Source organism: Lepus europaeus, chromosome 17, assembly GCF_033115175.1.
Source record: "Lepus europaeus isolate LE1 chromosome 17, mLepTim1.pri, whole genome shotgun sequence".
In the NCBI taxonomy this organism is placed as follows: domain Eukaryota; kingdom Metazoa; phylum Chordata; class Mammalia; order Lagomorpha; family Leporidae; genus Lepus; species Lepus europaeus.
In genome coordinates, this window is record NC_084843.1 from 83,603,546 (window position 1) to 83,675,634 (window position 72,089).

The window sequence follows — 72,089 nt, forward strand, 5'->3', positions numbered from 1 at the left end:
ATTAAGCATGAGCTCCATAAAAGTATTTGCTGAACAACTTGTTTTATTCATTCAACAAATGTTCATTGCCCATCAAGCTCTGTTCTTAGTGTAAGGGATAGGTCACCAGGAGACACAAGGTCATGATCCAGAGGCTGCATCTTAATGGGTCTCACACCAGAAATGAGTGAGATCTGCTGGTTCATTCCTCAATGGCCACAACAGAAAGGGCTGGGCCAGGCCAAAGCCAGGAGCCAGGAGCTTCAACTGGGTCTCCTACATGGGTGCAGGGGCCCAAGTACTTGAGCCAATCCTCTACTGCTTTCTTGGACACATTAGCAGAGAGCTAGATCAGAAGTGGAGTAGCTGGGACTTGAATCAGCACCCATATGGGATGCTGTCACGCAGGTGGTGGCTTCACTCATTATGCCACAGTGCCAGCTCCAGACATGAGTAACTGAATGAAAATTCACAGTGAGGCAGTTGTAAGTGCTATAAAAATACGAATCTGGACAGAGAATAAACTGGATATAGACAGGCTACTTTGGGTACTATTCAAACAAATCAATCCATGTTAACAAGCTCACCCACCAACACAAAGATGACTGAAGATGTCCCGCATCACAGTGGTGTGCACACATTACCCTGGGATGTGAGTAGTAAGGCCCATTCTTCTTAGGTGAATCTACAGCCATATACATAAAGGTCATTGATTTCTGAAACATCAGACATTCTGCTTTGAACAGAACCTTCCCTACCAATACACAGAAGATTTCAGTAGACCTGCCAGCACTGGAGATGGTAGAGTTTGTGTTGAAATCTGCCCCTGTGTCTGAGATTCCAGACAACTGTTTGTCTCTTGCCTTAGACGCTGCCTTTCATACATGTTGACACTCTTGCACATACTCTGAACACAAAGTAGTTCCAATTACATAGGAAATCTCATGAGTGATGGTTTGATTTTACCTGGTCCTAATCTATTAAAATATTTCTGATTTCCTGGGAGGTGGTTTTAAAATTTTTACTTGGGATTTATTTCATAACTAAAATCTCCCATGAATTTCCAAAAACTCATCAATAGGCAAACAAAATCAATAGGCAAACAATAACCATTACCTGCTTTTTAGCAAATGTGACAATTAATAAATATTAATTTGCCTCAACTTCACTTTTCTCATTTGTAAAATAATTTTTCAATTTTGTAGAATATTATAGGATTCAATAAATACAAGTGATAGATGTAGTCTTCATCAAATGTCATCACCTTGAAGCACTGTTCATCGCTATCCAGGCCTGAACAGCTTCATCCACATTTGGGATCATAAGTGAGGCTTCTCATCTCCAAAGAACTTGGATGTGGTAACAGCACAAGCCAGTGGCTCCAGAACTGCTATAGTGAGGGGAGGTGATCGCCGCACTGTTCTTATGCTATTGGACTGCCTTTTCCTCTTGCTTTCTGTGGGACCTCACAATATCATTTCTTGTCATCTCTTCAGGAACTTTATCCTATGTCTCTGTTCACACTTTAACTGAAGGCTCTTGATGGGTTCAGATTTTCTAGTGTTTCAAAAATGATCTCTGTACCCTACAGTTCACATATGTAGACACATTCTCTGGAAAGCATTCTCAAATTTTTCTGGTGTCTAATTAGAATAAATTTTACTACAAGACTTTGTTCATGACATTAGTGCAAAGGCTAATTTATCATTATGGTGTTTTTAGAAAATCAAAACTTGCTACCTTTAAAATGGGAAAAATAGTTGATCATTGCCTGTTTGGCACAGACATACAGAAGTATAGGTGTCCATCTTTGGCCCTCTGAATCCTGCAGAGTCACATTCTTCAGCCTATCACAGTCACTGACTAGATCATTTGTTTAGGTATCCTCCCCCTCCAAAATGGATCTAGAGGAGAAAAAGACAAATGCTGTATTCTGTGTTCAAGAAAAGTTACATTAGTTAGGATGAATCAGTGTCAATGTTGGGATTTTGAGTGTGACTCCGTCTGTGACTCACTAAGTATCAGATTCCTGAGAAAATGAACGGGAACTCCTATCTTTGAACATGTCTTGAGTGCACTACAAGCTTCCTGCCAAGATTAGAAACATGCCGTCTGTCAGCAAACGTAGGAATGAACAGGTCTCTAATTTCTGATGTTTCATAGCCAAGAACTCAGCGACCTCCTCTTCCTCACTCTCTCTCAGAGACTGCCTGAGCATTCAGCAGGCAGAGCTGAGCAAGGAGGTTAATGACCCGAGGCCCTGTCTTTCCATGGTTCCCATGCGTACCAGGCATGAATCCCCAAACCAGCTCTTAAATGGGGCCCCCAACCCAATCCACATGCACATGCAGAGTGCTCCAAGGAGTGAACGGAGGGAACCCTCAACCTCCTCTATGTCAAAACTCAGAAGGGCTTTTTTTTTTTACTACTACTACTTATAAAGAATACATTCATATCCCCGGGTTACATAATAAAAACTATAATTTTCTATGTAAATTATCTTCTTTTCAAATATATTATTAACCATATCCCTTTAACCCCAAACCTAGAACAATCTGAAAAATGTCACATGTGGACAGTGATCCAAGAAATTACTCTGTTTTTAGATTTCATTATTCTTGGGTTTGTGTACTGTCATTTTCCCTCCATAATCCATCTTAGAACTGCAGCCTTGGATCCATCACACACTGAATTGTGTTCTTACCTTTTGAAGGATGTTGATCTCAGTAAGCCTGGTTTTCCATACTGGGGGTTTGGATGTTGGTTCCTCAATCTGACCCAATCTTTTTCCCACCACCTTGTATTTGAATTTCTGCCTGGGCAACTATAGAATCTAGTTTGTAATTAGGTATGTTGGAAGATTCACAGATTCATTTTTTAAGATGTACTGATTTACTTCAAGGACAGAGTGGTAGAGAGACAGAGAAAGGTTTTTTAACTGATAGTTCACTTCCCAAATTTGATTCAGTATTCTCTAAGTGATATTAATAAATATTATAAATATTATATTTAGATAGCCACAACAATTATATATGCTGCATAAATATTTCAAACCTTTCCCTACATATTTTGGTTTCATCATATTGCTTCATTTTTACTAAACAGAAAGAATGAAGGCAGGAGCTTCCTCTGGATCTCTCATGAGGGTGGCAGGGTCCCAAACACTTGGATCATCCTCTTCTGCCTTTCCAGGCATGTTAGCAGGGAGCTGGATCAGAAATGGAGCAGTCAGTACCCAAACCCATGCTCAATATGGGATGCTGGCTTCGCAGGCAGTGGCTTAATCTGCTACACCAAAATGCTGGCACCCCATCTCAGTTCTTTAATTAATCTAGTCACCACTTCCTAGTGTCATTTGCAAGGTCCCCTCAATCAATATTACTGCCATAGGGCAAGAGTCATCCAAGCTCTGGTTCTCTTTGATTGTATGTCATCTTGACATTCTCAGGTACTGACTCAATTGCTTCAGTTTTGTCTTAGTATCTCTATGGTGCCAATGCCTAAAGATTCACTTGAGATTTCCACTATAAGGTCTAATCTCAACTTGTGTATATCAGAGGCCCCCAAAATGATGTATGATGGCACTTTGAAAAGTTAATGCAAAATGGAAATAAACGACAATTTTATGGCAGGCTGTTGGCCTAGCAGTTAAGACACCATTTTGGAAAGCTGCATCCAGTATCAGAATACCTGGTCCAAATCTTGGCTCTGCTCCCCATTTTAGCTTCTGGATGGGAGCCTAGGAGGCAATAGGTGGTAGCTCAAGTTCTACTTTGCTCAGACTCAACCCCAGATATTGTGCTTTTTTGTGAAGTGAACAAGCAGTTGAGAGATCTTTTTGTCTTTCAAAAAATAAATATTTCAAAGACATGTGGGGATAAAAAATTTTAAAATCCATGAATAGTTCTTTCTTAATGTGCATTTTTTGTGGACTTTTTGAACACTTATGTTAGACCACAATAAAACTATTATTTTGGTTATTTGAAAGACAGAGAGGAACAGGAAGAAATCTCTCACCCACTAGCTCAATTTCCAAATACCCAAATATATTCAGGACTGGGAAAGATCAAGTAAGGTTCCTAGAATCCCATCCAATCCACATCTGTTAGACGGGTAGCAGAAGCCCAAGCAGCCATCAACTACTGCCTTTCAGGATGCATTAGCAGGAAATGAATCAGAAGCAGAGTAGCTGGAGTTGAATTGTCACTCTGACATGGGATGCAAACATTTCAAGTGATGTTTGAACCTGCTGCATCACAATGCCACCCCCTGCCCCACACATGCTTTGAAGAACTTGGACATTTTGTCAAAATATATACTTCATGTCACAAGAAAGCATATGAAAATGCTTTCCTGTATATCTCTAAACAGACTTCATGAGCTCAATCTCAATAATACAGTCTAACACATCCACATTGTCAAGTCCATGTATTCAAAATCCCGTTAACTGCTTCTCTAAAAACACGCTCTTTGGATCCAACAATAAACTCAATCCTTTCCAATAATCCCTCTACACTCCAGTGCCCAGCAAACATACATTCATAATCCTGTTTCATGAATCCATACAGTCACCCTGCATGCCTTAACTACAAACACCTATGACAAAAAATAGCTTTTTAAGTATTCACTCCCAAATACAATCACCTAACCCACAGCATCAGGGTACACCTAGCCTATTATTATGTCTTCATCATGTGCATGAGCCTGTGAGTACGTTTGTTAAAGTGAGCATGTGTGGCAGTATATGTGTGCAATATTTGTGCCAAGATTCTCTTAGATTTGATTTCCCTTTATTGAGAAGACAATTTTCCACAAAGCAACCTTCTAGAAATTTCCCTATATAAGTGTCAGTATTTGCATAGTGGCAAAAAGAAAAAAGAAGAAAGATGACAGTCTTGAAATCTTTTTTCTACCATTCTTGACCCTCTATTTTATTCTTCAACAATATGGATGTGAAGGTCATGATAAGTTAATTTACATACCTAGGTGTATGTGTAAAACTTAACTACAAAAATTTCATGTTTGTCAATAAACTCTTCCTGGCTCCTGGCTTTGGATCAGCACAGCTCCAACGATGCAGCAATCTGAAGAGCGAACCAGCGGATGGAAGACCTCTCTCTCTGTCTCTACCTCTCTCTGTAACTCTGTCTTTCAAATAAACAAAATAAATCTTTTAAAAAAATTTTATGTTCAATGAAAAAAATAAATGAAACCATAGGAGAAAATTTCTAAGAATTCAGTTTAGTGATTAGCTTTACATACAACAATAAATGCTGAACCATAAAAAAAAAATAACGTGGACTGCGCTAAATTAAAAATGCCTTCTGTTCAAAAGACCCTGTTCAAACATTGGAAGATACATCATATGCTGGAAGATAATATTTGCAAAATGTATATCTTTAAGGGTTGAAAGCACAATGCATAAAGAACTTTTAAAACTCAACAATATGATGATAATTCTCCTATTCAAATTGAGCAAATGAATGAAGTGTTATCTTTACATGTAATATATACATGTTAGAAACAAGAACATAATATGCTGAACTTTAAACAATTATGAGATAATGGAACAAATTTTTTATTAAGAAAATGCAAGTTAGAAATAACAGACAACTACACATCTTTTTTTTTTTTTAAACAGGCAGAGTTAATGAGAGAGAGAAAGAGAGAGAGAGAAAGGTCTTCCCTCTGTTGGTTCAACCCCCAAATGGTTGCTGCAGCCGGCGCGATGTGCTGATCCAAAGCCAGGAGCCAGGTGCTTCCTCCTGGTGTCCTATGCGGGTGCAGGGCCCAAGCACTTGGGCCATCCTCCACTGGCCCAAGCAGAGAGCTGGACTGGAAGAGGAGCAACCGGGACAGTAACGGTGCCCCAACAGAGACTAGAACCCAGAGTGCTGGCGCCGCAGGCAGAAGATTAGCCTAGTGCGGTGTGGCGCCAGCCCATCTTTTCTTTAAAACAAGATGTATTTATTTTATTTGAAAGTCAAGAGTTACACAGAGGCAGAGAGAGAGGTCTTGCATCCGATGGTTCCCTCCCCAATTGGCGGCAATGGCCAGAGCTGCGCTGATCCGAAGCCAGGAGCCAGGAGCTTTCCTTGGGCCTTCCACGTGGTTACAGGGGCCCAAGGACTTGGGCCATCTTATGCTGCTTTCCCAGGCCATAGCAGAGAGCTGGATTGGAAGTGGAGCAGCCAGGTCTTGAACCAGCGCCATATGGGATGCCGGCACTGCAGACGGCGGCTTTATCTACTACACCACAGTCTGGCCCCGACAACTACACATTTTTAAGATGGGTATAATAAACAGATAAACACGGCAGTGCCAAAAATTGGCAAGGATACAGAATAGCCAAAAATCTCATTCACTATTGGTCAGAGTGCATAGTGGTACTTACAAGGCATCTGGAGATGTTATTGCAAACACTACAACAGTATCACCATAAAATGCAGAAAAGATCTCTATATCTATTTACATAGCTGATGTGAAAACAAATACCTACACACCATTCAGCATGAAGATATGTGTGGCAATTTTATTCATAATGGCTTTCACTTGTCTGAAATCAAATGTCCTTGGTGTTCAGAAAACCAAACTGTCACAAAGTGGGGATGCTTAAGCTCAACAGGGATAACACATAAGCCCCTTAGGGTGCAGACTGTGGACATCAAGATACAAGAGAAAAGGGAGGGGCTGGATCATACAGTTTCCAGAGACAAAGGAAGACACTGTCTATAGGTAAATGGCTTAGAGGCACCTGAAGGAAGCCACAGCTTTAGGCAAAGGGCACAGTGGCACTCAAAGGCTTCCAAAAGCTAGAACCTGGGTATTAAGTTAATCCAGAGTAGGACCAAAGTCACTCTGTAGACAGAAGGATTGGTAACACAGGAGTCCTGACATATACTGTATGGACCAGGGAGGCAGGTCATGGCTACATGCATAGGGTCTGGAGATACATGAAGATTGGCATGGGATGTATGCACCTGAGAAAGAGGCCCTTGAGGAAAGAAGTGCTGTAGATAAAATGGATGGAGACTCATGCAGCTGGTACAAGCTGCTGGAACAAGGAATAGTGGCTTTTAAGTGTTGGCCTGATGAAAAAGACTTTTAACATGAAAATCATACAAAGACAAACATGGGTCCCAGCCTCATGAGATGTTGAAACTACAGATAACATGAGTTCCAAGAACAAGATTAGAGATACACAAAGCCACTCATAGCTACTGGAATGTGGGACTGTGGACACTGGGAATCAGACAAGGCCTGCAGGTACAGGATTTGGAAATAGGAGATGTTATATAAGTCAATTCTTAGAGGAAATTCATAGTCTTAAGTGAATATGTGAGAAGACTGAAAAACAATCATTCTGGCTCCCTTCTTAAGAACAAAAACGTGCTACCCAGTAAAACATTCAATCATGGCAAGGAAAAATAGACAGGCATCAATGAAGTATCTGTGGTAAGACTGTAGTAGTAAAATCTTCAACAGAAACAAATAAGGAAAAAAGTTATTTAAAAATTTAATTAAAAAAATAAAAAAATCCTTTAAAGAAAAATGTAACACCAATTACCATTTCAGAAGTCAAAGAGAATTTTTTTTTCGCAGATAGTAAGATTTTCTGGGGCCGGTGCTATAGTGTGGTATGTTAATGCTCTGGCCTGAAGTGTCCGCATCCCATTTGGGCGCTGGTTTGAGACTTGGCTGCTCCACTTCCGATCCAGCTCTCTGCTATGGCCTGGGAAAGCAGTAGAAGATGGCCCAAGTCCTTGGGCCCTTGCACCCACGTGGGAGATCTGGAAGAAGCTCCTGGCTCTTGGCTTCGAATTGGCGCTGCTCCGGCCATTGTGGCCAGTTGGGAATTGAACCATTGGATGGAAGACCTCCCTCTCTCTCTCTCTCTCTCTCTGCTTCTCCTCGCTCTGTGTAACTCTGACTTTCAAATAAATAATCTTTTTTTTTTTTTTAAAGAGAAGATTTTCTGAAATACCTAAGGGTAAGATTTCAAAAAAAGAGACCAAAAGCCACCAAATTTTGGAAATCCATTTATGAAACCCACATACTGCATGATAGGAAACTTCTATATGAACTAAATAAGCTGAATCAATGTTTTTTTAAAAGATAATTCACTGTATACATTTTATTTATAGTTTTGTATACTGTCTTAACATGAAAGGAACTACTTTTATACTTGAGCCATTTTTTTCTAGCAAAATAATCTAAATACTACAAAGTGTTAAAATACAGCATAAAGATATAAAAACAGACATACTAATTCTAGTTAGGAATGTAATTATGATGCTACTTTTTAAATAATCCACAGTTATGTTTAGGAAATCATATATAGATCATTGATTTGAATGAAATTCATAAATTTGTAGCAAAGCTTTGTAGTTACAAAAACCAAAAAAACCAGAAATAACACACAAAATTAATGTTTAATCCACCTTTGTGTCATATTCCTGAATCCTTTACTAATGTTACATGAGGAAAAAACAAAAGCAAAACAAATGAAAAGCTGAAATCAGAATCACTAATGTTATCAAATAGGGAAGCAAATAAATTAAAATCTAGCAGCCATCAGCAAAAGTACAGCAAAGATGATGCTGTAAAAAAGAAACAAGAAAAACTGCTAGAAAAGTGTGTACATCATACTACTTCAAACCAGAAAAATATGCTCTTTTATATAATGGAACATAAACATTTTTTTCTATAAGGTATAGAAATGCAAGCTCTTTTTTTGAATATTGTGGATGGGTAAAATGTGTTTGTATAATTCTACTAAACCATTATAAAGTGTGCAAGTAATAAGTCAATGTTTGCATCAAAATAAGAAATAAACAGTGAAATTCCACAAGCAAAATTTCAGGTCCAGACTTACAGAACCTTCCAAACTTTCGGGGAAAAAAAAAATCTTTCTCAATTCCCCAGATTTACTCACAGTGACAATAAGCAGGAAATATGTTGACTTTATTTTCTGAATTAAGCATTCCATAGATGACATGGTCAGATCAGGACATGGAATACAAAGGAACATTAAAAAAAAATCTCTTTTTATACAGACACAAATATTTTAAGCAAAATAGTTTTGTTTAGCCATATATATAATCTACATATACAACAAGCAGCATATACTAAAAGATGCAAAAATTACTTAAATCATGTAAATCATTCATGTGGGTGAAAACCACAAGAAGAAAATCACATGATAATGTTTGATTAAATGTTACAATGCATTTAATAAAATTCGGCATTTAGCATCAATTTAATTTTTTTGCAGAATAATAAAAAGGAGAAATTTCATTATTATGTTAAAGTCACCTGCAATAAACTCATAACAGCATAATAAACACAGAACATTGAAATACATATTTCCCTGGGAGTAGACCTGGACAAGGTTCCCTCTTCTCACTGTCTCTTCAAAATTGTTCTGGAGGTGTAGTCAGGAAAACTAAACAGGAAATAGGTAATATCAGGGAGAAGGCTCAATTTTTAAGCCAGAAAACTGTCGATATATGTGGATGACACCATCATATATGATTATATATATACATAAAAACAAATACAGACTCATAGGAGGATTAAGCAAGATCACTGGGTACAAGAGCAATCTATATAATTAAGGGTGTTAGTGTGTAGTACCAAGAAATGGAATAATTTTAAAGCATAAAATATCAACGAAGAAATGAATATCAATGAGAGAAATGAGACAAAGAAACGTTAATGAAGTCTTGAAATCAGTATTAAAAAACTCAGATAACCCAACAGAAACTTAATCCACGCGGGTAAAGAAAAGGCGTGGACTCCAGGAAACTCTCGGGAAACTGTAACTCGGGTGCGTGTGCTGGAATGAGAAGGCCTTGCCAAGACAGCCACTGGCAAGCAAGTCAGTTACTCAGAATGGCTTCCGAAACCCCCTGGGAAACCACCGGGCAATGGAGCCTCAGGAATGGCTTCGGAAACCGCCTGGCAAGGGAGCCCGCATGGCAACAGGTGGTGATTGGTTAGGGCGTAAACCGCCCCTTGACTGGATTGGCTGCCTCGGCTATATTAGCTGTTGTAGCAACTGAAACAAGGAGTCTGCGGGCTGCTCGCCTCTGGCGCGCTTTCACCCGCCTCCCGGGGTCTGTGTGGTGACTCCGTGCCTCTTGCCCCCACCGTGCTCCTCCTTTAAGAACGAAACCACAGCAACAGGTGAGGACGTGAACCAGCAGCCTTTGTCACAGGATCCCAGCAGGATGAGTGACAGGGAGGCGGGAGGCGGCTGAGGAGGTGAGGTCATCAGAGAGGGTCCTCACCCCGGTGGGGACGTCCCAAGAAGATGACGCAGCTTCAGCGCTGAGCCCCAGCCCCGGCCCGCCATCTGCGCACGGAGCGCAAGCCCCAGTGACCGCTCCTGCAGGGGCCGTTCTGATTGGCTGAGTCTCCGCCACCTCGCGCGCGCACTGGCTGTGTGCGGGGTCCTGGCAACAGCGCGCCAACCGCTCTGTTCTCCGCGGCAGCCATTCTCTGCTTCCCAGCCCCGGCCCCTAGCGGCCCGGGAGGCTCAGTCCTTGCTGCTCGGTGAACTTCCCTCTCTCCACGAATCCTCAGGAGGACACCCACAGCCTCAGAGACGGAGAATGGTGAGTGTGGGCCCCGAGCCTGAGGCCGACAGGATGTGGGCGGGGCCGGCAGCGGGACGCGGGCGTCTTGTCCGGTTCCTGCCGCAGCGACGTGGGCTCAGTGCCCGAGCCTCAGGTCTTGCCGAATTGTGCGGTGAGCCCAGGAGGGCCCTCAGCAAGATTCTGGGGTTGCTGTGTGGGATTCATGCGGGGAGAAGCTGGGGGCGGTGGAGTCCTCCGTCCCACCTCTCCCAGGAGTGACGCGATCCCCGGGTTGGGAAACAGGAGCTGATGTCTGCAACACAGGACTCAGCGTACTCTTCCTAGGGTCTTTCTGTCTTTATTACACGTGCAACATACAAAAATTGGTGTGATTTGGCTCAATATTTTTGTCCCAGGTTGAGGCAGCGTCTGGGGATGGCTTTCTTGTTGGCAGAGGCCCAGGATGGCTCAAGAGATCACGTGGCCAAAGACAGGGCGTGCAGGAGACTAATGCAGAGTGGGTTCTACACAGACCCCCTGGAGATTACCACATTACTCCTATGAATGGACTAATATTGATGATTCCTTGCAAAGTCTCACTTCTTAATTTAATTGGCATTAAATTTCCCCATGAGTTTCAGAGGGGGATAGACCATGTAATAAAGCACGGTAAGTCTGGAAACAGCTCTCTCAGTGTGCAGATCTCCTCCCCCATTGCCAAATACCACCGCCCCCTGAAGTTCATAACACTATCAGCTGTTTGCTCCGTGACACATTTTTTTCATTTTGTTAAAATGCTGTTTTTAAAACAATATTGTCTTTTTTTTCCGCAGAAAAATCAGTAACCCTTCAAAGTGTTTGTCTATGAACATTTCACATAAGAGAAACAAAGAATGCCTACCTGACACTCCAGTGTAAACAATCTTTGTTCCGGATTGGGTGTTTGTAGCAGTGACTAAATTGCTACCTGGGACTCCCACATCCCTATCAGAATTTCCTGATTTGATTCCCTGTTCTTCCAATCCAATTTGTAGCTAATGCACACTCTAAGGAAGCAAATGATGGCTCAAGTACTTGGGTCCTAGCCACCCACGTGAGAGAAAGAGATTAATTCCAGCCTCATGGTTTCAGCCTTGTCTAGCCCTGGGTGTTGCAGGCTTGTGGGAGTGAGCCATTGGATGGAAGATCTCTCTCTATAACTCTACATTTTAAATAAATAGAACTAGATTAATTTTTAAAAATCTTTATACATCTTTTATGTGTGTAAAGTGTAGATATCTCGAGATTCCGCTTGGAAACTCCCTTTCTCTTGTGTTGTGGGTGATGACTAAAGATGGCCCAGTGGGCAGGTACCTAGCAGTGTGACGTGAGTGTCAGCCCCTGATTCTTCCTAAAAGAAGCAGTAGGAAGGGGAGCATTCTAGGGCCCTCAGCCCAAGTGGCCTGGGAATCTGGTTATCCTGAGTGTGGGATCCCCTGTGAGCTGTGGGGTAGGAAGGTCTTTCCCTGAGCTGCTTCTCCTTCACGACCTTTGTGGAAACTTGTTGCCTTTTATGTACACGTTGTCCACTTAGGTAGAAAGTATGTGCCATGACTTGAGTGTTGGATTTTTATTTTGTTATATTAAACCTCTGTTTATTCAATAATATCTGAAAAAAGAAATTGAATTCTTTACATTTGAATGCAAACATCCACAGTGATTACTCAGGTGACGAAGGAGTGGGCCTTGGTCAGTTCCGATGTCTTCCTAATCTATTCTTCCTCTGTCCACAGAGGTGACCAAGTCTTGATTCTTTTTTGGTATTTATTTCTTAACTTCTATATCCCCCAACAGAGTTTTGCATATTCAGAATGTTCAAGAGATTGCTATTGGGTATTCTATTATGCTTAAATCATTTTTTTCATCCTTTTCCCTGGTCTTGTATATACGTGCTTCTATCTGAGGCTGTGATTCAGCCAATATACTCACTGCTTCTACCACTTATGGGACTTGCCTTCATGTTTATTTTTTGATGTTGGGGATTCTATGCTTCTTGTTTTTTCTTTTTTTTTTTTTTCTTTTTTTTTTTTTTAAATTTTTGACAGGCAGAGTGGACAGGGAGAGAGAGAGAGAGAGAAAGGTCTTCCTTTTGCCATTGGTTCACCCTCCAATGGCCGCCGCGGTAGCGCGCTGCGGCCGGCGCACCGTGCTGATCCGATGGCAGGAGCCAGGTGCTTCTCCTGGTCTCCCATGGGGTGCAGGGCCCAAGGACTTGGGCCATCCTCCACTGCACTCCCTGGCCACAGCAGAGAGCTGGCCTGGAAGAGGGGCAACCGGGACAGGATCGGTGCCCCGACCGGGACTAGAACCCGGTGTGCCGGCGCCACAAGGCGGAGGATTAGCCTACTGAGCCGTGGCGCCGGCGCTTCTTGTTTTTTCTTCCTCATGTGCTAATTCAGAGTAGATTTTTCACATAATGAGAAAATATGGTTAAGTTGTAGGGTTGTGGATAAATTCAAATTTATCAGGAAGTGTTGGTACAGTAGATAAATTAACTGTGTACCATTTATTCATGTGTATTTATTTATTTTGTGATTTACCAACACTTGGAATGGCCTTGTTTATTTTTCCCATGTAGCATTCATATGATTATATATTGTTAACTACTAATTACCATTGTTTGAGTATTTTTCTGTTGTATTTATTTTTACTGATTACCATTGGTAGATCTGTACTTTTCCTTATGGTTCTATATCTTTTTTTTTCCTTACATAGGAAATGTTTAGGAATACTGGTAGGAAGCATTGTTTTCTTGGAGAACAGCCTGCAGCCTTACTGTATAACCTTTGTTACTTCAATCCTGATTAATCTGAAATGAATATTACTTTTCCAGTCTTCACTGGATTGATGTTATAATGGACTATTTTTCCGCATATTTTTATACCTGTGTTTGCCTTTTAAATATATAAATATATATCTGTATCTTACATTGACAGAAATTGAATGTATTTAACTCATAAAATGGTTTTTGGAAATATTTGTATAGTGTTGATATATAAATCAAGCCAATTACCCTATGTATTACATCATACAATTGTTATTCATAATGAGAATATTTAAAATCTCTTAGTTATTTTCCATAGTAGAATCTGTTTTTTAAAGGTTCTTAATTCTTGTGCTTTTTTTCTCTTTTTAAAGATTTTATTTATTCATTTGAGAGGTAGAGTTAAAGACAGAGAGGTAAATACAGAGAGAAAGGTCTTGCATCCTCTGTTTCACTCCCCCAAATGGCTGCAATGGCCAGAGCTGGGCCTATCTGAAGCCAGGAGCTTCTTCTGGGTTTCCTTCATGGGTGCAGGGAGCTTCTTCTGAGTTTCTTTCATGGATGCAGGGGCCCAAGCACTGGACCATCTTCTACAGCTTTCCAAGGCCATAAGCAGAGAGCTGGATCAGAAGTGGAGCATCTGGTCTCCGAACTGGTGCCCATATGGGATATTGGTGCCATAGACGCAGGTTTGGTCTACTATGCCACAGCACTGGCCCTAGTAGAACCCATTTTTATTAACTATTGTTACCATGTTGTTCAACAGACCTCTTGTGCTTATTCCTCCTATGCAAATGAAATGAGTTCTTCTTTGACCAAAATGGCCTCAGATCCCCTCTATATGTCTTTAAGTGGTTTTCCATTAGATAACACAAAGTTGGGTCTTGGCTTTAATCTTTCTCTGTCAGTTTCTACTTTTCAGTTGTTACACTTAGTCAGTGCACATTTAAAACTGATACATGGATCCAAGGTTGAACACCTTGCCTGTAATTGGTCAGCAGTATTAACAATGAATAAGACACTATAAAGTAACTATGTGGTGTGGTGCAGTGTGTTAAGCCACCACTTGGAATATCCACATTTCATATCGGTGTGCCTCAGTCAAGTCCTGGCTACTCCACACTTCCAATCCAGTTTGATGTTAGTGCATCTGGGAGGAAGTAGGTGATAGTCCAAGTACTTGGGTACATTCCACCTACATGGAAGATCCAGAAAGTGTCCCTGGCTCCTGGCTTCAGCCTGGCCTAGACCCATCTCTTGCAGGCATTTGGGGAACAAACCAGTGGACAGAAGATTTATTTTTGTCTCTCCTTCTCTGCCACTCTGCCTTTCAACTGAACAAAGAAATCTTAACAAAAACAGTATAACTAGCCTTCCATCTAGTTTTTTTTTTTTTTTTTTAAATTAAAGATTTATTTGTTTATTTATTTGAAAGGTAGAGGTACAGAGTGGCAGAGAGAGAGAGAGGTCTTCCACCTGCTGGTTCATTCCCCAACTGGCCACAATGGCCGGAGCTGCGCCAACCTGAAGCCAGGAGCCAGGAGTTTCTTCCATGTCTCCAACGTGGGTGTAAGGGCCCAAGGACTTGGGGCATCTTGTACTGCATTCCCAGGCCATAGCAGAGAGCTGGATCAGAAGTGCAGCAGCTGGAACTTGAGCTGTCGCCCATACAGGATGTCAGCACTATAGACGACAGCTTTGCCCTCCAAGCCACAGCGCTGGCTCCTCAAGTTTGGTTTTCTAATATTGACATTTAAAGGATACCAGGTAAACTGATTATAAATCATGTAAGGGCTGAGCCGAAAGTTCAATGGAGAGGCAACCTTGACTTCTTAATCTATAATTAAGGACAATATAATATAGGATATGTGTCCTATAAAATATTGGCTCCTAATTAGTTTTTGTGCTTTGTAAATGGGGTTTTTCTCTTAATTTCTTTTTCAGATAACTCATTGTTAGTATATAGAGATGTTTCTGATATTTTAAAAAATTATTTAAATAATTTTTGTTAACTTGTACTACAGGCAACTAGCCTTTCTATTTTTTGTGCCTGTTTCTGTCATAGCAGTTCATCTCTTCCAGTTCTTTATACAGTATATCATATTGTGATCTATAGTTACCATGCTGTGTTGTGGAACACTCAAACTTGCTATTTCTGCCTAAGTGTATTTTAGTACCTGTTAGCTGATCTCCCTCTCTCTAGATCCCTCACTTTTCCCAGTCTAGTAGTTAGAATTTTAAGTTCAGACCCACTATTTTTAAAACTTCCACATATGAGAGGATACATACGACATTTATTTTTCTATGTCTGGTTTATTTCACTTAATGACTCCAGTTCCATCCATTTTGCAGCAAAATTTTTTTTAAATGGCTGTCCATTCATTTATTGATGGACACTTAGATTGGTTCCATATCTTGGATACTCTGACTCCTGCTGTAGTGAACATGGGAGGGCAGATATCTCTATAGTATGCTGATTTCAATTCCTTCTGATAACTATGGCCGGAGCTGAGCCGATCCAAAGCCAGGAGCCAGGTACTTCTTACCTATCTCCCACGCAGGTGCAGGGCCCGAAGCACTTGGGCCATCTTCCACTGCTTTCCCAAGCCACAACAGAGAGCTGGATTGGAAGAGGAGCAGCTGGGATGCTGACGCCGCAGGCGGAGGATTAACCTAGTTCTCCATGGCGCTGGCCCTTGAGGAATCTTCTTAGTTGATATCAAATTTGTCTATTTGGGCTTTCTTGCCTAAACTTGTGGGATCTTATCTAAAAGCATTGTGTTTGTCAGTGTCTTATAGTTTCCTGTCAGTTTGTTATATTTAGGTCTTACATTTACATGTTTGGCTTACTTTGATTTGATTTTTGTGTAGGGTAAGGTGTGTGGAGGAAGTCTAGTTTTAGTCTTCTGCATATGGATGTCCAGTTTCCTTAGGACCATTTAGTGAAGAGATTGTCCTGTCTGTGTTGTATTTTTGAAGGCATTGTAAAAGATCAATTTTCCTGTAGATGTGTGTGTTCCTTTTTGGAACCTCTGTTCTGTTTCATTAGTCCGTGTCTGTTTTTATGTCAGTAGTTACAATACCTCTGTACTATGTCTTGAATTTAGATACTGTGACTTGTTTTGTTTCTCAAGATTGCTTTGGTTACTTGGGGACTTTACAATTCCATATTAATTTTAGGTTTATTTTTTCTAGTTATGTGAAGAATTTCATTTGTGTTTTGATGCTGGTTGTGTTGAATGTAAAAACTATTTTGTGAGGCATGGAAAACTATAAATTCTCCCAGTTCATGAACATGGGGGTCTCTCTGTCTTTTTTGTCTCCAATTCCTTTCATTAATGTTTTGTGATTTTTCTTCTAGAGGCTTTTCATATCATGGGTTAAATTTATTTTAAGGCTTTTATTTTCTTGTAGCTATTGTGATTTGATTACTCTTGTAATTTCTCAGTGAACACAAAATTGGCATATAAAAGTGCTCCTGATTTTTTTGTGTTCATTTTGTATCTGTAGTATTGCTGAATTTGTTTGTCAGTTCTAGCAGTCTCTTGATTGAATCATTAGGTTTCTCCATGTGTAGAATTACGCCATCTGGAAACAAATAATTTTAATTATTTTTTCCCTATTTGTATGCCTATTTTTTTCACTTGACTACTTTTTGGTGAAACTTTACAGTGTGATATTAATGACAACAGTGACACTGAGCATCCTTGTCTGATTCCATAGCTTAAAGGAAATGCTTTAAGCTTCTTATTGCCATTCAGTAGAATGGGTATTTGTCATTTATATGCTTAACTGAGTTTAGATATACCCCTTCTATACATATACTGCTCACAATTTTGCTCATAAATCAGTTTTAATTTCATTGAATACTTTTCTACATCCATTGAGATGATTATAATGGTTTTGATCCTTCATCCTATTGATATGAACATTTGGTTTGTTGATTTGCATATTTGACTTCTTCCCTACATTCCCCAGGATATAAAGAACTTGATCATGGTATGTAAGCTTTTTAATGTGTTACTGAATTTTGTCTGCTACTGTTATGAGAAATTTTATATCTGTATTGATCAGGTATGCTGGTATATCACTTTTTTTTATTTGAAAGAGACAAAGATAGGGCTTCTGTCTGCTGATTCCCCCTGGTTTTGGAGTCGAGGAAGTGCTGGCTTCATAGGATGAGTTTTACTTTGAGATACTTAACAGTTTTTCACATTTATCATCATATTTGTTGTCAACACATGTGCTGAAATTTCCAGTTTATCAAATATTGGGTCACCATTACAGGATTTTTTTAAAAGATTTATTTATTTGACAGACAGTTACAGAGAGGCAGAGGCAGAGAGAGAAGAGAGAAGTCTTCCGTATGGTGGTTCACTCCCAAAATGGCTGCAACACGCAGGAGCCAAGAACTTCTGGATCTCCCACTCAGGTGCAGGGGCGCAAGGAATTGGGCCGTCTTCTACTGCTTTCCTAGGCCATAGCAGAGTGCTGGGTTGGAAGTGGAGCAGCTGGGACTCAAACCAGCACCCATATGGGATGCCGGTACTGCAGCTGGTGGCTTTACCTGCTACACCACAGTGTCAGTCCTGATTACAGGATTTAAAATAAAAAACTATACAATATAATGACACGGGTCATCTTAACATTTGCAGTGCCTCCAAGACACATAAATAATAATGTACTTCATTTCTAAGAGATTGTTATTGACTTTTTTAGCTAATATGTTATTACTACATGGTAATTATGAACATAATTAATAATTAGCTGAACATGCAAGTATTAAAGTTTATTTCCTAGAGGGAATTCTGATGTGACAGTGTGAGCATATATATGCTCTTTGACATTAGAACTGATTAGAAATATTTTAAAACAGAATTCTTGTAAAGTCTCTAGAAATGGTCCTAAGTACATATGGCAGATAAAAAGATATTAATGGTATGGGGCCAGCGCTGTGGCATAGCAGGTAAAGCTGCTGCCTGCAGTGCTGGCATCCCGCGTGGGCACCAGTTCGAAACTCAGCTGCTCCACTTCCAACCCAACTCTGCTATGGCCTGGGAAAGCAGTACAAATGGCCCAAGTCCTTGGGCCCCTGCACCCACCTGGGAGACCCAGAAGAAGCTCCTGGCTCCTGGCTTCGGATTGGCGCAATCCTGGCCTTTGCAGCCATCTGGAGAATGAGCCATTGGATGGAAGACTTTCTCTCTCTCTGCCTCTCTTCTCTATGTAACCGTGACTTTCAAGTAAAAATAAATGAATCTTAAAAAAAATTAACTGTAGGCAATCTAAGACTTTGGAAGAGCAGGGAGACTCAGTTCTATTTTAATCCACATGTGATTCTTCCTCCCTTGTGCAACTGAGAACACAGGGCTCCCCTTGCTGCCCGCTGCATTTGGCTGGAAAGACATCCTCATTTCTTGTCTCTCTAGTTATCTGGTACCAGAACCATGTTCTGGTGAATACTACTAAGAGGCCCAGATTACATTTGAGTGACAGAAGCTTTATATTGGGCATGAGAACACTTGGACCCTATCTTGCATTACGTGCAACATCCATGGTTGGATGGATAAGCCATTGATTGTGATGCCCACATCCCCTGTCAGAGGGTCAGTTCAGGTCCTTGCTACTGTGCTTCTAATTCAGCTTTCTGTTAACGTGCATGAGAGGCCACAGATGATATTCCATATACTTGGCTTTCTGCTGTGCATATGGGAGACATGGATGGAATTCCTTAATCGTGATTTTGGCCTGATCCAGTTCTAAATGTTATGGATATTTGAGGAGTGAACCAAACGATGACTTCTGTATCTCTGCAGTTCAAATTAATTAATTAATTAATTTTTAAAAACTTGCAAAACTGGGAGCTGGGAACTCACCTAGGTCTCCAATATGTCTCACATTTTCTGATTTACTTGAGGCCCTGCCTTTTGGATGGTGTGGTCCCAGGGTGGGCATTAGCAGGAAAGTGGAATCAAATCTGGTGTGTAGCTGGGACTCAAACTCGAGTAGTCTTGGATGTCTTAATCCCAAGCAGCATCTTAACCTCTAGGGCTGCCTCACCCTTTTCTTTGAGGTAATAAAAAGTGCTCTGAAATTGACTGGTGATGATCATGTATAACTGAAAAAACAATGAATTGTATGTGCACTCTTTTTAAAAAAAAAAAAAGATTTATGTATTTGAAAGACAAGGTTGCAGAGAGATAGGGAAGAAACAGACTGAGGTTTTCCATCTGCTGGTTCACTCACCCAAATGTCTGCAGTAGTCAGGAGCTGCAACTCCATCTGCATTTCCCAAGTGGCAGGGGCCCAACCACTTGAACCATCTTCTGCTGCTTTCCCAGGCATCTTAGCAGGGAGCTGGTTAAGAAGTGGAACAGCCAGGACTCACACCTGTACCCATATGGGAAGCCAGCATTGTGGGGGATGGCTTAACCCACTGCACCACAACACCATTCCCTGTATGTGTACTCTTAATGAATAAATTGCATAATACATGATTTATATTAATATCACATCAGTTGTTCTGCTTATTCATTGAAATCATACCTATTCAATGAATACATATATTCATTCATGTCAATTGTGCTACTTAAGAAAATATGATTTCTGACAAATTGTAAATATGCTACATTGAATTTTTCACACTTATATGCGGGTAGTTCATATTGTAATATTAAAAGTCAAATCTACATAAATATGATTTTCTTCTGTAGTCTGCATTGCATATTTATATATTGATATTTATATAAATGCAAGAATAAGTGGTCTAGGAATTAATTTGGGTATATGACAATGATTATTAATTCAGGATCATGGTATTGTGAGGAAAGATATTAATCTTATCTGTATGCCTTTTTAAAAATATGATGTAAATTAATACAAAACAAAATATGGCCAGGCACTGGAGTTTCCTGACTAAATATTTTTACTTGGGATGAATCAGAAATGATCAAACTTAGGTGCTACCATTGTTGTAGAGTAGTTCAAGGCACTGCTTGTGATTGCTGGCATTTCATATTGGAGGGCCGGTTGGAGGCCTGGCTACTCTGCTTCTGAACCAGATTCCAGCTAATGTGCCTGGGAAGGCAGTGGAAGATGGCACAAATACCTGGGTCCCTGACACCCAAGTAAAGAACCCAGATAGGGATCCTCACTACTGGCTTTGTCCTGGATACACACCTGGCTGTTGCCTCTATTTAGGGATTAGACAAGCAGAAGAAAAATATCTCTGTCTCTCTCTCTCTCTCTCTCTCTTGCTTCCAAATAAATAAGTAAATCTTAGGAAAAAATAAAAGACTAACCTCATGTCATAATCCTTGTGGGAGTCTTTTTCCCATTCTCTGGCTATCAACTCCTTTATCTTTACCACAGGGACTATTCCTCTGCATTCAGTACAAATTAATCACTAGAACTCCTGTCACTGATTGAACACTCAAAATTTGGGGCTCCAGTTATTACATGGAAGTTACACCTAAGAAACAGAAAAATGGGTTGCTTACTACTCCTTAATTATTGGTGAGTATGGGTTTGTTAATTTTTCTCTTCTTAGGACTCCTCTTAGATCTTATAGGTCTAGTCTCTGTAGGAACAGCTTCTGCTAGTAAAGGTACATATTAACAAGAGGAGACAATTCCTGAGAAAGGACATGAGGACCTACTACTTCATGGTGCCAAGTTAGGTCATTGATCCCTGTAAGTTCATTTTTCATTTCTAGTAATAAGGCATTGATACTTAACATTTCAGGCACAATTACCTTTTTGATCTGAGGTCAAGGTACCTAGGCTTGGAAGCTCAAGATGGAGGTTCCTGCATTATAAGACTTTGGAAGTTTTGTATTTGCACAATGATGTACCCATCTTAAAATCCATAATTTTATTTCAGTATATGCACATCCAGTTGTCCCTGGATGCATTACCAAGCATCTTAACAGATGAGAGCAAGCATCTTTTTAGAGGGACAGGCCTGAGTTGCAGTAGCAATATTAACTTCTTATTTAAATACCTTTAGTAGAATCATTTTTACTTTCTTCATGGTTTAAGCAAGCAACTATAATACATAGGTACATGTTCTTAATTATCAGAGCTAAAAATGAAAATAAATGTGGTGATAGTTATCCAACACTGTGCCCACATTGAAATTTCTCTAATAGCACATCTCTTATAGATGTGAGTTTGTCAAACCAAGAATTAATCTTAGTATTCCACATGAATGGAGATGAAGTCAGATGCACCATGTCTGACAGCATGGCTGAACACCTAGGAATTACACAGGTCATTCTTATTTCCTAATGGAGGGGTGCAGAGGCTTGTGTGAAATATCATCTTCCTGTGCCGTGACCACCACCACAGAGCCAAGGAAAGGTTTTTCAGGTTTCTTCTGAGCATGGTGAGTGAGCATCCTGCCCACTCCTGCCTTCTCAGGAATTCCAGGCCCTGCAGCTATCCTGTTGCTCCATGGGTTCTATTCTGCATTCCTGAAGGACAGTTCCTGGGGGAAAGATGGGGCCTCACAGGCAGCAGTGACTCCTTGGGAGTGGATGGGATGTATGTTCTCCACTTGTTAAGAACAGAAACATCGTGGTTCTCAGGTGGGTGAGTCCTGACATTCAGGTGTAAGCCGCAGGCTCTGGTCTGTTGGGGAGGACACACTGGCAAAGAATTCTTGGATCTGGAATCAGGGAAGGTCCACCATGGCTTATGTTTCAGGTGATTATATTGTCAGAGGCCAAGAGTAGTCTTTCAGATGTGCAGGCACTGAGTCCAGAAGCTTCACAAATGAAGTGGTTAGTCCAAGATTGCAATGAGGCAAGGAGAGTCTGCATATTCATGAGCAAGGAGGTGTGTGGTGTGAGTCTAGTTTGAACTCAGCCACTGTAGGTCCTGTTACTGACCTATATGACATGGGTTTATCCATCTGTAGCATAGAGGCATCCACAGTACCCAGTTAATGCCCCAAATTCCCAGCAAAATAAGTTGAAGTGTATGCATCCTCTCTTACTATGGAATAGTTGTATTTTGGGGTTTTATGGTGCCTCCTCAGCAACTGAGCCTTTTGTTGCTTCCCATGTGTAGCCTGCACAGTACCCTTCTTTGAGTTTGTAGAAGTTTGTACACAATCTAGTTTTCAAAGGAAATGGGTTCAAAGAGGGAAATTAGTGTACTGGACAATGGTTCTGTCTTCCTAACAACGCAGTTTATGCTGAGTGAAGACTTGGACTGCATGAATGGGAATCCACGAGAAGGAACAGCCCCTCTGGCCCAAACTCTGTCTAGTGCTTCACAGTAGAGGCAAAGGAGTCCCAGAAAGGTGAACACCCTAGCTTTGCATGGCCCCAGCAATTATTGATTCTACTGCACAGAGGGATCAAGATTTGAGTGACACTACCTCACTTCATCTCTAGTCTATTGAAGAATGGGTGGTATGGGAAGTTTTCTGTGAACTGTAAGAAGGGAGATGAAGGGAGATGTGAGTTGAGAGGGATAGGCAAGGGCCCAGAAAATGTTACCTTTTGGAATGTTCTTGTAGGTAAGTCCTATATATGCCACAGCGCCGGCCCCGTCACCCAAGTATTTTTTTAAAAGATTTATTTATTTATTTGAAAGAGTTACACACAGAGAGAAGGAGAGGCAGAGAGAGGGAGGGAAGGAGAGAGAGAGAGAGAGAGAGGACTTCCATCCACTGGTTTATTCCCCAATTGGCACAACGGCCAGAGCTGCGCCGATCCAAAGCCAAGAGCCATGAGCTTCTTCTGGATCTCCCATGCAGGTGCAGGGGTCCAAGGACTTGGGCCAACTTCTACTGCTTTCCCAGGGTATAGCAGAGAGCTGGATAGGAATTGGAGCAGCTGGGTCTCAAACTGGTGCCCATATGGGATGCTGGCACTGCAGGCAGCGACTTAACCCGCTATGCCACAGTGCAGCCCCCACACCCAAGTATTTTTTGTGTGCTGATTTTAATGATAGCAAAATGTTTCTTCCTGTGGTATATTGCAGTTTAACAATTTTTTTGCAATACATTATGGAATAAGTAGCAAATAAATGTTTTCAGTATCTTAGTGATAATGTGTATGTGATTTCTGCCAATTAGTAGAATTATGAATGCTCTTTCAAGGAGTTCTTTCCTACCCTCTTTCATTCATTAGGCGCTATTCCTGCACAGAGAGGCTGATTATTTTTGTTTCCTTACCTAATGTGTCTGTTACTCTGCATTTATCTCTATCATGATCTGGCTTAGCACAGTAGGATCTGGGAGCAAACCAGACCAGGCCTCTCACAACTCCTTCCATTCATCTTCTGTTCCAGGGATAATTCTACGGACTGCTTCATGTTTCCAAAAGCAAAGAAAATGAATACACCTTCAGTAAGTTGTTTACCTACTTATTCCTCAGCTTATTTTACATTGTATTTTACAAGCTGTATGGGGGTTTGTTAATTAAAACGGAAGAGTAAAAGTAATTATAATTCAGAGAATATGCATAAACAATGTACTTTTCATGGTTATAAGACATTAGAGCCATCGAAGCTGATTGAAATTGGTCTCTGATCTTTCTGATGCCATAATGAAAAGACATACTACATGTTTCAAATTGAGACTTAGACTTTGATAAATTCCTGTAGGATATAAAATCTGAAATATCATTTATAGGTCATATAGATGATACAGAGGACGTGGTTTACTACCAACCTGGAAAGAAACACTCAGCATTCTATCATGGTAAGAGTTACCCAGATCTAAAATGCAAATCGGCAAATAAAATTTCTCTGGAATTGCTGAAGTAGTGTGATCCTCAGTCCCTGCTAGGAGGTGGTGCTAGATTCATAGATTGGACCAGGGATGTGAAGAGGACAAAATCTACTGCATGTTCTTAAACAGTTCTCCATACATTTCTCTCAGCCAGTCTGTAGGTTCAGATTGTGCTTCGGATTTTTCAGAGTTATATTCTCAGGCAAATAACTCCATTCTTCATTTGGAATTTTCAGTAATCTTATTCAATTCTTTATTTACCAATAATATTTAGTCAAAGCAGACTGTTCCCTAGTATTTGCCTTAATTGAATTTTTTGCCATTAAAAATATATATCATATATATTTTATATATATTATAAAATACATATATATTAAATTCTTAAATATATTAATTACAATTAATATATTATAATTAATATATAACATATTATATATATATATATATATATTTTAGAAGTAGAAAAAGAAGGGGTAGACTAAGAGACAAAAGGTACAGCATTCTTATGCATTGATTCACTCCCCAAGTACCTACAGCAGCCAACACTGATGCCAAGAGCCAGTAATTGAATCTTGGCCTCCCACATGGGTGACAAAAGTCCAATTACTAGAGTCATTGCAACAACCTCCCAGCAACTACATTAGAAAAAAGCTGGAATCAGGAGCCAGAGCTGAGTACCAAGTCCAGGTATTCTGGTGTAGTATTAAGTTATTGTAAATGGCATTCTAAATACTAGGCCAAATGTCTGCCTCCCTTTTAATTTTTTTTTTTCTGCCATATTTCAAAATAGTATACATGGTCTTCTCTTGGAAATTCTTTTTTATATATATTTATTCATTCAATTATTTATTTATTTAAAAGACAGATTTACCGAGAGAAAAGGACAGACAGAGAGAGTGAGAGAGATCTTCTGTCTGCTGGTTCACTCCCCAAATGGCCACCTTGGCCAGGACTGGGCCTGGTGGTAGCCAGGAGCTTCATCTAGGTCTCCAACATGGGCGCAAGGGCCTAAGTACTTTCCCAGGCACAACAGCAAGGAGCTGGATTGGAAATGGAGTAACCAGGAATTGAACTGTCACTAATATGGGATGCCAGTGTCACAGGCTGCAGTTTAGTATAGTGTGGCACAAAGCCAGCCCCATCTCCTGAAAATTCATACTCTTTCTTTCCTGAGCTCACTGATAGTTTCTTGTCTTTTTCTTTAAATTCTACTTTATCATCTTTATTATCACTCATCTAATATTCCATGTGCTCTCTAAATCATCTCACCTTGAAATTCTCCTTGACAGATTTATCTCTCTGTGGCTTGACACTCCTCTGTTTTCCTCCAGCTTTGGCCTTTTCTACAGTCTTCAGATCACATTTTCTACTCTCTGTTGAATACTTCTTTGTAGCTTTCCAAATAGCATCTGAAGCTCAACAAGCCTAAAATGAAAATCAAAGCATTTCTTTTTTTTTTTTTTTAAGATTTATTTATTTATTTATTTGAAAGTCAGAGTTACACAGAGAGAGAAGGAGAGACAGAGAGAGAGGTCTTCCATCCTCTGGTTCACTCCCCAGTAGGCCTCAACGGCCAGAGCTGGCCAGATCCGAAGCCAGGATCCAGGAGCTTCTTCCAGGTCTCCCATGCAGATACAGGAGCCCAAGGACTTGGGCCATCTTCTGCTGCTTTCCCAGGCCATAATAGAGAGCTGGATTGGAAGTGGAGCAGCCAGGTCTTGAACTGGCACAGGTAGCTCAACAGTTGCAAGTGCGACATACGCCTTATCAGTCACGGGGAAGAAAGGAACACACGGACACAAGACTGTCTTTTCCAATTTTACTGTTCACATACCAGGGACACACCAGGGGTTTTATATCACACTACTCATCAGTATGCTCATTGGGGTCAGTACACTTATCAGTATAAATTATGCTTATCAATATATATTATTTAATTCACTTATCAATAAACTTAACAGCACTATTTAATGTGACTTAACTATTTAACTACTTAACTACTTAAACACTTAACTATTTAACTTAGCTACTTAACTACTTTACTTAACCACTTTAACTTAATACATATACTCAATCTTAACAATATCACTTATCTGCCAGGAAATCAATATTATTATACCACAAGTCACAACAAACACTATCAAAATAATCTTAGGTACTATCACAATGAACAATACAAGGACAATAAAAGATTCAGTACACAACATTGGTTTGCTATGCATCTAGGCTTGCATCACTGTCACGAATGTGTTTCTCCTGTGGGGAGTGTCCAGTGTCCAGAGTTCAATGTCCCAGCAGGAGTGGAACTCAGACCAGTCACTTACAGGCAGGAAGTCATGGGAAGGTTATCACTCTGGGCAGTAGGCTCAAAGTTCCCAGGCGGACGGCAAGGCGAAAAGTTGGAGAGATCTCCTGCTGAGAGGCCTAGTCCGGCTCTACTATCAACTCTGGCAGCAGGCTGATAAGGACTCCAGGCGAGGCGGTACGGCGGCAGCCACACAGCAGCTCCACTGGCCTCTTGATCCCGTCATCGCCTTGTGCTGTGTAGCAAAATCTAGCAGGCTGGCTCTTCAACTCCAAGTGCGAGGAGATCCAGAGGTTCACTCGCACTGGACCACACACTCACACACACACTCACGCACAGACAGTGGGATATTACAGCTCAGGGACAGCTGTTCGGGTCAGCTTGTGCCGCTACCTGCTCCATGCAGAGTAGCAGGCTGCCTCTTCAGCTCTGGATGTGTGGAGATCCAGAGGTTCACACACACCAGGCCCTTTACTCAGCTGCAAGGCCGAAAGTGTTACAGCAACTTTTATTAGACAGGAACAAGACCAGAACGGGACAGCTCATGCAGCTAAAGCCTCTCAGGGACAGCGACTAAGGCCACTCAGGAACAGGTGCAGCTCCGAGAGCTGTGGCTGGAACAGGTCAGGAACGTCAGGATCTCTTCAGTGACAGCTCAGTGACAGCTCGGCTCAGCTCCGCTTTTCTTTCTTCCGCTCCCGGTGGTTTACACGCAGCAGGCCATGATCCTCGAAAGGATGGAGAGCAGTGCCAGGGCTCCCCTTTTATCCTCATTTTTTGGCAATCCTCCAATTTGCCATTATACAACTTGTGCAATTTTTATTGGTTCTTATGTTTGAACAGTCCAGTCAATACTGTTCCCGCCTTACTTATGTTTGAATGGTCCAGTCAGCATGGGTAGGAGGGTATTATCCATAGCACACTGTTATCTGACTGACCAGAAATGTCTGCTTGGTATGATTAGGAGCGTCTTTCTAACAGCTGTTAGGCATTGCCTCAGCTCCTGACTTACAACTCCATTTTACTTTTATTTTTGTGGCTAGTGGTAACTTCTTAACTCAATGTTTTACTGTGTTTCCACAGTTCATCTCCTTTTCAGGTAAGCGGTGATCTGTGACTCTTTTTGAAGATTCCTGTGGAATTCTCCACAGTCCACCCCCTAGGCCCTTGATGTCTCTCCCTAGTGAGAGGCATCGTGAGGCTCAAGAGGGAGCAATCCCGAGTCATTCTGGTGGCCTCTAAGGTCCAAGCCGCTTCACCTTTATTTACTAAGAGGGACAATTCTTGAGCTATAGTGATCCCCTTGCTGGGAATCTATACCACATTTCCACAATTTCAGTAAAATGGAAGATAAACATATCCTGTATTCTTTAGACATCTCCATGAGTTCATCTTAATCATGTCCTCACTGCCCATTGCTGATATATTGTAAAAGGTCCAATCCTCCTTCCAGACTGCAGAGTTCTTTTAGTCATAACTGTCTATAACTTTACATTTAACAGTCTATAGCTTAACGATCTATGTTCTAACCTTTCCATTATACCTACTATGACAACACAAGCTTAACACCTTTATACCTGTGTAACGTGTTACTACCAGTTAACCTTGACCCACATTACTGAAATGGGTTTTTTCCCTGGACATCTCCCTTTCTCTCATGTCTAGTTTCATCATACATGAAAACCTGTTAAATCTATTTCCTCATTTTTAGATCCTTATTCTTTTCTTTTTTCTTTTCTTTTTTTTTTTTTTTTTTTGACAGGCATAGTGGACAGTGAGAGAGAGAGAGAGACAGAGAGAAAGGTCTTCCTTTTGCCGTTGGTTCACCCTCCAACGGCCGCTGCGGCTGGTGTGCTGTGGCTGGTGCACCACGCTGATCCGATGACAGGAGCCAGGTGCTTCTCCTGGTCTCCCATGGAGTGCAGGGCCCAAGCACTTGGGCCATCCTCCACTGCACTCCCTGGCCACAGCAGAGAGCTGGCCTGGAAGAGGGGCAACCGGGACAGAATCCAGCGCCCCGACCGGGACTAGAACCCGGTGTGCCGGCACCGCAAGGTGGAGCCACAGTGCCGGCCCAAATCCTTATTCTAATGCCTACATGCAGCATGTAAAAATAAGAGTAGCTGCTATTCATTAAAAACCAAAAATTCTTTTTTATATTGAAAATGTTATTCTTGTCAATAATTGGAAATAATGTATTGGCTCAGTGATAAACTTTGATCCCTCCTGAGATATGATGGCACAAGGATTTGGTGGGAGAAAACATTCAGGAGTCAGAGAGTTACATGTGATCCACTGTCAAGACAAACATAAAGAACTGAAAGGGAACACATCTTTATTTAATAATTTTTACCCTGTGAGCTTCTTCAGGGGTTGGCCTTTGACACAAAAGATTAAGTTGCCACTTGGGATGCTCACATCCTATATTGTCTGATTTGGGTTCCTGACACTCTGCTTCTCATCCATCTTCCTGTTAATGTGCTTCCTGGGAAGCAACAAATGATGGCCAAAGTGCTTTAATTTCTGCTAGCCACATAGGAGACCCAATCAAAATCCGGTCTCCTGGTTTTGGCCTGACTCAGCTCTGGCTAAAAGTGAGCATTTGTGGAGTAACCAGATGGAAGATCTTTGTGTCTCCCTCTTTCTCTCTCTCTCTCTCTCTCTCTCTCTCTCTATCTCTCTCCCCCTATCTCTAGCCTCTCTGTTTCTCTGTTTTCCAAATAAAATGAAAATAACTTTGAAAAATATACCTCCAGCTTCTTCTGAATCCATTTGGACCGTGTGGGTTTAAATCCTAAATCTGCTTCGAATTCTTGCTTCCTGCTAATGTAGACTCTAGAAGACTACAGGTGATTCTTCAAGTACTTGGTCCCTACTACCTACAAGGCATACCAGATTGAATTCCAGGCACTTGTCTTCAGAGTGAGCCTGCCCTGGCCTTTGTGGGTATTTGGGGAATAAACCGATACAGGTTATATCTGTTTCTGTGACTATCTTTGTACCTGTCACCCTCTCTGTCTCCCTCCTGTGCCTTTAAATACATAAGTAAATGATTTTAAATATAATTTGTACCTTTTGCTCATATATATGTATTTGCTTTTATCTAATTTTAGACTAATACCAAATTGTATGTTTCTAGCCCAAAGATGACTTGTGCAGTTTTTTTTTTTTTTTTTTAAAGATTGATTTGGCCGGGGCCGCGGCTCACTAGGCTAATCCTCTGCCTGTGGCACCAGCACCCCAGGTTCTATTCCCGGTTGGGGCGCTGAATTCTGTCCCAGTTGCTCCTCTTCCAGTCCAGCTCTCTGCTGTGGCCTGGGAAGGCAGTGAAGGATGGCCCAAGTGCTTGGGCCCTGCACCCACATGGGAGACCAGGAGGAAGCACTTGGCTCTTGGCTTCGGATTGGTGCAGCGCACCGGCCATAGCAGCCATTTGGGGGGTGAACCAGAGGAAGGAAGATCTTTATGTCTCTCTCTCTCTCTCACTGTCTAACTCTGCCTGTTTAAAAAAAAAAAAATAAATGAATTATTTGAGAGGGAGAGTTAGAGAGAGAAGGAGAGACACAGAGAGAAATCTTCCATCTGCTAGTTCACTCCCCAAGTGGCCACGATAGCTGTGGCTGGGCCCAGCCAAAACCAGGAGCCTGGAGCTTCCCTCTGGTCTCCCATGTGGGCTCAGGGGCCCAAGCACTTGGGCCATCCTTCACTGCTTTCCCAGGCACATTAGCAGGGAGCTGGATCTGAAGTGGAGCAGTCAGGACTCGAGCTGGCGCCCATATGAACGCCAGTGCTGCATCCCGCTGAGCCACAGCACTGGCCCTGATTTGTGCAGTTTTAATTGTTGTGTTGTATTACTTCATATATTAACTTCAAAATGAGTAATGGGAAACAGATCAGTGCATCAATCATAGCAATGATTATGGATGAGGACTCTGCAAAAAGGTTTAAAAACAAGCATTTTATTGTGATAAAAAGCATAACAATACTGGATAGTTTTAATAAAAAAATTTTAAAAAATAAAAAAAAAGTTTTTTTTTTTTTTTTTTTTTAATTTGAAAGGCAGAGTTACAGAGAAATAGGGGAGAGAGAGAGAGAGAATGAGAATATCTTCTATTTGTTGGTTCACTCCCCAAATCACCACAATTGCTGGTCCTGGGCCAGGCTGAAACTAGGAGCCCAGAGCTTCTTCTGGGTCTCCCAAGTGGGTTCAGGGACCTTAGCACTTCAGATTTCTTCTGCTGTTTTCTGAGGTGCATTAGCAGGGAGCTGGATCAGAAGTGGAGCAGCTGGGTCTTGAATTGGAGCCCATATGGGATGTTGGCATTGCAGGTGGAGGCTTAATGTGCTTCACTACAATGCTGGCCCCAACACAGGACATTTTAAAGTGTACATATCAGTGGTATTAAGCATATTCATATTCATTTACAAGCATTATCACCATCCATATATAGAACTTTGTGTGCATTAAAGACTAAATCCTATTCCCCTCTACCACAGACCCTGGCAGTCACTACTCTGCTTTATCTCGATGACTTTCTCTTTTCTAGCAACCTCATTTATATGGGATAATGAAATATTTGTAAACCACATGTTGTAGAAATTGTGGTTACTTGTTCTTTTGAAGAAAAATGAGTTCTATTTTACAAGGCAGTTAGTTGAGTGGATTCAGATTGCAAACTCTATTCTTTGCAATGGTCAGCAACTGACTTTTTTTTTTTCTTTTAGCTTGTAGTAGCTATTTTCTAAGTGGTCCTTCTGAGGTCTCTCACAGATGTTTAGTGTATTAGTCAGCCAATGATTTTGTTGAGTTCTGTGTGCAAAATTAGGGGTTTAAATTCTTTGGCTTTGTCTCTTTCAGGACTTCTCTTCCTCTTTCTCCATTTTTGGGTTGTCTTATAACCCCTGAACTTTCTAGTAGAGTATTCTGTCATTAAACCTGCAGCTTTTACTTCCTTCATCTTCCTTGATTTCTGGTAAAATGCCTGAAACATGAGTTTTTCCTCTGCAGTTTCCCTCTGTCTAAGTTATGTCTTTTATTCTGATTGATCTCTAATTCCCAAATAGTTAAGCTACAGATTTCTTTCATATTTTGTAATTCCTTCTTTCAAATGTTCATCTTTTCAAATGCTGTGCCCTCATCGTGATACTTTTTGAGTTATTTATAGTATAAAATCTGCACTTTATCTCACCTGTGTGTATTCATAATTTTATTTTCTCTTCCATGTACTATTGCTTCATATAGTCTTCAGTCTTATTTTCACTCTATAAGATCTATCCTGCATAAGTTATACAAAATAGGAATGAGCCTACTTGTCAAATTTTTCCTTACTTCCTATTTTGCATGGCCTGGGAACTCCTTTGTTGACTTATTGTAAATTTCAAAATAGATGTTTTGTGATTCTCATTAATCATCTTTGGCACCTGTGTTGTGGCACAGTGGGTTAAGCTGCCACCTACAATACCAGCATTGCAAAATGGGTACAAGTTTGAGTCCCAGTAGCTTCACTTCCAATCCAGTTTCCTGCTAATGTGCCTGGGAAAGTAGCAGAATGTGGTCCAAGTGTTTGGGCCCCTGTAACTGGTGTGAGAGACCTGGGTGGAGACCCGGGCTCCTGGTCTCAACCTGCCCTAGCCATGGCTTTTGCAGCGATTTGGGGAGTGAACCAGAGGATGGAAGGTTTCTGTCTGAATGTAGCTCTGCCTTTCAAGTAAATAATCTTAAAAAAATAGTTATCTTTGATTTATAGTCTACATTTAAGTAACATACATCTTCATGTAAAATATAACTTCATAGTACTGTAATTCTAGTTATTTCTTCCCACATATTTTAAGGCTCTCATTAAATTTTTACTGTATTGCTTTAAATGATTAATGAATTTATGAGAAAATATATTTGTATTCTCACATTTGCCATTTCAAGAATATTAACCTAAATTTTTGTCTTTAGAAAAACTGTGTGGCTGGCGCCGTGGCTCAGCTGGCTAATCCTCCGCCTAGCGGCGCTGGCACACCAGGTTCTAGTCCCAGTCGGGGTGCCAGATTCTGTCCCGGTTGCCCCTCTTCCAGGCCAGCTCTCTGCTGTGGCCCGGGAGTGCAGTGGAGGATGGCCCAAGTGCTTGGGCCCTGCACTCCATGGAAGACCAGGAGAAGTACCTGGCTCCTGCCTTTGGAACAGTGCGGTGTGCTAGCCACAGCGCGCTGGCCGCGGCAGCCATTGGAGGGTGAACCAAAGGCAAAAGGAAGACCTTTCTCTGTCTCTCTAACTGTCCACTCTGCCTGTCAAAAAGTAAAAAAAAAAAAAAAGAAAAACTGTGGATTTTTGGAAATTTGATCATAGCAAGCCTTTGAATGGTCATTTTTAATTTTTGTTGTTACTTGATATTGGGATATCCCCATAGTCATGATTATTCTGATACCAAGTAATCCTCACATCCCTAACATGACTCTCATGTTCAGTGATTCCACAAAGTAGTTAAGGAATTGAAAAAAAGTCTTCATTTTCACATTCCAGTTCATTACTATAAAAGAATCCACTGGGGCCAGCACCGTGGCATAGTATGTTAAGCCTCTGCCTACAGTACCAGCATCCCATAACGGGCACCAGTTCGTGTCCCTGCTGCTCCTCTTCTGATCCAGCTCTCTGTTATGACCTGAGAAAACAGTGGAAGATGGCTCAAGTGCTTGGGCCGCTGCACCTGCATGGGAGATCCAGAAGAAGCTCCTGGCTCCCGACTTCAGATCGGCCCAATTCTGGCCTTTGCAGCCATTTGGGAAATGAACCAGTGGATAGCAGACCATTTTCTGTGTCTCTTCCTCTCTTTGTAACTCTGCCTCTCAAATAAATAAATCTTTTAAAAAAATCTACTAAAATGAGCTATGAAACAATCTTCATAGGCAAGAATCTGCATAGGCAAGGTCCATGATCCATCCAGCATGAATTTCTAGTTTTTCCCCTTCAGTGGGTTCTAATTTTTGTTACCTAATTCTTTTAATCATGATATGCGACAATAAACACAGCGTATTGACAATCACATGATCTCATCTGAGCCTGTGTTTAAAGTCCTTTTGGAGGTTTGGCTTTGGGGCCTACATTGTGGAGTAATGGATAAAGCCCCCACCTCCAGTTCAAGTCCTTACTGCTCCACTTCCAATCCAGATCCATGCTAATGCACCTGGGAAGGCAGTAGAAGGTGGCTTAAGTGCTTTGACTCCTGCAGCCCTGTGGGAGACCCAGAAGAAGTTCCTGGCTGCTTCAGTCTGGCCCAGCTCTCGTCATTGTGGCTATTTGGGGAATGAACCAGTGGACGGAATATGTCTCTCTCTTTCTATTTCTCTTTCTCTGTAACTCTGACTTTTAATATAAATAAACTAAATCTTAAAACAAAAAAAGAAGTTTGTTCACAAGGACATGTTTGAGTAATCATATCTTGCTTGAGTTTCCAGTATACGTAGAGATTGAGTTGATGCCACATGACCAAAAACCTGTTTTGATAGATCATATTGTCAGTGTAGACTATGAGGTCCAAACCCTTAGAGTAAATGAAAACATTGATGCCAGGTGAGTTATTCTAAGTGTTTAGAGAAAAAAATCTCAGGAACTGGGTAAAGGCTAATCTTTCTTTAGGAAAATTTTTCTTTATTGGTAATTTGCAACCTAAACCTCTGATCAATGGGATTATATTTTAGTTTTGGAAAATGCTTCATTTCTATTTCTATGAATATTTTTCTGATCCCATCCTCAGTGAGGTCTGCAGTAATATGTGTGTCATACTACCTGATACCACCTCACACATCATGTAATCTCCATTATGTCTTCTGAGATCTCATGTAAATGGGGTCCCATGTCTGGAGAGATCTCTGGATATTCAGCAAGATGAGAATGAATGATTTTTTTTATTTTTTTATTTTTATTTATTTATTTATTTTATTTTTTTGACAGGCAGAGTGGATAGTGAGAGAGAGAGACAGAGAGAAAGGTCTTCCTTTTTGCTGTTGGTTCACCCTCCAATGGCCGCTGCGGCCGGTGCACCGCACTGGTCTCCCATGTGGGTGCAGGGCCCAAGGACTTGGGCCATCCTCCACTGCACTCATGGGCCACAGCAGAGAGCTGGACTGGAAGAGGAGCAACCGGGACAGAATCCGGCCACCCCAACCGGGACTAGAACCCAGGGTGCCGGCGCAGCAGGCAGAGGATTAGCTTATTGAGCCACGGCACTGGCCACCCCCAGATTCTGATGTTGAAACTCTAACCCCAATATGACCATATCTGGAGACACAGATATGGTGTCCGCAAGGCGGAGGATTAGCCTGTTAAGCCACGGCGCCGGCTGATTTTTATACCCTTTTAAAAAACATTTTATTTATTTAATTGAGAGGTAGAGTTATAGACAGAGAGAGGGAAAACAGAGAGAAAGTTCTTCCATCTGTTGGTTCACTACCCAAATGGCTGCAACGTCTGGAGCTAGGCTGATCTGAAGCCAGGAGCCAGGAGCTTCTTCAAGGTCTCCCAAGCACTTGGGCCATTTTCTACTACTTTCCCAGGCCATAACAGAGAACTGAATTGAAAGAGGAGCAGCCTGGACTAGACCTGGCACCCATATGGGATGCCAGTGCCACAGGCAGAGGCTTAGCCCACTACGCCACCATGCCAGCCCAATTTTTTACCCTTTTTTGACTTCGGATTTTATCTCCTATCCTCCATATCTTTAGAATTTGGCAAACGTCATGACATGGACATTGCCCATGTGTTGAGGCCACTCAACCTGAAAATCTTGTTCCACCTTATGACATACAAAATTCTTCTGGATTTTCTATCCATTGTGCCTCTCCCAGGGAATGTTCATTAGCAGAGAATTTATTTAAGTTACTAGGTGGACACTTACTAAAGTGACTGTTTGTTGTGATTTATGAAAGAGCAGTTAAATGGTACTGTAAAGACATGTCCAGTATGGGGTATATTTTAAGAAAAGCTACCAAAACTAATGTGCTTACCTATCTAATCACAAACATTTAAATATATTAGGTAAAATAATGTATTACAATATAATTTAAATTTGTATTTCTCATTTTTGTCACAATTTATGCACCTTTTCATATTTTAAAATATTTTACTTTTGAGAACAGAGTAACCTGTAATTCTTATCTGATTTTCCCTTTTTGATACCAATTCCTTTCTTATTTTTTATATGAAGTTCTGCCAGTTTTTATCATTAGGAAGGTAAGCTTTCTGTGCTTTTTTTTTTTTTTTTTTTAGATTTATTTTTGAAAGGCAGAACCACAGAGAGATCTTTCATCCTCTGGTTCACTCTTTAAATGGCCACAAAGTGCAGAGCTGGGCTGGTCTGAAGCCTGGAGTCAGGAGCTTCTTCTCTGTCTCCTAAATGGAGCTTGGGTAGGATGAATCCTGGCAATAACAACTTGTTCCAGGTCTACAATGTGGGTAGCAGGAACCCAACCATTTTTTTTTTTTTTAATGTATTTAAAAGTCAGAGTTACACAGAGAGAAGGAGAGGCAGAGAGAGAGTAAGAGGTCTTCCATTCTGCTGATTCACTCCCCAGATGACCACAAGGGCCAGAGCTGAGCTGATCCAAAGCCAGGAGCCAGGAGCTTCTTCAAGGTCTCCCACATGGGTGCAGGGGCTCAAAGACTCAGGCCATCTTCTACTGCTTTCCCAGGCCACAGCAGAGAGCTGGATAGGAAGTGGAGCAGCCGAGTCTCAAAGCCGAGTGCTGCAGGCTGGGGCTTTAACCCGTTATGCCACAGCGTCAGTTCCAGGAACCCAGCCATTTGGAAAATCATCGCTGTCTCTGTTGTCTGCAAAAATTCATTTATTACCCTGACTGATACTGAATATGTGTTCCCTGTAGTTCATCAAACATGTTAACTCAGTCATGTGTGTAAACATATCTACAGATTACACTGTGACCCCTTTCATAATCAAGAGAAAGATAAGTCTAGATCAAGGAAATTTTATTGTAATAATTTTGGAATTCTTATTTTTAAATTTTATTTTTTAAGTTGTACAAGTTTAATATTTTTTTAAAGTTTATTTATTTATTTGAAAGTCAGAGTTAAACAGAGAGAAGAGAGGCAGAGAGAGAAAAGAGAGGTCTTCCATCTGATGGTTCACTTCCGAACTGGCCACAACAGCTGGAGCTGTGCTGATCTGAAGCCAGGAGCTAGGAACTTCTTCCGGGTCTCCCACGTGGGTGCAGGGGCCCAAGGACTTGCACCATCTCCCACTGCTTTCCCAGGCTATAACAAAGAGCTGGAACAGAAATGGAGCAGCCGGGTCCAAAACTGGTGCCCATGTGGGATGCTGGCACTTCAAGCCATGGCATTAACTCACTGCGACACAGCACCAGCCCCAGTTTAATATATTTCTTATATACAGATTTAGGAACATGGTGAAACTTACCCTCCCTCCCACCCAGAGACTGTCCCTGCTCCACGGATTGATTTTAGCTCCTTTATCAAATATAAATAGGCTGTAGATGCTTGGATTGATTTCTAGCATTTCTGTTCTGTTCCATTGGTCTGTAAGTCTGTTTTTGTGGTATTTTTATTGGGATCACATTGGATCTGTAAATTGCTTTCGGTAGTAGGGACATTTTGATGATGTTGACTCTTCCAGTCCATGAACATGGAAGATTTTTCCAATTTTTTATTTTTATTTTTTTGACAGGCAGAGTGGATAGTGAGAGAGAGAGAGACAGAGAGAAAGGTCTTCTTTTTTGCCATTGGTTCACCCTCCAATGGCCGCTGTGGCTTGCGCATCGTGCTAATCTGAAGCCAGGAGCCAGGTGCTTCTCCCGGTCTCCCATGCGGGTGCAGGGTCCAAGGACTTGGGCCATCCTCCACTGCCTTCCTGGGCCATAGCAGAGAGCTGGCCTGGAAGAGGGGCAACTGGGATAGAATCCGGTACCCCAACCAGGACTAGAACCCGGTGTGCCGGCGCCGCAAGGCGGAGGATTAGCCTGTTAAGCCATGGCACCGGCCTATTTTTCCAATTTTTAATGTCTCCTTCTATTTCTTTCATAAGTGTTTTATAATTTTCATAGTAGAGATCTTTGACATTCTTGGTTAAATTATTCCAAGGTATTTGATTCATTTTTGAGCTATTGTAAATGATGCTGATCTGAAAAGTAATTCTCAGCCTGTGACATTGTCTGTGTATACAAATGCCATTGATTTTTTGTGTTGATTTTATATCCTGCACTTTACCAAACTGTATAATGAGTTCCAGTAGTTTCTCAGTGTAGCCTTTTTGTATCCGCTATATACAGGATCATGTCACCTGAAGATAAGGATAATTTAACTTCCTCTTTTTTAATTTGTACCCATTTGATTTCTTTTTCTTGGCTAATGGCTCCAGGTAAAACTTCCAGGACTATATTAAGTAGCAATGGTGAGAGTGGGAATTCTCGGTTGGTTCTGGATCTTAGGGATTATGCTGCCAGCTTTTCCGCTTTTAATGTGATATTTTCAATGGGTTTGTAATATAAAGCCTTTATTGTGTTGAGGAATGTTCCTTCTATACCCATTTTGCTTAAGACTTTCATCATGAAAGGATGTTGTATTTTATCAAGTGCTTTCTCTGCTTCTATTAAGATAATCATATGGTTTTTCTTCTGCAGTTTGTTAATGTGATGTATCATATTTATTGATTTGTGATGTTGAACCATCCCTTCATACTGGGGATAAATCCTACTTGGTCAGGGTCAATGATCTTTTAGGTGTGTTGTTGGATTCTATTTTGTTGAATATTTTTGCATCTTTGTTCATCAGGGATATTGGTTTAAAGTTCTCTTTATCTGTTGCATCTTTTCCAGGTTTAGGTATTAAGATGATACAGGCTTCATAGAAGGAGTTTGGGAGGATTCCCTCCTTTTCAATTGTTTTGAATAGCTTTGGAAGAATTGGAGTTAGTTCTTCTTTAAATGTCTGATAGAATTCATCTGTGAGGCCGCCGCTGTGGCTAAACAGGCTAATCCTCCGCCTTGCGGCGCCAGCACACCGGGTTCTAGTCCCGGTCGGGGCACCAGATTCTGTCCCGGTTGCCCCTCTTCCAGGCCAGCTCTCTGCTATGGCCCGGGAAGGCAGTAGAGGATGGCCCAAGTCCTTGGGCCCTGCACCCGCATGGGAGACCAGGAGAAGCACCTGGCTCCTGGCTTTGGTCAGCGCGATGCGCCGGCCGCAGCGGCCATTGGAGGGTGAACCAACGGCAAAAAGGAAGACCTTTCTCTCTGTCTCTCTCTCTCTATCCACTCTGCCTGTCAAAAAAAAAAAAAAGAATTCAGCTGTGAAGCTGTCCGGTCTTGGGCTTTTCTTTGTTGGGAGAGTCTTTATTACTGATTCATTATCCATCTTGGTTATTGGTCCATTTAAGTTTTCTGTCTCCTCATGACTCAATTTTGGTAGATTGTATGTTTCTAGGAATCTATCCACTTCTTTTAGGTTTCCTAATTTTGGCATACAGCTCTTTGTAATAAATTTCTGATGATTCTTTTTATTTCTGTGGTATCTGTTGTTACATTTCCTTTTTCATCTCTGATTTTATTCATTTGGGTCCATTCTTTTTTTTTTTTTTTTTTTTTTTTTTTTGGTTAGTTGCATTAATGGTGTATGAATTTTGTTTATTTTTTCAAAAAATCTGCTTTTCAGCCGGCGCTGCGGCTCACTAGGCTAATCCTTTGCCTGCAGTGCCAGCACCCCGGGTTCTAGTCCCGGTCGGGGTGCCAGATTCTGTCCCGGTTGCTCCTCTTCCAGTCCAGCTCTCTGCTGTGGCCCGGGAGTGCAGTGGAGGATGGCCCAGGTCCTTGGCCCACACCCGCATGGGAGACCAGGAGTAAGCTCCTGGCTTCGGATAAACGCAGTGTGCTGGCCGCAGCGCGCTGGCCGTAGCGGCCAGTTAAGGGGGTGAACCAATGGAAAAAGGAAGACCTTTCTCTCTCTCTCACTGTCTTACTCTGCCTGTCAAAAAAAATAAATAAATAAATAAAATAAAAAAACACCTGCTTTTCATTTCACCGATTTTTTATAATTTTTTGTTTCAATTTTGTTTATTCTCTAATTTTAACTATTCAATTTTATTTATTCTCTTAATTTTAATTATTTCTTTCCTCCTACTAGTTTTGGGTTTGATTTTGTTGTACCTGAGCGAGTATGAACAAAGGAGCTCCACACATTGATAAAATTTGATGGTCCTTTATTTGCCGGCGGTGGAGAGTGGGCTCATGCCCTAAAGAACTCTTGACCCTGAAGCCTAAAGCAACAGGGTTTATAAAGGCAAAAACCACAAAATCGGGAGGGGTTCATGGTTGCTAGGAACAGGGGGGAATACATGGTTACCGGGGTCAAGCTGACCTAAAACCTATGGGAAACTAGTATCAATTATAATCTTGACAATACCAGTTACAATCTTATAATCCTGACATTAATCCAGGTATTGGTTTTAATTATATGTAGGACATAGACAAATTACATTTTTATCATTAACCCAGGTGCAACCTTTCTACTTTCAAGCTTGAACAATTATGCTAGGGGGTTTCTATGCTCTGCCAAGTGTGATGTAGTGGCCTGCTATTGTTCTACTGTTTTAGATCATAGTTTCAGACCAGAGTCTCATGGTTGGGGGGGGTGCTTTCCCAGAATGGAGTCTTAAATGCTCCAAAATGGAGTCCCTACTGTCAAGGTGCTACTTCAATTTGTTGATAATATTCTAAGTCCTTGAGATGCATTGATACCTCATTTATTTGGTACCTTTCCAGTTTCTTCATATAGGCACCAACTGCTATAAACTTCTCTCTTAGCACTGCTTCTGCTGTATTACATGTTTTGCTGTGATGTATTGTCATCTTTATCGTTTACAGAAATTTTTTGATTTCTCTTTTGATTTCTTCTATGACCCACTGTTTATTCAGGAGCATATTGTTCAGTCTCCATGTGTTTGCACATGATTTAAGAGATTCTTAGTTTGCTGATTCCCAGTTTCATTCCATTGTGGTCTGAGAAGATGCATGGAATGATTTCGATTTTTTGAATTTGCTGAGACTTGTTTTGTGGCCTCGCATATGGTCTATGCTAGAGAAAGTTCCATGCACTTGTGAGAAGAATATGTATTTGCCACTGTGGGGTGAAAGGTTCTGTAGAAATCCATTAGGTCCATTTGGTTTATAGTATCAATTAGCTGTTGTTTCTTGCTGATTTCTATCTGGTTGATCCGTCCATCACTGAAAGTGTGGTATTGAAGTTTCCCATTACATTTGTGCTGGAGTCTATGTCTGTCTTTAGGTCCATTAACATTTTTTTAAGTAGCCAGGTGCCCTGTAATTAGGTGCATATACATTTATTATATCACATCTTCCTGTTGGGTTCATCCCTTAATCATTACATAGTGCCCTTCTTCATATTTTTTTAACAGTTATTATGTTAAAATCCATTTTGTCTGATACTAGAATGGCAACACCTTCTCTTTTTTGGTTTCTGTTAGCATATAATGTCTTTTTCTCCCTTTCACTTTCAGTCGTTATGTATCTTTGTTGGTGAGATGTGTTTCTTATAAACAGCAAATAGATGGGTCTTGTTTTTCAATCCATAAAGCCAGTCTGTGTCTTTTAACACAGACTGATGAGCTCAGAGTGTGGGAGGTTCAAGGGCACTGGCGTCAGATCAGCTCTGGTGAGGACCTCATGGAGTTGGAAGCAGTGCCCTCTGTGCCAAAGAGTTGAGGCTGTTTACATTCAAGGTGACTGTTGATAAGAAATGACATGCCCTGCCTTTTTTCTATAAATATTTCTATTGTTTAGTTTGGATTTCTTGTGTTTCTACTGGTGGGCTTTCTGCCTCCTCATTCTTTCGTAATGATGGCTATCTTTCTGTGTTTCTCTATGCAGCATATCCTTAAGCTTTTTTTTTTTTTTTTTTAAGGCTGGATGAGTGTTGACAAATTCTTTCAGTTGCTGTTTGTTATTGAAGGTCTTTATTTCATGTTATTTATAAATATAAACTTTGCAAGGTACAGTATTATGGATTGTCAGTTTTAAAATTTTTTTAATTTTTTTTCTTTTTGACAGGCAGAGTAGACAGAGAGAGAGACAGAGAGAAAGATCTTCCTTTTGCCATTGGTTCACCCTCCAATGGCCGCCGCGGCCGGTGCGCTGCACTGATCCAAAGGCAGGAGCCAGGTGCTTCTCCTGGTCTCCCATGGGGTGCAGGGCTCAAGCACTTGGGCCATCCTCCTCTGCACTCCTGGGCCACAGCAGAGAGCTGGCTGGGAAGAGGGGCAACTGGAACAGAATCTGGCGCCCCGACCGGGACTAGAACCCAGTATGCTGGCGCTGCAAGGCAGAGGATTAGCCTGTTGAGCCATGGTGCCAGCCAGTTTTTTCTTTTAAGATTTGGACTATATCTCACCATTCTCTTCTAGCCTATAGGGTTTCTGATGAGAAGTCGGCTATGAGTCTAATTGGAGATATTCTGAAAGTAATTTGCTGTTTCTCTCATGTACACTTTAGAACTCTGAAAAGTTTGACTACAATGTGTTGTGGCGAAGATCTTTTCTAGTCATGACTGTTAGGAATTCTGTGTGCTTCCTCTACTTGACCATCCCTTTCTTTCTCCAAATTGGGGAAGTTTTCTGTAATTATTTTAGTGAGTAGGCTTTCTATTCCCTTCTCTCTTGCCACTCCTTTAGGCACTCCTAAGACCTGTATGTTGGGTTGTTTGATAGTATCCCATAGATCTTCGGTGTTTTTAAGTTTTCTATTTTCTTTTTTTTTTCATTTGTTTGTTTTGTCTGACTGTAGGATTTCCAAAGATTTGTCTTCTAGTTCATATATTCTTTCTTCTGCCTCATTAAGTCTGTTGTTAAGGCTTTCCACTGGATTTTTATTTGATCCTCTGAATACTTCATTTCTAATATTTCATTTTGATTTCTGTTTAAATTTTCAATTTTCTGGGAAAAATTTTCATTCATATTGTGTATGATTTTCTTTAGTTCCTGGGTTTGCTTCTGACTTTTTAGAAAATATCTTTATGATTAATTTTCTAAATCTATTTATGACATTTCTTTGATCTCTTCATCTTCGCATTCTAATACTGAAATGTTGTCTTCCTCTGAGGGAAGGGGGTCATGGGTCTTATTCTTGTTTCTTGAATTTTGGCTCTTATTTTTCACCTTTGGTGGAGTTGATTTTTAATTTTTTCTTTTGATGGCTTTTATCTTTGAGGTTATGCTTTGGTGGATTCTTGGAGTGTCTTTCCCCTTTGTGAATACCAGAAGATGTGTGGTGGGTGTGGCCAGGGTGCTCTTGTCAGTGCTCTAGGGTGGGGCAAGTTTCCAAGGTAACACCCAGGTTGGTCATGGTGGAAAAGAATACCCAGCTACACCCTACACCCTCTCATGTAGCTGCTGAGTTCCCACGTTCTGTGCACACAAGGCTCCCACAGTCACAGAGTCCAGAGGGCACTGCTGGTGCAGGTGCTTCTCTGTCTCTCATAGCTGCCAGCCAGGTCCCAGCCAAGCTCTGAGTCATTGGGGGATGCAGGCCATTCCCTCCACTCAAAGCTCTGGATCACAAACACTACAGCCACTGCCCAAATGCCTGTCCCCCCACAACTGCTGCCAGCACTGCGTTCATGTGGCCCATCTCAGTGAGCTGTTATGTGCATGCTTGCAAGCTTCCATATTTTTTTGCCCTATTGTAAAATGGTGCCTGCCCTTTCTCAGTCATATTGTGAGATCTGTTTTGGAGAGACTGGTTTGAATCGAATGTTCTGACCCTTCACTTTCACTGGGACCACAGGCATCCACCAGCAACTGCCAGCCCCCAGGGCTCCAATATGGACCCATGCCACATTGTCTCCCTGGCTTTATCCCCATAGATTGCTGCAGACTGGCCTCCCCTCTGTCTCTAACATGCTGCTGACTCCGGCTCTCCACCACTGCATCTGCATAGGCTGCACATCAGCACTCACCATGCAGATTCACATTGTTTTGCCTCCTTCCATGGGGCTTCCCTGGCGATTTTCTCTTCAATTCTCCACCCAGAATGTACCTCCTACCCTTTTCTCCTCACTGCTTATCCCTAGCCCCGCAAAGCATGCTGCTCCCTAATCTGCCATCTTTGATCCTCTGATTTTTCAATTCTAACATTAATACAGAGACAACACATTTTCAATATGATTTTGCTTTCTGTTACCATATAAATTACAAAATTAGCTACATCTTATATAAGTGGCAAATACACACAGAGAATGCACTTTTAGTCTTTCTGTTTTGTAACAGAGCTGATATGTTGAACAGAAATGTGCTGTTACAGGTGTTGGTGTCATTTGAAGACCTGGCTGTGGACTTCACCCAGGAGGAGTGGCAGGACCTAGACAATGCTCAGAGGACCCTATATAAGGATGTGATGCTGGAGACCTACAGCAGCCTGCTATCCTTGGGTGAGTGACACTACCCATTACTATCCTGTAATGCTCAAGTGGAACTCATTTTTCCTACTTAACAAATAAAAGAACATTTTATAAGGTATAATGCTGGATAGGAATAGTATTTGAGACCATTAAGAATGGCCCTTTGGTTACCCAGCTTCTGGAACCAGTTCTTTAAAAAACTTAATACAGTGATTTGATGAAGTCTGACATTCTTTCCCATTAACAGGGCACTGCGTTATCAAACCAGACTTGATCTACAAATTGGAGCAAGGAGCAGAGCCATGGATAGTGGAAAAACCCCTAAACCATAGCCTCCCAGGTCAGTCAACACATATTTGGGCAGGGAGACTGGGACAAAAAGACAGTTGTTGATTGGAGCTCTTCTCATTAATGTTTCTCAGATCTCAATCCTGAGGACAACTGGTTTCATGCACCCCACACATTGTACAGTCTCCAGAGAAGGCTCTTCTACATACACCAGTGTACCTCATTTTCTGCTCTGTTTTTTTTTTGTTTTTTTTTTTTGTTTTTTTTTTTTTGTTTTTTTTAATCTATCACATGTGAATCCAATCCTTTTCTGGCTCTTCAAAGCCAGAAAAGATATTTTCTATGTTAGATACATTCCCTAACACTTCTTTCTCTACACTTTAATACTCAGGGTTTTTTTTCAGGCATTTGTTTTTTTTCATGTTCATTCCTTCAGTGTTTTCAGTTGAGCAGTACTGATTTCTTACATGTTGTCCAGATTATATTCATACTCTTCATTTTAGCAAAGCCCAGACCTTATTCTTGTATGTGTTTCAGGTCTGTGCTAGTGAATGGAAGCGCTCTCTTTTTGCCTCTCTTTTCTCTCTCTTTCTCTGTGTCTGCCTGTCAAATACATAAATGATAGCCTATTGCTATCATTTGAGGAATGAACCCCTGGATAGGAGCTCTCTTGGCTTTTGTTTCTCTTTCTCATTTTCTGTCTCTCAAGTAAATAAATTAGAAAATGATAGGGGTTGGCATTGTGACATGGTAGTTAAAGCCACCGCCTGTGATGCTGGCATCCCATATGGGTACTGGTTCGAGTCCCAGCTGCTCCACTTCTGATCCTGCTCCCTTTGATGTGCCTGGGCATGCAGTGGAGGATGGCCCAAGTGCTTGGGTCCCTGCTCCTACATGGAGACCCTGAAGAAGCTCCTGACTCCTGGCTTTGGCCAGGCCTAGCCCTGGCTGTTGTTGCTGTTAGGGGAGTGAACAAAGCAACAGAAGATAAATTCATAGGATATTCAGGTTTCTGTGAAAATAGGAGACACCTGAATCTCCAACATAGAGATCAAAAGTCTTCAGAACTGCAAATTACCAAGCAGGAACATGTGTACCAAGAATTGAGAGGAGAATACCAGGAGTTTTGATCTCAGAATGAGCTAGAAGACACTTTTTAGAAAGTTGAACACAGCCTGGGCTGCAGAACCAGTTCTCTTAAACTGGTAGGGGAAGCATGCCTGGGATACTTCCTTTAAGACTTTTTGTTTCTGTTATGGTTCTAATAAGCTGAAGAGATAAGGTTTCCTTAATAATACAGGGAAAGCAGTCATCGTAGAGTGCAGGAAAGAAAAGATTTTTCATACAACAAACCCCATAAATGTCTATAGCCATTTGCCTGGGAAGACTGAATATGAGATTAACCATAGATGCAGACTCTGTTCTTAAACTGTGACCCTGCTTAGGGGCAAGAGTCTTTCTATACCTACAAGTAAATGATTCAATAAGACTGTTCCATCTTCAGGACTGAAAATCCAGTAGAGAAATGCAGAAATATTTTTGCTAAGAATTTCCTTACTATTTAAAACACTGGGCTGATGTTGTGGCATAGTGGGAAAATCCACTGCGCCCAATGCTGTCATCCCATATTGTAGGGAACCAGACCGGAGGAACCGTGCCCCTAAGATGGCGCCGACTCCCTGCTTCCGGGTTCTTCCTCATCTCAGGGAGTTCCCGCTCTTGCTCGCTCCTTCCCGCCTTAGATTTCCCGCTCTAGCTCGCTCCTTCCCGCCTTGCCACGAGATTGTCCTATCCCCGCGCTTCTAGCCTATCACCTGATTTGTGACGTGTATTGTGCATATAAACCCTTGCTACGCGGGTGTAAGGGAAGTTCCTGCCCAGAAGAGATCGAAGCTGGATCTCCTGCTTGCCGAGCAATAAAGGAACCCCGTGCAAAGTGTTCGGTCTCTGTCTCTTGCTGGACGAGGACGGCGCCGAGCAGCTGGTGGCCCGTACGGGGAACTTCCTCTACGTTGCCCGGTAAGTAGAAGGTAAGCGAGGTCAGTCTTACCGTCTGGGCCCCGCGAGTGAGGTATATCTCGTGGTTGGAGGGTGGACGCACCCTAAGATAGCGGACGTGTTTCCCCGCTTTAAACTGAAAGAATAGCGGACGTGTTTCCCCGCTTTAAACTGAAAGAATAGCAGACTTGTTCCCCCGCTTTAAACTGAAAATAAGATAGCGGACGTGTCTTCCCGCTTTAAACTGAAAATGGGAAATTCATCTAGCCATTCAATGTTGCTTAATCCGTTAAAAGCATTATTGCGTAGCAAAGGGATTAAGGTTTCTAAGACCACACTTGTCAGGTTCCTTGGAAGTGTTGATTTCTTTGCGCCGTGGCTCACCCACGAGGGCCAAATAACTCTTGAGTCTTGGGAGAAATTAGGAAAGGATCTCCGGCGCACAGTTAACGATCCCCAGGAACCCGATATCGACCCCGTTGTTCTCCCCTTATGGGAACTACTGCGGGCGTGCCTCCAAGAGGAGAGGTCGGTGGGAGCGGACCGCCCGACTCTTACGGCGGTTCGCGAGGCTCTCGAGGAAGTTCGTTCTCAGAGCTCGGACGGCGCCCGGGACCTCATACAATTTAAGGACACGGGATGCCAGACTTCCTCACTGGCCTCAGGCTCCGAATGTGGCTCCGCCTCCTCTGAGTCTGAGGGGGAAGGGGACGGCGATCCTAAATCCCCGCCTCCTACGTATGCGCAGCTGCGGCAAAAGTTAAAAGATGCCTGTTTACGCCCTCTAGTGCCTACGGCTCCTCCTATCGATGTCGTGCCCGCCCATCAGATTAAAGACGCAGCGCCTCCTACTGGCGGTCATGTAGGCGTGCCTCAGCCCCATCTAACACCCGTGCCGCCATGGCCATTAAACGTCCCAAATGTGCCACCTTTTTCAAGCAGACAGTTTCATCAACAAGCCTGGAAACAGTTGCGAACTGGCGCTCCCGCTGCCCCCGCTCAGGCTTACCCTGTTTTGGCTTTGGGCACGCGAGAGGCCCGGCACGAACCATTGGACATGACAGTATTAAAACAACTTAAGGCTGCGGTCCATGACTATGGACCCACAGCCCCATTCACATTGTCACTCCTTGAATCAGTCGGCCAGTCCATTTTAACACCTAGCGACTGGACCCAATTGGCTCGGGCCTGTTTAAGTCCAGGCGGCTTTCTTTTGTGGCAATCTATGAATACAGAGTGCTGTCATGACCAGGCAGATGAAAATGCTGAGGACGGCCACCCTACGTGGAATGCTGATATGCTTTTAGGGCGTGGACCTTATCAGGCTGACCAGACCCAATTCCCTAGACAAGTATACAGGCAAATTTCCAACTGTGCCCAACGTGCGTGGAGGCAGGCGTCCAATCCAAGTGACTCAGCTAGCCACCTCACCAAGATCGTTCAGGGCACGGCCGAACCCTTCGCTGATTTTGTCGCTCGCATACTTGAGGCTGCGTCGCGTATTTTCCCTTCCGAGGTTGACGTTCAGCCACTGGTCAAACAAATTATTTTTGAGCAGGCTAATAAAGAGTGCAAAAACATTCTTCGACAATATAGACATAAATCTCTGGACTCCTGGTTAAAATACTGCAGAGATACCGGTGGGCCACTTACTAATGCGGGCCTAGCTGCGATGCTGGCAAAAGTCAAAGAAAACAGTCCAAAATCTAAATCGACCCGACCCCCCATATCTTCAGGACTTTGCTTCCAATGTCATCAACCGGGTCACAGAAAACGCGATTGCCCCAATCTCAGCCATGGGTATTCCACGGCACAGCCTTCAGGCATAGAGCCTTGTCGCCGTTGCCGCAAGGGCCCTCATAGGGCAGAGGTATGCCGTTCTGCTTTCGATATCGATGGCAACCCACTTACAGGTAGCGCCCAGGGGCCAAAAAACGGCCAGAGGGGGCTCCCCAACCCAGCGAGGAGCCCCCAAAATCGAATCTACTCTCAGGTTCCACCTCCCGTGTCTGCGCTACACCCAGTGCACCCTCAGCCCGTGCCACTCACGGGTCCGCAGGCCTGGACCTCCGCGCCACCTCCCCTCTCCTCTTAACTCCGGAGATGGGGGTACAATTAGTGGAGAGCGACTGCTCCGGTCCTCTGCCCCCGGATTCGGTTGGATTAGTGTTGGGTCGGTCCTCCGCCGCCCTCCGAGGGCTAGCTGTGATCCCCGGGGTAGTTGACTCTGATTTCACTGGTAAAGTAAAGATCATGGTTCAGGCCCCTCAGGGACCTTTAGTAATCAATCCTGGAGACCGTATCGCACAAATGTTATTACTGCCCAGTCTTCACTCTTTAATCCCAGCTAAAAACCACGTTCGCGGCACTGGTAACTTTGGGTCCTCTGGCATTAATTTTACCGGCTTACATATGCTTTTAAATGAACGTCCCACTTTAGTGTTGCAGATTAATGGCAAGGACATTAAGGGACTTTTAGACACAGGAGCCGACAAATCCATTATAGCAACAAAGGACTGGCCTAGTACATGGCCTACAAATGTGGCGGAACAAACCTTGCAAGGACTTGGTTTTGCTCATTTCCCAAAAATCAGTGCAGCCTTGTTGTCATGGCAGGATAGCGAGGGTCATAGAGGACAGTTTTCTCCATTCATTTTACCTCTACCCATTTCCCTTTGGGGGAGAGACGTCCTGGCCGAAATGGATGTTGCTTTGGTCACCACTTCCCCTGCAGTACGATCTATGCTACAAAATATGGGTTACGTCCCAGGCAAGGGACTCGGTGTCCAGCTCCAGGGCCACCCTTCCCCCATTGAACCAAAACAAAGACCAAGTAAAGTTGGCCTGGGTTTTTCCTAGGGGTCACTGTTTCGCCTCCTAAACCAGTGGAGCCTTTACCCATCTCGTGGCTAACGGACGTACCCGTCTGGGTTCCACAGTGGCCCCTATCTCAGGAGAAACTGGAGGCAGTCAACACTCTGGTCTTGGAGCAGGTCAACGCTGGTCATTTGATCCCATCCACCTCTCCATGGAATACGCCTATTTTTGCCATCCGCAAAAAATTAGGTCAATGGAGACTCTTACATGATCTTAGGGCAGTCAACGCACAGATGCAGCCTATGGGCCCTGTGCAACGTGGTCTTCCTCTGCTTTCGGCACTTCCCAACCAATGGCCTGTTATTGTAATAGATCTTAAGGATTGTTTCTTTTCCATTCCATTGGACAAAAAGGATACCCCACGTTTTGCTTTTACTGTCCCCACCCAGAACCAGGAACAACCGGACAAGCGTTGGGAGTGGACAGTCTTGCCTCAGGGTATGACTAATAGCCCCACCATGTGTCAAGTCTATGTAGCCCAAGTACTAAAACCTCTTAGAGACCGATATTCCGACTGCAGGTGCCTACATTATATGGACGACCTACTGTGTGCAGCCCCCACAGCAGAGAGGCTCCTGGCCTTATACAGTACACTCCAACAAGTGCTGGAAGGGGCAGGGCTGCATATTGCACCTAATAAGGTGCAATTGTCGTCTGTAGTTTCTTATCTTGGGGCTATAGTCGCCCCTACTCAAATTAGACCTCAAAAAATTCAAATAAAAATCAATGCTATCTCCACTCTAAATGACTTACAAAAACTTTTAGGGGATATCAATTGGATTAGGCCCTACCTTAACATTCCTAATGCTGCATTGCAGCCCCTCTTTAATATACTTAAAGGAGACCCGGATCTTGCTTCCCCCCGAACCTTCACCTCTGAGGCCAAACAAGCACTGTCAATTGTCAACGATGCCCTTAGTAAAGCTGCCCTAAAACGTTGGGACCCTGCGGGAGACCTTACTCTTTGGGTCCTCGACACCCTTAAACAGCCCACCGCGGTCCTATGGCAGGATGGGCCTCTCCTCTGGATCCATCCCTCAATGTCATCTACTAGATCTATTAGTTACTATCCCGTGGCAGTGGCGGAGATAACTCTCCTAGCCATTCAGAGGGCTATCCAACATTTTGGACGCGAACCATCCACCATTGTTGTCCCCTATTCCATGGAACAGGTACGTGTGCTAATCGCTTGTACTGATGCTTGGGTGGTTTTAGTCTGCTCCACTTCCGCAACTATTACAAACAGAACACCCTCTGATCCTTTGCTAACCTTTGTTCAGTCTCACCCAGTTATTTTTCCAAAGTCCACATCCCAAAAGCCCTTACAGGGAGCCCCAGTAGTGTATACCGACGGTTCTAAAACAGGAGTCGGTGCATATGTTGTTTCAGGATCTGTGCCAAAAACATTCCAATTCGCTACTAACTCCCCCCAGGTAACTGAACTTCTTATAGTTAACCAAGTCTTCTCTGATTTCCCCGGACCTGTCAATATTGTGTCTGATTCACGCTATGTGGTTAATTCTGTGTCTATCCTTGAGGCCGCAGGACTAGTCAATTCTTCATCCTCCGTAGCGACAGTTTTCCTCACCCTGCAAAAATCTATTTGGAATCGGTCTGCTCCTTTCTTTATTACTCATATTAGAGCTCATTCTTCCTTACCTGGACCCATGACCACAGGCAATGCTATAGCTGATCAAGCCACACGCCCCATTTGGATACTCCAATTTTCTTCCCCAGAAGAGCAGGCTATCCAGTTTCATTCAGAGTTCCATGTAAACGCAAAAACCCTTGCCGCCAAATTCGGTCTTTCTCGTGCTGCCGCTCGCGATATTGTTCGCCATTGTGCCGCATGCCCTACTTTAACCCCTGTGCCTTCGGTGGGGGTTAATCCCCGAGGATTACTACCAGGACATATCTGGCAGATGGATGTCACCCACATATCCGAGTTTGGGACCTTAAAGTATGTTCATGTGTCAGTTGACACCTGTTCCCAAGTAATTTTTGCTTCTCTGGAGACGGGTGAGCGTACCACCCATGTCATTAATCACTGCCTTGCTGCATGGGCAGCCTGGGGCAAACCAAAAACTTTAAAAACAGATAATGGTCCTGCATACACAAGTAAATCATTCCAAGATTTCTGCACCCGTATGCAGGTACAACATAAAACTGGAATCCCTTATAACCCTCAGGGACAGGCCATAATTGAAAGGGCTCATCGAACCCTCAAGGCTTTTCTCTTAAAACAAAAGGAGGGAATTGCCACGGGCAAAACCCCTCGAATGCGCCTCTCCCTTGCACTGTTTACTATAAACTTTTTGAATTTGACAGATCATTCTATGTCCCCCGCTGAGAGACACATGTTAAAGGAGCCATCTTCACGAGGCTATGTCCGTTGGAAAGATGTCCTCACGGGAAAGTGGTACGGCCCGGATCCGGTATTATGCTGGAACCGAGGCGCGGTCTGTGTCTTCCCACAGGAATCTGGAAGAGAACCTCTCTGGATACCGGAAAGATTGGTCAGAAAAACAGCCCCGCCGCCACAAGATACACCTCTATCACCTACGGACGACATCTCCCCCGAGATAACCGAGATTACCACGCTCTCACAGGACGACAAATTGCAACAAAACAACGAGACGTGAGATGCACCCCTTCCGCTTCTTCATACTGGCAGCGGCTTTGCTCCCTGGCTCTTATGCGGGCTTTAACTCCAACCCCACTGCTTTACTGCAGAACGTAGGCAACCCTTGCGACTGCAAGGGGGGGACCAGCAACACCGTACTGCAGCGTACTCACATCGCCACAGCTGATTGTGGGGACAAAACTGCATATCTGCCCCTCCAGGGGATCCCCGGCCTACCACGCGGCTACATATGTGTGCCCAAACCCCGCGTTTCTGATCCCCATAGCAAAAACCACTCCTGTCCTTGCTCGACCTTTCAAGAATCCATGCACAGCTCTTGCGATTCCTCATACTTCCAATGCACTTCTGGCGGTCAGTCGTACTATGCCACCCAGTTACAAAGTACTCGCAGGTCCTCTAGTCCTGACCATTTGCCACAGGTAGTCCATTCATCCCCCTACCTCTCAGCCCCCTGTGTTGGTACGCCTGGACAGTGGGCGTGCTGGCGCACTACGGCACCCGTGCATATCTCTGATGGCGGAGGCCCACAGGACCAGCTCCGCCACCAACAGCTAACAAAGCGATTAAAACCCTCGTCCCCCCATCCCTACTCACGCCTCACATATGGACAATGCCTCCATCAGGCACACACCTTCCTCGAGTTGTCTTGTTCCCCCTCTCATTCATTGGGCTGTATCACCCATCCCTGACGGGGAGCGAAAACTGGGTATGCGAGACCAAAGGTACTGCAGCAGGAGTCCACCCGGGGGTTCCGGGGGTCCTGGGAGAGCATATGCATATGCATGCAGGTTCAATTCCCAGCCTGCCCCAGCAAAAGGGAATAAAAACTGATCCCTAACGGAGACATCAGGGGTTGTGGCCAGGCCCTTGAAGTTCCGTAACTAACGGATCACAAGCACGCTGGGTATGCACCTCTACTCTCTGCCTAGTAAATATTCTCCCGGCCCTCATGAGCCAGGGCCGTCGGGGATGTGATTTGTGCAAAAACAAAAGGAGGGAGATGTAGGGAACCAGACCGGAGGAACCGTGCCCCTAAGATGGCGCCGACTCCCTGCTTCCGGGTTCTTCCTCATCTCAGGGAGTTCCCGCTCTTGCTCGCTCCTTCCCGCCTTAGATTTCCCGCTCTAGCTCGCTCCTTCCCGCCTTGCCACGAGATTGTCCTATCCCCGCGCTTCTAGCCTATCACCTGATTTGTGACGTGTATTGTGCATATAAACCCTTGCTACGCGGGTGTAAGGGAAGTTCCTGCCCAGAAGAGATCGAAGCTGGATCTCCTGCTTGCCGAGCAATAAAGGAACCCCGTGCAAAGTGTTCGGTCTCTGTCTCTTGCTGGACGAGGACGGCGCCGAGCACCATATGGCTGCTAGTTCATGTCCTTGCTGTCCCATTTCTGATCCAGTTCCCTGATAATGGCCTGGGAAAAGCAGCAGAAGATGGCCCAAATGCTTGGGTCCCTGCAACCCATGTGGGAGACCTATAAGAAGCTCTAGGCTGCTGACTTTGGTGTGGCCCAGCCCTGGCCATTTCAGCTATCTGGAGAGAGAACCAGCAGATAGAGGATTTTTCTCTCTGTCTCTTCCTCTTTCTGTAACCCTGACTTTCAAACAAAATAAATCTTAAAACTGTCTTATTTAGTTATTTTATCTATTTGCAAGACATGTTGATAGTGGAAGCAGAGAGAGAGAGAGCTTCCATTCACTGGTTTATTCTTCAGATTTCTGCAGTAGTTAGAGCTGAGTTAGGCTGCAGCCAAGCGCCTGGATTTCCATCATGATCTCTAGTGTCTGTCAGGAATGCAAGCACCTGAATTATCATGTGCTGCCTCCTGGCATACATTAGCAGGATATTGTTTTTGAGCAGAGTATCCAGGACTTGAACTTTAGTGGTTGCAGATATCCCAAGCAGTTGCTTTACCACCTTACCATATAACCCCCTCCACACACACACACAATGAAAACATTTAAATAGTAAGAAAAATATGATTGAACATTGGGAAATTCATTGCTGTAATTTATTATAATAAGATATCAAGGAGAAATACCATAGTGATCATAAATGTGTACTTTTTTAATTTTTTTTTTTTTTTTTTGACAGGCAAAGTGGACAGTGAGAGAGAGACAGAGAGAAAGGTCTTCCTTTTGCCGTTGGTTCACCCTCCAATGGCTGCCGCGGTAGGCGCGCTGTGGCCGGCGCACCGCGCTGTTCCGATGGCAGGAGCCAGGTGCTTCTCCTGGTCTCCCATGGGGTGCAGGGCCCAAGCACTTGGGCCATCCTCCACTGCACTCCCTGGCCACAGCAGAGAGCTGGCCTGGAAGAGGGGCAACCAGGACAGAATCTGGCGCCCCGACCGGGACTAGAACCCGGTGTGCCGGCGCCGCAAGGCTGAGGATTAGCCTATTGAGCCGCAGCGCCGGCCAGATGTGTACTTTTTTAAAAAGATTTATTTATTTTATTTGAAAGGTTGAGTTACAGAGAGGCAGAGGCAGAGAGAGACATCCTTCATCTGCTGGTTCACTCCCCAAATGGCTGTGATAGCTGGAGCTGAGCCAATCCAAGGCCAGGAGCCAGGAGCTTCTTCCATGTCTCCCACGCTGTTAAAATCTTATGCCACTAGCCTAGCAAGAAACTTCATTGCAGTTATACAAGTGGCCAAGAAGAAACACTTAGATATGGTTGATGGATTTGTTTTTTTTATTTTTATATTTCAGTTGTCCAGGAAATGAGTGACCTGATTGAGTCCAACCAGGAAAGGCAAGACATAAATTTGGGACAAATTGCAATCAGAAAAAACACATCAACTCAAGAGAGACTCGAATTAAGAAAAACAGTTAATTTAAGCTCAAGCCATATTCCAAAACTAATTACAAAAATAAATTGTTCAGGAAGGAAAACTGAAGCGAGCAGTGCATTTCAGAATATGCATTTCACTAGTGGGCTGGATGAGATGCAAGTACAAGAGAAATCTGATGGCTGTAATACACCTGGGACAGCCCTCTCACACTGGGAGCAACTTAGACAGCATCACGAGATTCAGACTGTGCAGAAGCCTTTTGAACAGAGTGGACAATGGAAAGCCTTCAATAGGAAGACGCTGTTGTTTGCATGTGAAGAGGCTTATGGAGGAAAGACCACACAGATAGAAAATAAAGCTATCCATGAAAATTCTAATGTCACTGAACAACAGCAATCACATATGGAAGAGAAACCATATGAATATGTTGAGGAAACTCTCACTTACTTGTCAGATCTTACAATAAGTCAGAGACCACAAGTAGGGAGAAGACCCTATGAAAGTAAATGCCACCAGGAATCTTTCAATTGTAAATTATGCCTTACCATCCATCATAGAACTCAAGTAGGGGAAAAGTCCTGTGGGTATAACGAATGTGGAAAAGTCAATTGTCAACACTCAGACTTAGTTAGAAATCAAAGAATTCAGACAGATGAGAAATCTTATGAATGTGGAAAAATCTTTGACCAGAAGTTAGGCCTCATTAAGCATCAGAAAATTCATACAAGGGAGAAAGCCTATGAATGTGATGAATGCGGAAAAGCCTTTCACCTGAAGTCACACCTCATTAGACATCAGAGAATACACACAGGGAGAAAACCTTATGAGTGTGATGAATGTGGAAAAGCCTTTCGCCAGCGGCCACACCTCATTACCCATCAGAGAATACACACAGGGGGGAAACCTTATGAATGTGATGAATGTGGAAAAGCCTTTCGCCAGACATCGAACCTTGTTACCCATCAGAGAATACACACAGGGTGGAAACCTTACGAATGTGATGAGTGTGGAAAAGCCTTTCGTCAGAAGTCAAGTCTCATCACACATCAGAGAATACACACAGGTGGGAAACCTTATGAATGTGATGAGTGTGGAGAAGCATTTCGTCAGAAGTCACATCTCATTACACATCAGAGAATGCACACAGGCGGAAAACGCTATGAATGTAATGATTGTGAAAAAACATTTTCCTGGAATTCAAGCCTCATTATACATCAGAGGATTCACACAGGGGAGAAACCTTATGAATGCAATGAATGTGAAAAAGCCTATCACTGGAAATCAGACCTCATTACACATCAGAGGATTCACACAGGGGAGAGGCCTTATGAATGTAATAAATGTGGGAAAACCTTTCATCATAAGTCATCCTTCATTAAACATCAGAGGATTCATACAGGGGATAAACCTTATGAATGCAATAAATGTGGAAAAGCCTTTCACCAGAAGTCAGACCTCATTAAACATCAGCGTATTCACACAGGAGAGAAACCTTATGTATGTATTATATGTGGAAAAGCCTTTTCCCGGAAGTCAGACCTTGTTAAACATCAAAAGATTCATACAGGGGAGAAGCCTTTTGTATGTAATACATGTGGAAAAGCCTTTTGCCATAAGTCATACCTCAGTTTACATCAGAGAGTTCATACAGGGGAGAAACCTTATGCATGTAATGAATGTGGAAGAACATTTTCCCAGAAGTCAAGCCTCAATAAGCATCATAGAATTCACACATAAGAGGAACCTATTTAATGCAATGAATGTGAGAAAACCTTAGGGCATAAGTTAGGTCTTAACAGACATTATAGGGCTCATACAGAGAAAAAAAAATACCTATCAACATAAATGCGGAAGCTCATTTTGTTAGAACCCTGACTTCAGCACAAAGATCTCGCAGATGACAAAGCATGTATATGTGGACAAACTTTCTACCATAAATCTCTCACTGTCTACCAAAGAACTCAGAAAGACCTTATAAATGCAATGGAAGTGGAATCACCTTTAACTATAAATGCAAGCTTCAACAAGCATCAGCAAAATTTTACTGAATAAAAACTGATAGCATAGGGTATGTGGGAAAACCCTTTCTGGAAGTCACACATCAGCAGGGTTTAGGGAATTCACATGAGGGGGTAATCCTGTATGACAGAGATGGGCTATGTGTTATTTTCTTCTCTTTGATACACAATCTGCATTTTTTTTCCCTCACTTTTTTGTAAGACAAATTCTGCTTTCACATGTGAATTTTGTTAACAAATATTCAGTCTAACATTCAGTTATCTGAAATACCATCTGTATCACTTATAAAGTATTGTTTGGTGTAGCTTTTTTTTTTTTGTCTATGATTTCTGCACATTATTCCAACCAGGGGTGTGGCCAGACACATCTGGCTCATCTTCCTTCCATAGCGCTGTACCCCCAGGCCTGGATGATAATTGTTTTATTCAGGTTAGAGATTAATCTCTGGTGGCTTATGAGAATCACATACTTGTCTGTATGTATGTTTGAATTTACCCACACTGCTAGAGGAATAATTTATAGGGTGAAGAGGAATGTGAGCAAAGTGCTCTAGTGGCCTAAAATCCAAGTTGTCTTCCTGAGATTGAGTCTCTGGCAGTGTTTACTTTTGCTTTGTTTCTTGTATTGCTTTTCTCCCACTTTGTTGTGAGTTATTCCTGACTTTTTTTTATTTACCTGGCACAGTTCTGACCCATTTTATTCCATTGAGCAATTTGGAGATGATATAGGCAGGTAGCTAGTGAGCACTAGGAATGGACAGTAAGCAGCATCTGGATCACACCCAATACACTACCCAAACCCTGCTCCTGTATACCCAAACCCTGCTCCTGTGTAGATGCTGCTGTTTTGTCAGCTACGAGTATGTGTGGCTGCATACTCAGTACACCTAATACTCATAAGGCAACTAAGCTTCACCTCTTATGTACTGGATGCCATGATGTTTTCTGGATCTCTGCCTGGGCACTGCAGGTACATGTGAAAATGATGCTATGAAGTTAACCATCTTTGTTGTTTCATTGAAGCATCTGAGAGTTCTCATATTTTAAAAAAAATAGCATGGATTGGGTTGTAATCAAGTCAAATCCCACTCACAATATTTGAATATTTATTTAGGTACCAGTACAACCCCTTTCTAAAAAGAATAACTCAAAATCTTGTTCATTGCAGCACTTGTTTTCTCCCGAGATTTTTCACACAAGCCATCATAGTATGTACTGTCCCTTTAAATGAATCTTGCTCTTCTGTTCCCCTTTATCTACCTCTATATTGTTATGACATTGTTATAGCTTTACATTGATTTTAGTATTATTTGTTTCTCTACCCCCCTCCCAAGGTATCCCTCAGTTTTATAAGTTAAATAAACACAAGTTTAAGTGTTTACTTCTCTTACTCATCCACAATGTGCTTTTAGGATTCTGATTGGATTTATAGTAAGATCTCAGCTTGTATCCACTCTAGACAGACAGTTCACTCGGGCAGCATGGCTATTCCTAGATGATTATGCTACAAATATAATGCTGGATGCTCTAGCTACAATGACTGCTTTTCAAAATCCCTCCCTGAGGACAGTCCTGCAAGTCATTCTGTCTGTCCATTGCTACTCATTGACAAGTGCTTGTTGGCCTTGGACCTGCTACCTGGGGATCATACAAGTGCCATTCATAACATGCAAACCTCTAATCCAAAGATAAACATTTAAAACCAGATAAATGCTTATGTGCATTTTATTGAAAAAATAGCCAAAATAATGGCAAAATAGTTGTACTTGTTCAAGAAAGTGTTGACTTACGGTCAAAGCACTGTTAGAAGAAGTACAATCTATCAGGGTGATGGAATAATGTGAAATGCCTGCCTCCCAACTCAGCCTTACTATGTATAATGTAAAAATTAAGCAATATAAAGGAGCAAATAGTAGGAGATATAGTCACCTCTTTTGGGTTTGGAATGTGAAGAAGGAATAGAAATAGAGGTAAAACAAAAAGGAAACAAAAGGAGTAAGTGCACATGGAAGCCTCTGAGTTATTTTAGGAGCCTTCAAAGCAAAATGCCCTAAATATTGATTTTCATTGATGTCTTCCACCAAGCCTGAAAAATAACCAAGTAACATTACCCAGTGCAAGATAAATTGAATTTGGAGTTAAAGCATCCCATGGGAGTTTGCCAAACCCAGCTCCTGGACATCACAAAAGAGTTTCAGGACTATCGAGTCTGCAGACTTCTTGCTGTTCCATCCCTGGAGCTGCTTTCCAACACAGGAGCCTTCTACATCCTGTGGTAACTCCACTACTGGCCATGTCGCAAACTGCAAAGAGTATTATCAGTTGATGAAAACATTTGGGTATAGCTGGGAATTTGTTCATAGAGAAGGAGGTCACTGCACATCCGTTTTCTGGTTCTAAGTTATTGAGGCTGCAAGTACCAGGAATGAGACAACAAAAATTGCATTATGTGTGAAGGCATAAGGCAGGCCTCTCAGATCGTGTCCAGGTTGTAAGTCTGGTCTATGTCCTGATACAGAGCAATTTCAATTCCTGGATGTCTGGGCAACCCAGCTGGTGCACAGAACGCCAGTTGGTATGGGTATTTGCTACCTGCTGTGATGTGTACAGCTGCTTATGGGGCTGGACTGAAGTTCTGGGCTACACATACAACTTTTGTGTGGACCCTTTGTGATAGAAGATGGAAGAGATTTTGCTGGCATCAAAATTGTGTGCTGGATATGAGTAGCCTGGTCATTTGTCCCTGACCTAGGTTTCAGACTTCCCAGCACCCATGAAACTCACTTTCTTGCAAGTACAGCATAGTCCGCATGCTCACGTTTCCTCATCCAAAAGCCAATCTTGCTTGGCAAGAGATGTGTGAGCAGCAGCAAATGGGTGATGATGGCTGGCCTCATCCAACCAGGCTCAGTGCAGAGACCATGTAAACACTGAAGGCTGAATGGCTGTTACAATAGCATTCAAGTGTCCAGGGAAGGGACAGAAGTGAGCAGCATGCTGTGCTCTCCATGAGAGAACCTGAGAATGGTTGAATTCAGAGTCTGGAGCATACTGATGTACAGAAGGATCACTTTCTACTTGCCACCATCCCAGCTCCTGGTCTCCCAAGCAGGCAGTAAAGAACACCATTTCTCTATCCTTTTGCACTCAATTCTATTTTTTCATGCTGTTTATTTTGGCTGTCTTTTTCTAGTTTTCTAAGCAGAAAGCATAGCTTATTGATATTTCTTTTGAAAATATAGGTATTGAAGGGCCAGCATTCTGGCACAGAGACTTAACCACTTGTGTCACCAGAATCCCATATTGGAGCACTGGTTCAAGTTATTGCTTTTCTGTTTCACGTCCAATTCCCTGCTAATGCACCCAAGAAAGCATTTGGTGATGGCCCAAGTATTTGGGCCCCTCCACCTATGTGGGAGACCTGGATAGAGTTCCAGGTCCCTGACTTCAACCTGGCCCAGCCTGTCTAATTGCTGCCAGTTGGAGAGTGAATAATGGAATGGAAGATCTCTGTCTCTCGCTCTTTGGCACTCTGTTTTTGAAATTTTTTTTTTTTTTTTTTTTTTGAAAATAGGAGTTACAGAGAGGGAGAGAGACAGAAGAGAAGTTCTTTATCTGTATCACTCCCCAGATGGCTGCAATGGAGGGCTGGGCAGACTGAGTTTTGGTGACATTTTAGCTTGGAGTCCTGTCTTCCCCTATTCTCAAAGGGCTTCTGGTTTTCTGGATGAGTTTCGTATCTATGACTTAGATCAAGGCAAGTTTAACCTGCTTAGGTATCTTCGTCTTGGGTTTGTTTTTTCCCCAAAATAGAGCTGAGACAAGAGTATGCATGAAAAGTTATGTAAAATGCAGGAGTATGAAAAGTGTGACAGGAGGATAGGCAAGACCTGTGAAGGAAGGAAGTATTGCTAAGCAGGTTATTACAATGATTTGATTGGGCTCTATCTCAGTGGGAACACTCTTTGGAAACATGTAGTCACCTGTAAACTGATCCTTTGGAACTTGGAATCTGAGGACATTGTCTATCACTAGTTATTATCTCTCAAACCTTTTTTCAACCCTGTTACTTTGGGTGAACACTATGAGACTAGCATATTTAGATCAGATGAGCAAGCACAGAAAGAGCTTTTCAATTCGTTATACTCACAAGTACCTGGTAATGAAGAGCAGGTCATGCAGGACCACTCAGTGGAAGCATGGTTGGTCATGAGATTGAAAATGGGGAAGCTGTGAATAAGCATTTTATTATGGATTCAAGTTTTATGTAAGCAGGATTGATTGCTTTGAGAATAAGTCTTTGGTAGAGTGCTTAATAAGCCACTTTGGCTGTCCATATCTAAGTAGCTACTTTTTTTTTTTTTTTAAGATTTATTATTTATTTGACAGAGTTACACAGAGAGGAGAGGCAGAGAGAGAGAAGTCTTCCATCCAATTGTTTACTCCCCAAATGGCCACAATGGCTAGAGCTGTGCCGATCCAAAGCCAGGAGCCAGGAGATTTCTCTGGGTCTCCCACGTAGGTGCAGGGGCTCAAGCACTTGGGCCATCTTCTACTGCTTTCCCAGGCCATAGCAGAGAGCTGAATGGGAAGTGGAGCAGCTGGGACTAGAACCGGTGCCCATATGGGATGCCGGCGCTTCAGGCCAGGGCATTAACCCACTGATGCACAGCGCCAGCCCCCTATATTTGACTCTTAATTTCACTTTGTTTCCAGCTTCTTGCTAATGCATACCCTTAAAGGCAGCAGGGGATGATTCAAGTACTATGTCTATTCCATTCATGTGGGAGGTCCATATTTCTAGCCTCCTGGGATCAACATGGCCAGCCACCAGTTGTTACGAGCATTTTGGATGGAAGATTCTCTTTCTGTCTATGTTTGTCTCTCTTTACTACAATTTACCCCTTACAGTTTTTCACATCAGATTTGGACTTGATTTTTTGGGATACTTGAATGGCCTGAAAACTAGGAAAGACTTTCAGAGAGTAGGGCAAGGTTTGACCCTATATAGTTCATAAAATATTTTATTCTAACAATAAAGTGAATATAACTAAAAGTCTTTATATGCCAGTTTATAGCTAACTTTTCTTTTTTCATTTTCATGTTATTTGGCAAAACAAGCCTGAGTATTTTTGGGGCCATAAAAATATCATGGTAAAGAAAAAATGTGACTGGTGTGTATATGTTAGAATGGTAGACCCAGTAGTTATGTTGTTGGAGCATATGGCCTAACAGATAAGTAAAAAGATTAATAGTATTTATGCGTTGCCCTGGTGTCTTACTGTCCTCATGGTTGCCATAATGAAACATCATGGCCTAAGAGATTTAAGTAGCAGAAACTCATTTCTCATTTTCTGGAGGCTAGGAACACTAAGATCAAGGTACTAGCTTATTTGGTTCCTGATGAGGTCTCCCGGCTTCTCCTGCAGGTGGTCACCTTCTTACTGTATTCTAACAGGTTTTCCTAAGTACGTGTAGTGCAATAGTCTTACTCTTATAATCACATATTAGGACCCTACTCTCATGATGTAATCTAAACCTAATTATCTATGACACTCTCCATCTCCAAATGGCATCACACTGATGATAAATGTTTCAATGTATGATTTGTGGGGAAGATAAAAATATTCAACCTGTGGGTCAGTGTTGTGGCACAGCAGGTTAAGCCTCTGCCTGTGATGCCAACATCCCATATAGGTGCCAATTCATGTCTTGGGCCATACCCTACTGCTTTCTCAGGCAATAGAAAAGAGTTGGATTGGAGGAGGAGCAGCCATGATATGAACTGGCTCCAATATAGGATGCTGATACCACAAGCAGAGGTTTAGCTTACTATGCCACAGCACCAGCCCCAAAATGAATGTTTTCTAAAATCTGGACTAAGATAAGTGTAGGGAACCAGACCGGAGGAACCGTGCCCCTAAGATGGCGCCGACTCCCTGCTTCCGGGTTCTTCCTCATCTCAGGGAGTTCCCGCTCTTGCTCGCTCCTTCCCGCCTTAGATTTCCCGCTCTAGCTCGCTCCTTCCCGCCTTGCCACGAGATTGTCCTATCCCCGCGCTTCTAGCCTATCACCTGATTTGTGACGTGTATTGTGCATATAAACCCTTGCTACGCGGGTGTAAGAGTAGTTCCTGCCCAGAAGAGATCGAAGCTGGATCTCCTGCTTGCCGAGCAATAAAGGAACCCCGTGCAAAGTGTTCGGTCTCTGTCTCTTGCTGGACGAGGACGGCGCCGAGCAGCTGGTGGCCCGTACGGGGAGCTTCCTCTACGTTGCCCGGTAAGTAGAAGGTAAGCGAGGTCAGTCTTACCGTCTGGGCCCCGCGAGTGAGGTATATCTCGTGGTTGGAGGGTGGACGCACCCTAAGATAGCGGACGTGTTTCCCCGCTTTAAACTGAAAGAATAGCAGACTTGTTCCCCCGCTTTAAACTGAAAATAAGATAGCGGACGTGTCTTCCCGCTTTAAACTGAAAATGGGAAATTCATCTAGCCATTCAATGTTGCTTAATCCGTTAAAAGCATTATTGCGTAGCAAAGGGATTAAGGTTTCTAAGACCACACTTGTCAGGTTCCTTGGAAGTGTTGATTTCTTTGCGCCGTGGCTCACCCACGAGGGCCAAATAACTCTTGAGTCTTGGGAGAAATTAGGAAAGGATCTCCGGCGCACAGTTAACGATCCCCAGGAACCCGATATCGACCCCGTTGTTCTCCCCTTATGGGAACTACTGCGGGCGTGCCTCCAAGAGGAGAGGTCGGTGGGAGCGGACCGCCCGACTCTTACGGCGGTTCGCGAGGCTCTCGAGGAAGTTCGTTCTCAGAGCTCGGACGGCGCCCGGGACCTCATACAATTTAAGGACACGGGATGCCAGACTTCCTCACTGGCCTCAGGCTCCGAATGTGGCTCCGCCTCCTCTGAGTCTGAGGGGGAAGGGGACGGCGATCCTAAATCCCCGCCTCCTACGTATGCGCAGCTGCGGCAAAAGTTAAAAGATGCCTGTTTACGCCCTCTAGTGCCTACGGCTCCTCCTATCGATGTCGTGCCCGCCCATCAGATTAAAGACGCAGCGCCTCCTACTGGCGGTCATGTAGGCGTGCCTCAGCCCCATCTAACACCCGTGCCGCCATGGCCATTAAACGTCCCAAATGTGCCACCTTTTTCAGGCAGACAGTTTCATCAACAAGCCTGGAAACAGTTGCGAACTGGCGCTCCCGCTGCCCCCGCTCAGGCTTACCCTGTTTTGGCTTTGGGCACGCGAGAGGCCCGGCACGAACCATTGGACATGACAGTATTAAAACAACTTAAGGCTGCGGTCCATGACTATGGACCCACAGCCCCATTCACATTGTCACTCCTTGAATCAGTCGGCCAGTCCATTTTAACACCTAGCGACTGGACCCAATTGGCTCGGGCCTGTTTAAGTCCAGGCGGCTTTCTTTTGTGGCAATCTATGAATACAGAGTGCTGTCATGACCAGGCAGATGAAAATGCTGAGGACGGCCACCCTACGTGGAATGCTGATATGCTTTTAGGGCGTGGACCTTATCAGGCTGACCAGACCCAATTCCCTAGACAAGTATACAGGCAAATTTCCAACTGTGCCCAACGTGCGTGGAGGCAGGCGTCCAATCCAAGTGACTCAGCTAGCCACCTCACCAAGATCGTTCAGGGCACGGCCGAACCCTTCGCTGATTTTGTCGCTCGCATACTTGAGGCTGCGTCGCGTATTTTCCCTTCCGAGGTTGACGTTCAGCCACTGGTCAAACAAATTATTTTTGAGCAGGCTAATAAAGAGTGCAAAAACATTCTTCGACAATATAGACATAAATCTCTGGACTCCTGGTTAAAATACTGCAGAGATACCGGTGGGCCACTTACTAATGCGGGCCTAGCTGCGATGCTGGCAAAAGTCAAAGAAAACAGTCCAAAATCTAAATCGACCCGACCCCCCATATCTTCAGGACTTTGCTTCCAATGTCATCAACCGGGTCACAGAAAACGCGATTGCCCCAATCTCAGCCATGGGTATTCCACGGCACAGCCTTCAGGCATAGAGCCTTGTCGCCGTTGCCGCAAGGGCCCTCATAGGGCAGAGGTATGCCGTTCTGCTTTCGATATCGATGGCAACCCACTTACAGGTAGCGCCCAGGGGCCAAAAAAACGGCCAGAGGGGGCTCCCCAACCCAGCGAGGAGCCCCCAAAATCAAATCTACTCTCAGGTTCCACCTCCCGTGTCTGCGCTACACCCAGTGCACCCTCAGCCCGTGCCACTCACGGGTCCGCAGGCCTGGACCTCCGCGCCACCTCCCCTCTCCTCTTAACTCCGGAGATGGGGGTACAATTAGTGGAGAGCGACTGCTCCGGTCCTCTGCCCCCGGATTCGGTTGGATTAGTGTTGGGTCGGTCCTCCGCCGCCCTCCGAGGGCTAGCTGTGATCCCCGGGGTAGTTGACTCTGATTTCACTGGTAAAGTAAAGATCATGGTTCAGGCCCCTCAGGGACCTTTAGTAATCAATCCTGGAGACCGTATCGCACAAATGTTATTACTGCCCAGTCTTCACTCTTTAATCCCAGCTAAAAACCACGTTCGCGGCGCTGGTAACTTTGGGTCCTCTGGCATTAATTTTACCGGCTTACATATGCTTTTAAATGAAAGTCCCACTTTAGTGTTGCAGATTAATGGCAAGGACATTAAGGGACTTTTAGACACAGGAGCCGACAAATCCATTATAGCAACAAAGGACTGGCCTAGTACATGGCCTACAAATGTGGCGGAACAAACCTTGCAAGGACTTGGTTTTGCTCATTTCCCAAAAATCAGTGCAGCCTTGTTGTCATGGCAGGATAGCGAGGGTCATAGAGGACAGTTTTCTCCATTCATTTTACCTCTACCCATTTCCCTTTGGGGGAGAGACGTCCTGGCCGAAATGGATGTTGCTTTGGTCACCACTTCCCCTGCAGTACGATCTATGCTACAAAATATGGGTTACGTCCCAGGCAAGGGACTCGGTGTCCAGCTCCAGGGCCACCCTTCCCCCATTGAACCAAAACAAAGACCAAGTAAAGTTGGCCTGGGTTTTTCCTAGGGGTCACTGTTTCGCCTCCTAAACCAGTGGAGCCTTTACCCATCTCGTGGCTAACGGACGTACCCGTCTGGGTTCCACAGTGGCCCCTATCTCAGGAGAAACTGGAGGCAGTCAACACTCTGGTCTTGGAGCAGGTCAACGCTGGTCATTTGATCCCATCCACCTCTCCATGGAATACGCCTATTTTTGCCATCCGCAAAAAATTAGGTCAATGGAGACTCTTACATGATCTTAGGGCAGTCAACGCACAGATGCAGCCTATGGGCCCTGTGCAACGTGGTCTTCCTCTGCTTTCGGCACTTCCCAACCAATGGCCTGTTATTGTAATAGATCTTAAGGATTGTTTCTTTTCCATTCCATTGGACAAAAAGGATACCCCACGTTTTGCTTTTACTGTCCCCACCCAGAACCAGGAACAACCGGACAAGCGTTGGGAGTGGACAGTCTTGCCTCAGGGTATGACTAATAGCCCCACCATGTGTCAAGTCTATGTAGCCCAAGTACTAAAACCTCTTAGAGACCGATATTCCGACTGCAGGTGCCTACATTATATGGACGACCTACTGTGTGCAGCCCCCACAGCAGAGAGGCTCCTGGCCTTATACAGTACACTCCAACAAGTGCTGGAAGGGGCAGGGCTGCATATTGCACCTAATAAGGTGCAATTGTCGTCTGTAGTTTCTTATCTTGGGGCTATAGTCGCCCCTACTCAAATTAGACCTCAAAAAATTCAAATAAAAATCAATGCTATCTCCACTCTAAATGACTTACAAAAACTTTTAGGGGATATCAATTGGATTAGGCACTACCTTAACATTCCTAATGCTGCATTGCAGCCCCTCTTTAATATACTTAAAGGAGACCCGGATCTTGCTTCCCCCCGAACCTTCACCTCTGAGGCCAAACAAGCACTGTCAATTGTCAACGATGCCCTTAGTAAAGCTGCCCTAAAACGTTGGGACCCTGCGGGAGACCTTACTCTTTGGGTCCTCGACACCCTTAAACAGCCCACCGCGGTCCTATGGCAGGATGGGCCTCTCCTCTGGATCCATCCCTCAATGTCATCTACTAGATCTATTAGTTACTATCCCGTGGCAGTGGCGGAGATAACTCTCCTAGCCATTCAGAGGGCTATCCAACATTTTGGACGCGAACCATCCACCATTGTTGTCCCCTATTCCATGGAACAGGTACGTGTGCTAATCGCTTGTACTGATGCTTGGACGGTTTTAGTCTGCTCCACTTCCGCAACTATTACAAACAGAACACCCTCTGATCCTTTGCTAACCTTTGTTCAGTCTCACCCAGTTATTTTTCCAAAGTCCACATCCCAAAAGCCCTTACAGGGAGCCCCAGTAGTGTATACCGACGGTTCTAAAACAGGAGTCGGTGCATATGTTGTTTCAGGATCTGTGCCAAAAACATTCCAATTCGCTACTAACTCCCCCCAGGTAACTGAACTTCTTATAGTTAACCAAGTCTTCTCTGATTTCCCCGGACCTGTCAATATTGTGTCTGATTCACGCTATGTGGTTAATTCTGTGTCTATCCTTGAGGCCGCAGGACTAGTCAATTCTTCATCCTCCGTAGCGACAGTTTTCCTCACCCTGCAAAAATCTATTTGGAATCGGTCTGCTCCTTTCTTTATTACTCATATTAGAGCTCATTCTTCCTTACCTGGACCCATGACCACAGGCAATGCTATAGCTGATCAAGCCACACGCCCCATTTGGATACTCCAATTTTCTTCCCCAGAAGAGCAGGCTATCCAGTTTCATTCAGAGTTCCATGTAAACGCAAAAACCCTTGCCGCCAAATTCGGTCTTTCTCGTGCTGCCGCTCGCGATATTGTTCGCCATTGTGCCGCATGCCCTACTTTAACCCCTGTGCCTTCGGTGGGGGTTAATCCCCGAGGATTACTACCAGGACATATCTGGCAGATGGATGTCACCCACATATCCGAGTTTGGGACCTTAAAGTATGTTCATGTGTCAGTTGACACCTGTTCCCAAGTAATTTTTGCTTCTCTGGAGACGGGTGAGCGTACCACCCATGTCATTAATCACTGCCTTGCTGCATGGGCAGCCTGGGGCAAACCAAAAACTTTAAAAACAGATAATGGTCCTGCATACACAAGTAAATCATTCCAAGATTTCTGCACCCGTATGCAGGTACAACATAAAACTGGAATCCCTTATAACCCTCAGGGACAGGCCATAATTGAAAGGGCTCATCGAACCCTCAAGGCTTTTCTCTTAAAACAAAAGGAGGGAATTGCCACGGGCAAAACCCCTCGAATGCGCCTCTCCCTTGCACTGTTTACTATAAACTTTTTGAATTTGACAGATCATTCTATGTCCCCCGCTGAGAGACACATGTTAAAGGAGCCATCTTCACGAGGCTATGTCCGTTGGAAAGATGTCCTCACGGGAAAGTGGTACGGCCCGGATCCGGTATTATGCTGGAACCGAGGCGCGGTCTGTGTCTTCCCACAGGAATCTGGAAGAGAACCTCTCTGGATACCGGAAAGATTGGTCAGAAAAACAGCCCCGCCGCCACAAGATACACCTCTATCACCTACGGACGACATCTCCCCCGAGATAACCGAGATTACCACGCTCTCACAGGACGACAAATTGCAACAAAACAACGAGACGTGAGATGCACCCCTTCCGCTTCTTCATACTGGCAGCGGCTTTGCTCCCTGGCTCTTATGCGGGCTTTAACTCCAACCCCACTGCTTTACTGCAGAACGTAGGCAACCCTTGCGACTGCAAGGGGGGGACCAGCAACACCGTACTGCAGCATACTCACATCGCCACAGCTGATTGTGGGGACAAAACTGCATATCTGCCCCTCCAGGGGATCCCCGGCCTACCACGCGGCTACATATGTGTGCCCAAACCCCGCGTTTCTGATCCCCATAGCAAAAACCACTCCTGTCCTTGCTTGACCTTTCAAGAATCCATGCACAGCTCTTGCGATTCCTCATACTTCCAATGCACTTCTGGCGGTCAGTCGTACTATGCCACCCAGTTACAAAGTACTCGCAGGTCCTCTAGTCCTGACCATTTGCCACAGGTAGTCCATTCATCCCCCTACCTCTCAGCCCCCTGTGTTGGTACGCCTGGACAGTGGGCGTGCTGGCGCACTACGGCACCCGTGCATATCTCTGATGGCGGAGGCCCACAGGACCAGCTCCGCCACCAACAGCTAACAAAGCGATTAAAACCCTCGTCCCCCCATCCCTACTCACGCCTCACATATGGACAATGCCTCCATCAGGCACACACCTTCCTCGAGTTGTCTTGTTCCCCCTCTCATTCATTGGGCTGTATCACCCATCCCTGACGGGGAGCGAAAACTGGGTATGCGAGACCAAAGGTACTGCAGCAGGAGTCCACCCGGGGGTTCCGGGGGTCCTGGGAGAGCATATGCATATGCATGCAGGTTCAATTCCCAGCCTGCCCCAGCAAAAGGGAATAAAAACTGATCCCTAACGGAGACATCAGGGGTTGTGGCCAGGCCCTTGAAGTTCCGTAACTAACGGATCACAAGCACGCTGGGTATGCACCTCTACTCTCTGCCTAGTAAATATTCTCCCGGCCCTCATGAGCCAGGGCCGTCGGGGATGTGATTTGTGCAAAAACAAAAGGAGGGAGATGTAGGGAACCAGACCGGAGGAACCGTGCCCCTAAGATGGCGCCGACTCCCTGCTTCCGGGTTCTTCCTCATCTCAGGGAGTTCCCGCTCTTGCTCGCTCCTTCCCGCCTTAGATTTCCCGCTCTAGCTCGCTCCTTCCCGCCTTGCCACGAGATTGTCCTATCCCCGCGCTTCTAGCCTATCACCTGATTTGTGACGTGTATTGTGCATATAAACCCTTGCTACGCGGGTGTAAGAGTAGTTCCTGCCCAGAAGAGATCGAAGCTGGATCTCCTGCTTGCCGAGCAATAAAGGAACCCCGTGCAAAGTGTTCGGTCTCTGTCTCTTGCTGGACGAGGACGGCGCCGAGCAGATAAGGATGCCCACTTTTTCCCTTTTGAACATAGTCCTGGAAGTCTTAGAACAATTAGCAGGAGAAAGAAAAAAAAGCACAATCAAATTGGAAGGGAGGAAGTCAATTGTCACAGGTTACATGACATGATCTTATATAGAGAAAATTCCAAATACTGAATGAAAAAACTGTGTTAACTAATACAGCAATGTTTCAGGGTATTCAATGTACAAAAAAAGAATCCTTGCTATATAACAATATTGAAATTTTGAAAAAAAAATCAACAAGGGGCCAGCACTGTGGTGGAGTACATAAAGCCATGCTCTACAGTGCCAGCATCTCATATAAGCACCAGTTTGAGTCCCAGCTGCTGCATTTCTGATCTAGCTCTTGCATAGCCTGGGAGGGCAGTGAAAGATGGACCAAGTGCTTAGGCCTCTGCAGCCATGTGGGAGGCCCAGAAGAGATTCCTGGCTCCTGCCTTCAGATGGGCTCAGCTCTGGCCATTGCAGCCATTTGAGTCTGATGTGTGGACTGCTTCCCATGTTGTAACATTCTCTCCTTTTTAATTCTATTATAACTACCTGACACTTGATCATATTTATATGGTTACTTTGACACTTTATCCTATCTATATGTTCACTTTAACACTTAATATGATCACTTAACACTTAATGTCATCACATTTTTATCATTCAGTTGAATGAGATTTGGGATCCCATGACAAGTTTTTAAACTGTACCCTAGAAGTTAGTCCTTAGGAATGTATGCAGAACTACACAGCTTTACGGTTACAATCTTCCTCCTCCCTCTCTTATTCCCATCCTTATTTCTTACTGAGATCCATCCTCAATTGACTTTACACACATATGATTAACTCTATGTTAAGTAGAGTTCAACAAGTAGTATGGAGAAAAAAATGAAAAATCAAAACAAAACAAAACAAAACAAAACCAAAAACCTGTTTCTCAACAGTCATTCTTTTTTTTGCCTTTGATAACAGCCACTGTAACTCCAAGGATATTGGGTACATTTATACCTTTAGCTGGTATTTCTCTGAATATTAAGGGTGTTGAGCATTCCTTAATGTACCTGTTGGACATTTGTACATCTTTTCTTCGACAAATATTTCTGTAAATCTATACATTTTAATTGGAACAACTTCCACATTTTAAAAGAGCCTGCATACATTTTACAGTGATTTCAATACCCTCACTGTTGGGCTTATACCATACAACTATCAGCTCATGCAGCACACAGGTATCCATTGACCCACTCCATCCTGGATTGATCATCACATTTGTGGAGCTTCTGGAATCATCTGCATTTCTGGAAGCACACTTTGACCTCTAGCAGAGCACCCAACTCTGACAAAGCGATCATTGGAAATATAGTTCATGGTATCTCTTCCCTGGCTTCAGACCTGGGGGTCCAGTGCCAGCTAAGGGTAGGCCTCTGACTCACCTCTGACTCATCAGGATATGCCCATTTGAGATATATTGATTTTCTTGCTACTAAATCATGGAGAACACTTTGCTCACCAGAGCTTGATTGGGCCTGAAGGGCCCAACTTTTCTTCTGACACAAGCCTTCAGGGGTGCAGAATCCATTCAAAGTCTGGGAGCAGCATTAGGAGAGCTGTGAGCCCTGGAATTTCTGAACAGAGGGTAAGAGTGGCCATAATGACCCATGCCAAGAAGGAACCAAGAAAATCCCTACCCATTTTCTATGCTGGCAATGTCATAGGAAGGGAAGATGGCATTTCCCTCCATCTTCTACATATCTCCAGTGGAAACAAGAATTATTTGTATATTTCTTGGGTATTGAGCCCAACTGCACGAAAGCCAGATGTGGTTCATTGGAATTGGTTTCTATCCCCTGTGCCAACCATGTGGAATTCTGATTAATTCTTGGCTTGAAAAACTTTGAAGGAAATGTTATAAGAATGGAGAAATTTAAATGTGGACATAATGTTGGTGATAATTATCATTCTTTATTTTTACTTTTAATTCTGCTAATCATATTGTAGCCATAGAATTCATATCTACTTATGACACATGCTTACTGTGTGGTGAAAATCACAATGACTACTTTACATAAGAAAACTAAAAGAGAAACTAATGTTCCTATGTCGGGCATGGCTAACCCTGTAAAAATATACTTAAACTCATCTGTCAAAATAATTCATGTCATACATATTCTCCAGTTATAGAAACTATTCTAGCACATATATTGGAATAAAATACCCAGTTCCTAGGGTAGGTACCTTCCAAAATCATTGTACAAATATAGAAGTTCCACTGTGTGGCAATTACTAGCTAGACACTTGTGAAATTCATCTATCCATCCATCTATATGTCCATCTAACTATGTAACAATCTTCACTTACTGTTTTCAGAGCTGGACCTCAACTTTCTCTTCAACTTTCTGTTTTCTACTACAAACTAGGCAAGAAGTTCAACATGAGGGTTTCATATAACTTCCACTGCTATTGCTACTCCTCTCCAAATGGGGCTGGGTATGACTCCTACTGTCAGAGTTAATGTGGGCTTAAGTGGGTGTATGAT

General features: G+C 43.3%; 1 protein-coding gene across 1 annotated transcript; it reads left to right on the top strand.

Annotated features, from left to right (window-relative positions):
- The first annotated feature begins 10,035 nt into the window (after nt 1–10,035).
- On the top strand, nt 10,036–59,640 carry LOC133776021 (zinc finger protein 260-like). The gene is made up of 6 exons (XM_062214676.1): nt 10,036–10,598; nt 23,664–23,721; nt 24,007–24,075; nt 43,733–43,859; nt 44,077–44,169; nt 54,345–59,640. The coding sequence occupies exons 3-6, from the start codon at nt 24,016–24,018 to the stop codon at nt 56,162–56,164; spliced, it is 2,100 nt and encodes a 699-aa protein (XP_062070660.1). The 5' UTR covers nt 10,036–10,598; nt 23,664–23,721; nt 24,007–24,015; the 3' UTR covers nt 56,165–59,640.
- Nucleotides 59,641–72,089: the final 12,449 nt, after the last annotated feature.

Bases quoted from the DNA above. Each gene is read 5' to 3' on its own strand.
- LOC133776021 (XM_062214676.1), top strand. From the start codon at position 24,016: ATGATACAGAGGACGTGGTTTACTACCAACCTGGAAAGAAACACTCAG. The intron at 24,076-43,732 runs GTAAGAGTTACC...GTGCTGTTACAG, and splicing joins ACACTCAGCATTCTATCATG to GTGTTGGTGTCATTTGAAGA. The intron at 43,860-44,076 runs GTGAGTGACACT...TCCCATTAACAG, and splicing joins CAGCAGCCTGCTATCCTTGG to GGCACTGCGTTATCAAACCA.